The 63253-nt window shown below is 40.6% G+C and overlaps 1 protein-coding gene across 1 annotated transcript; it reads right to left on the minus strand.

Moving 5' to 3' along the window:
• Positions 1–48928: 48928 nt before the first annotated feature.
• Positions 48929–56033, minus strand: TRIML1 (tripartite motif family like 1). Its single transcript, XM_006057429.4, has 6 exons — positions 55582–56033; positions 55049–55144; positions 53797–54027; positions 52101–52123; positions 51821–51918; positions 48929–49884 (listed from the first exon to the last, which is right to left on the minus strand). The coding sequence occupies exons 1-6, from the start codon at positions 56005–56007 to the stop codon at positions 49334–49336; spliced, it is 1425 nt and encodes a 474-aa protein (XP_006057491.3). The 5' UTR covers positions 56008–56033; the 3' UTR covers positions 48929–49333.
• Positions 56034–63253: the final 7220 nt, after the last annotated feature.

Consider the following 63253-nt stretch of genomic DNA (forward strand, 5'->3'; position numbering starts at 1 on the left):
CACGTGTACAGTGAACAGAGTTCTCCCTTTAGTGGGTGGTTGTATCTGAGAGACTGAAACCCACCACTCTTTTCCCAATATTTTTCTAAATGCACCATAACTAACCCCCTCCTTTCAAGAACAGTTTGTGGGTTCTCTGATAAATGGAATGTTCTCAGCAATCCCACTTCTGAGTATACATCCAAAGGAAATGAAAACAGGGTATCAAGAAGACAACTACATTCCCGCATTCACTGCTGCATTATTCAAAACAGCCAAGATAAGGGCATGCCCTAAGTGTCCATTAAAGAATGAACGAATGGGTCAAGAAGATGTGGTATATATACAATGGAGTATTACTCAGCCACGAGAAAGGAGGAAATTCTGCCGTTTGTGACAACATGATGAACCTTGAGGGCATTCCGGCAAGCAAAATAAACAGACAAATACTGTGTGATCTTATTTATATGTAGAATCTAAAAACAAAGTCAAACTCACATAAACAGAGCAGAAAAGTTGCTGTTGGAGGCTGGAAGGGTGAGGAAAATAGGGAGAGACTGGTAAAAGATATAATATGAATAGGGTCTGAGGATTCAATGTAAAACAGGATGACTAGACTTGACAACACTGTATTATATATCTGAAATTTGCTAAGACTGTAGAACTGAAATGTTCTCACACAAACATATGCACACAAAGATGTGAAGTGATGTGTGTTAATTAACTAGATGAGGGAATCCTTTCACCATGTGTATGAGTTTCAAATCACCACAATGTCCACTTTAAATATCTTTCAGCTTTGTCAATTTTATTTTAACAAAGCCAACTTTTAAAATGAAATATTCTCCAACATCAGCAGCTGTGGTATGCCAGCTTTTTCTAATCTTAACAGTGATAGCCGTATTCTAATTACCGACCCTGCAAACCACCTTGGTCTAGCAGACAAATTGCGAGGTAGCCTGTCTGTCCCTCAACTTGTGAAATGCCAAGAAGCCACCGGACTGAAAATCTGTAGGGTCGGTGAGAATATGGAAAGGTACAAGCTAAGTGTATACAGCTTAAATGTAGGGATAGAGGCAGAGTAGTTTGGCCATAAAATAGATAGTTTTTCTTTTTTTTCTTTTTTTTTTAACTCACTGGTTAGTCACTGGGATTTCCATCACTATAAGACTATGGTGGTGCCCAGCAGTGTAAATCAGCAATAGAAGTCATTTCTGATGTGCACCCATGTTTTACGAGATGTTTTTAGAGATAATAGAATATAATGATTCACACTACAGACTCTTGAAGACATAGACATATAGACACATAGATATACATATATAACTTGATTTGAATTCCAGATGTGCTTGCTATTCCAGCTTAAAGACCTTGAACAAATTTCTGTGTCTCAGTTTCTCACCTATAAAGTGATGAAAATACCACTGCCAAGTTTATAGAAGTGAGTTAAAAGACCAGTGAGTCAACATAGGTAAAACACTTAGAACTGCATGTACTTGGCACAAGGGTTACGTAAGTGTAAGACATCGTTGCTTATTAAGCACCTAATATACGCTGAACATTGTACAGAATCTAAAATTAAAACATTGACTGCCTTCCATTTTAATAGAATTCTAATTCTTGATTACAGTACTTACAACTATAGATGAAAAGTATTGGTTTAAGAAAAAAAAATCAAGAAGTTTCAAAAGCATTCATAGAAACCAATTTTAAAAAATACTGTAGGCATTAAACACATGGTTCAATCGGCCATACTTTTTATTTCATCGCCGCCATTTCTAATAAGAAATCCTTGGTAACCATCTGAAAACTTTATCCAGGGAGAACACAGGAAACAGAACTAACCTATATAGAGAAGGTAATAGCTTCCATATATTACATGCAGACTTTGTGCCAGCCACTGTTCTAAGCACTTCGTGGACCTAATTCATTCACATAACTCCAAGAGGGCTCTTCCAAGCTGGGCCAGACTCCACAGGGCAATCCTGGCTTCACTCCCAACAACAGTCCACAGGGCAAACCGGATGTGGAGCAGAGAGCTGGGCGAAGAGTCCGCCTCCCAAAGCACTGTTGCTTCATTTTTGTTTCTATGTTTCTCTGCGGAACTGAACAGCCACAGAGGAGTGGTACTTATGAGGGTAGTGGGGCAGGCAAAAAGCGGGTGGAACTCATCAGATAACAAGACACCAAATTCCAACAAAACAAGCAAGAAGTCTCCCCACCAGGCTATACATACTCTTAGATTTTACCCCCAGTCAAATTAGCAGGACCTCATCCAGGGTTCCCAGGTGGCGCTAGTTGTCAAGAACCCGCAGGCCAACGCAAAAGACGCAAGGGACAGCAGGCCCAATCCCTGGGTCGGGAAGATCCCCTGGAGGAGGAAATGGCAACGCACTCCAGTACTCTTGCCTGGAGAATCCCCATGGACGGAAGAGCCTGGTGGGCTACAGTCCATGGGGTCACAAAGAGTCGGACAGGGCTGAAGTGACTTAGAACACAAAAATCCCAGGATTAAGAAGACACAGAAGAAATGCAAAACTGCAGCAGCAGAAACTCAATCAGCTTGGGAGGGTCTGCCCAGACACCTCGACATCTGCAACGGACGCCGCTCCATAGACAGGGACCAAGCACAGCGGCCTGATGGATGTTAACAGACCCAGCTGGACTCAGAATCTTCTGGGGTCCTTATCCTGGATCTGCTCATTGTCGGGGTCAAAATGGCTATGCTGGACAAACCAACTACCTTTGGTAAATCACTCCTGGTTCCAGCTCTCCTCACTTCACCCCAGGAGCCCTTCTATACCCTGACTGCTCACGCAGGAGAAAGAAGTCTGGGTACAGACTGCTTAGAGTCAGCAACAGGCCATCTTTCCTTTGCTATCTGTCAATTTTTTAAATTAACCTATTTTTCCAAGATTCAGATAGGCATGATTTTATGCAACCTAGCACACTAATTGATAATCATGTGAAAATCACTGATTAATTCATAAAAATGTTTACACTGAAAGCTGACAGTTGCACAGATGGATGGTGGCTATTTATGAGTCTTTATGTTCTTCTCGCTTTTGGGGAAACTAACCTTATGATTTTTACAATGTGTATTCTGAACTTAAACGTAGTATGTGAATAAATTTATTTGAACAGAACATGAGTGAAGCACACTTAGTATATCTTCTAAAATCTGTATGGAGTGACAAGTACCAAATACTGTTCTCACCATTTTGATCAATGAGCTCATTAAGAGTTGTATCCAAGGAGAATAAAATACAGTATACAGATTTTAAAAATGCACTGATGTTTTATTACTAACTATTAAGGTCCACTAGAAGGATATGTTATGCCACGTGAACATGAAAAATGGTCCAGTGACATGAACCGAGTTCAAAAACTAGGAAATGCAACATATAAACACATTCATGAAAAATTAAAGGAAAGTGCAAATAAAATACATTTCCCTTTTAAATCTCTTCAATTAGGAAAAAATGGTTTTAAATTATAATATTTCATGCTGTCAAGGGAACAAAGAAATGGGGATGCTCATGCATATCTGATCGTGTTTTTAAATGCTCCAACACTTTCAGAAAGCAATTCGGCCTTATGTTGGAACCATAAAAAATATTCATACTTCCTGTGCCAGAACCCCCTTTTATGTAAATCTGTCTTAAGGAAATAACCTGAAACACTGAAAAAGTTATAAATCTGATTCAGTATTATTTATTATAGCACCCACATAGAAATAAATTCCCAAAGATAAAGAAATAATCAAATTATACCAAATTCCAATCAGTAGAACATAATGCATCCTAATACATTTAATAGTTATAAACGCTTATGCAGCAATATGAAAATGCTTATGACATAATGGTAAATAACAACCTCCTATCATTTGGGAGCAACTGGTAGAAATAAAGATGAATAATACATTTTTTAAAAAAACTAATTCATACAATTCCATAAAAACAAGTATGTATGTGGGAAAAGATGATAAAAATTTACAAAATGGATCTAAGTAATTATTTTAGCATGATGGCTTTGCTTTTTATCTTTCTTCACAGTTTTTGATGCAATTATACTACTCTTTAAATAATAAATATACTTTGAAGAATTCCTGAGTTAACTATATGAATTTAAAGAAACACAGAATGCCATACATTGGGAAATTTAAAAGTATTTTTTCCTAAAGAACACCAAGGTCAAGAAAAAATTGAATGCATAACATACTGTTTAGAAAACTGTGAAAATCAATACATTTCATATTAATTCCCGTGGGATCTAATCAAAACAAAGTTAGAGTCCTAAATTTAAATACTTTTTCTAAGAAAAACAGAAAAATAAACTTTATCAACTAAAGAATGTTTTAAACACACAAAGTGAAAGGAAAGAAGGAAGGAGGGAGGGAGGGAGAAAGAAGAGCAAGAGATGCAATTTAATGTATATATACTACATTTTGGGCAAAATTTATAGAAATTGCTACCTAAGTCTAGGATCAGATAGAAAGGAAAATATAATTTTATAATTTAATGTTTGAAATGTTTAGCTTCCTTAGAAGCTATCCGACATTACAAATTAGTGTACAATGTAGTGTAGCAAATTTCAACTGTATCTCATACCTAAAGAAGTATGATCTGGTAACTAGGATGTGAAATAAAAAAGTAGTCCATTCATTTTGGAGCAAGATTTCAGAAAGCAGGACCCAGCTTTGTAGGTTTTATTTTCCTGTGGGGGTGGGGTGGGGGGAGGGGGTGGTAGGTAGAGAACAGTAAAAATGGAAACAATGGTCAATATAAAAGAATGAAAGAGTATTCCAACTTCAGCCAAATGAGTGTGATTCCATTAGGACTTAAGTACTTGTCAGACGAATCAATAAGTGATTGGGAAAACAAAACAGGAGCCTAGACTCAGTTTGTGTTCCTCAACTGGAAACTCTTAAGACAAGAAATTGGATTCAAATTTTCTTTGGGAGCTTCTCAAATCAATTGGGAGGGAGTTTCAGAAAGCTCCACATCCTCCTTCTTGAGAGACACAGGTGGACAGAGGAGGAGGAGCTGTCCAACAAGGTGAAAGAGACCTCCACGGTTGACCAGAAGGATGGGACAAGTCAGTGCATCCACTACACACCGGTATATAGAGTCGGCAAGAAAAGCAGGGACTGGGGAACAGACAAACGTATTGAAAGCTCAGTGCAGGCATGATGAACCCTAGGCTTAGGAGAGTAACATTAATTTCAGACACCACAGGTGGTTGACATCTACTCATTTACTGCCGCCAGGATATATAGTCTTAAGTATGTGCAGCTGAACGGGACCAGTGTAGGCTGTAGCTGAGCACCATCACCATAGGTTAAAAGAGATTTTATATAGAGAGGCATTGGGCTTCCCCAATGGCTCAGTGGTAAAGCCTGCAACGCAGGAGATGTGGGTTCAATCCCTGGGTCACAAAGATCTCTTGGAGTAGGAAATGGCAACCCACTCCAGTATTCTTGCCTGGAGAATTCCATGGACAGAGGAGCCTGGCGGGCTACAGTCCATGGGGTTGCAGAATTGCACATGACTGAGCACCCACACACACACTGTACATACGTATGTATACATACGTATTTGTATGCATATATGCGTGTATGGTTTCCCAGGTGGCTCAGTGGTAAAGAATCTGCCTGCAATGCAGGAGACAGGAGTTCAATCCCTGGGTCAAGAAGATCCCCTGGAGAAGGAGGTGGCAACCCACTCCACTATTCTTGCCTGAGAAACCCCACGGATGGAGGAGCCTGGTGGTTACAGTCCATGGGGTCACAAAAGTCAGACACAACTGTGTGACTGAGCATGCAGGCACATACATGTGTGTGCACATCATTTCATAATGTCAGAAGATTACTTAGCAAAGGGTCAACATTTACTCCCAATTAAATATCTGGAAACAGGAAGAAACAGTTCCTTCCTCAATAAAACAAAATTCCTTTAAAGGTTAATATTAAAACTCAATCCAAAATCCTAGTCATTCCCTTTAAAAATGGGACAAAAATCAGAATGTCAACTACTGCCATTCTGTAGTATTTGTGAAGTTTGGATGATATACTAAGATATAACCAGAAATATTGGGATTGGAAAAGAAATTAACAAAATATTATCATTTGCTTATAATAAAATAAGAAACTTATTGAAATGTCACTTGGATTTTTTAATGACCTTATGAAAAAGAAAATGATACAAAAGAAAACCTCAATAATGAGCACAACTGTCAGCAACACACAGCTGAAAATAATGAAAATTAAATGTATTTGTATTAGAAATTTTGAGGATGAAAGTAAAAGTATAATACATGATCCTATACAAGAGAAACTAAAAATCTTTTTTATAAACACTTTCTAAAAATTAACAAGGTTTTCTGACTTCTAGATAGCTCTCCACTTGGGTCCCTATACTAAAATGAAAATCCATTGAGACCGCTAGTTTACTCTTTTCCAAACCCAAAGTTTCATGTCAGTTCTCATCCTATTGGACCTCTTCTCACGATTTATACATGCCAGCCATGCCCTGTTTGAAAAATCTTATCCTCCCCTGAACTATTCAAAATTCTTTCTCTTTTAGTTTCCTCTAAGCTCTAATTTCTGCTTCCCATCTGCTTTGACTTTCCCTTTCTAGATATTAATATCTTAATTTTGAGCTCCCTCGGTGTTTTTCCTTATTCTCACTTGCCACCAAAACTAAAATATCTGTTTATGTACTATAGTTTGACCTTTACCACGACTAGCATATCTGCTACACACTCGAGACAGCAAGTATCCAATTTACTTTTGAATAGCCAGTACCTTCTTAGCACAGAGCTCAGCACTTAGCAGATACTTAATAAATGTTTGTTAAATAAATGAACAAATTAAAAATTACTTCATGCTAACTTATAAACTAAATTCTAAATAAAATTTTGGAAAGAATTTCTAAAGTGTTTTCCAAAATGTTCTGAAACACTATGGTTAAAATATTCTTAAATGTAAGAATAGCTTTTAAAAAAAGGAATCTGAGAGGGTTCTCCTAGACTATATTACTCATCACCAGTGAAAGTCATCTGGAAAAACCACTATGAGATATGACTACAGATACCATAGAATGTCTGAAATTAAAACAATCGACTCGTGAGGGTTGCCAAGTATGTGACAAAACTGGAATTCTCACATGCTGGTGCTGCAAATGTATAATTGTATAGAACTTTAGGAAACCATGTACCAATTTCTTTTAAAGTTGTATATACCACATGACTCGGTCAATTTTAGGAAAGTTTTCAGAAAGTCCAGAGAAAATAAAAGCATATGTCTGAACAAAAAGTCATACAAAAATGTTTAACGGCAACTTTGTTTGCAGAGAAGGGAGGAAGAAAGGAAGACCAGAAAACTCAATGTGATAACTTTCTACATAAAACTTTTCTTTTTAAGCTCTAAGCCAGTTAATATATGAGGAAGAGCTATATTAAGGTAGTAGGAATTGGGAAACACAAGTAGGTCTTATCTAGGGTGGGTGACTGACCGAGTATAGTGAGCAAAACTACACACATGCATTGAATTTTTGCCCTTAGCTGGACTTTGTGTTCCCAGAATGGGTTTTGCTTAGTAGATAAGTTGTAAGCAAGGATGTTTGTTTGTTTGGGGTGATGTCAGTCAGACTGACTGAATGAATGGAAGAATGGACTATCTGAGTAGACGAAATCAATCTAAAATTAAATCTTCCTTAAACCTGCCCAGAGCAACTTATGCTATCCTTTCAAGGGTGAGATGACTGATAGCAAAGTAGCAAGTACATGGATTCTTAAATAAATCTACGTGTGTGGTTCAGATTTATGCTATTCCATGAATTCTTTCCGATACACAGAGATACAGCTTGTTGCTGATGTCTTTGCAGTCCACCAAAAACATTTTCAGTGTATTTGTTTTTCCTCTGTACTTCTACATGGCATATGAAATTATTTATTCCCCAAAATAGTCTAGAATCATATGGGCAGTACAGAACAAGCCACGGAGCAAGACAACTGAAATGGAAAACAAGTGACGGAGATGTGGCCAATGCAAGACAATCATAAGATGGGCTGGGGTTGGGATTCATAGACAAAGACCATGAACCCGTAATTTATCCTCGAAACAGGAGGCAGTTTTTAAGGCACAAGGTATGAGTCTATACCAATATAAACAGATGACTGGATAAATAAATAAATGAGAGGAAAGAGGCAAATCTCTCTTGCAGAAGAATTTCAAGTAATTTATGGAGATACTTCACCCTTGATGTGGGGGCAAAAATCACAATTCCGTTGAGTTGCACATAGTGGCTTCCTTCCAAAGAGCACAGTGTGGAAAAGAGTGGAGGAAAAGCAACTTTCAATGGAGAAACCTAATCAACACTTCCTCAGTCAAGTGATCACTGTTAAGATCTACAATAATAAATCATTTTGACAGCATGTACCCTTGATATGATATGATGAAAATGGCCCATCACCCCTATTCTCTTCCTCCCCAAAACCCATCATCCCAGTGTAGTCATGAGAAAAACACGAGGTAAATTCCAATAGTGGGACATACTGTAGAATAATTAAGTATTCTCAAAACTATCAAGGTTATTGAAATCAAGGAAAGTCTGACAAACTCTCCCTGCCAAGAAGACCCTAAGGTGATAGGGCAAGTGAATTTAACGTGGGTTCTTGAATGAGATCTTGAAACAGAAAAAGGGCATAGATAAAAGTAGGAAAATCTGAATCAAATATGGACTTTAATAATAATGTATCAAAATAGGCTTATTAATTGCACAAAGCTTGGTAGGCTCCAGTCCATGGAGTCGCTAAGAGTCAAGCATGACTGAGCGACTTCACTTTCACTTTTCACTTTCATCCATTGGAGAAGGAAATGGCAACCCACTCCAGTGTTCTTGCCTGGAGAATCCCGGGGACAGAGGAGACTAGTGGGCTGCCGTCTATGGGGTCACACAGAGTCGGACACGACTGAAGCGACTTAGCAGCAGCAGCAGCATGGTACTAGTATGACTTCCCTTGTGGCTCAGATGGTAAGGCGTCTGTCTACAATGCAGGAGACCTGGGTTCGATCCCTGGGTCGGGAAGATTCCCTGGAGAAGGAAATGGCAACCCACTCCAGTACTAGTATAAAGGGCTTCCCTGGTGACTCAGTGGACGTGGGTTCAATCCCCAGGTCAAGAAGATCCCCTGGAGAAGCAAATGACAATCCACTCCAGTATTCTTGCCTTGAAAATCCCATGGACAGAGAAGCCTGGCGGGCTGCAGTTCAGAGGGTCACAAAAGAGTCAGACGTGACTTAGCTACTAAACCACCACCACCACCATAGTAATATAAGATGCTAATAATAGTGGAAACTGGATATGGAGGATGTGAGAACTCTCTGTACTGTCTTCTCATTTCTTCTGTAAATCTAAAACTGTTCTGAAAACAAAATTTATTACTGAAAGCTGCAAGATGCAATCATCTAGGCAAAGGGTGAAAACATTCAAAATCAACCCCTGAAGGATCAGAAAGGTTTCAAGAGCAGACTTTCATAGTGAATGTTTATAATCTTTCCCAAGTATGCATCACTGGGCTTTTATCATTTATAATCTACAGAATTTCAGTTGTGTTCAATTCACCCACCATTACTTTTGCTTCTTTTAAGCTAAAACTGTATTTATTTTTTGCCCAAGTGATACCATCACACAATCCTCAAGTATGAAAAGTATGCCCACCAAAAAGTCTACCTCCCAGACTCAGAAACCAGTTGTTATTACTTCTTTGTGTATCTGCCAGAGATAGTTTATAAGTCCATCAAGAAAATATGTGTGTGTGTGTGTGTGTGTGTGTGTGTGTTTCCTTTCTTCTATTTCTAGACAAATGCCTGCATACCACATATGCTGTTCTGCAAGTTGTTTTTTCTAAGTAGCCATACATCTTTGAGATTTTTTTTAAGTAATTAATAAGCTTTGTTATTTTAAAAGTGTAAGAAAGGCCAAGAATTATGCTCAAAGAAGAGGTGAAACTAGAACTGTAGTTGACAAACCAGGATGTATGGATGCAAGAATGGAGGAATGAGGTAATACATGCTTGTTGGGGTTGGGGGGAAGGATTAAAGTTAACTGTATACATTCTATAAGCTAGTATAAGCAAAGGTAACTAATTATCAGTATTGCATTATAAATGTCCATAGGAAAAATATGTGCTTTAATGTCATCTAATATAGGGACTGAACTTATATTCTCTTGTGAAAAATGAGGAGAAACAAATCCCTGAATAAGAGAAGGAAGCTCCAAACAGAAGGCATCCTAAAAATAACTCCAGGCAGGCAGAGTCTCCTTAAAGTCATTGATGGGAATTCCCTGGTGGTCCAGTGGTTAGGAATCCACACTTCACTGCAGAGAGCATGAATTCAATTCCTGGTTGGGGAACTGAGATTCCACATGCCACACAGCATAATGTGCACACTCAAAATGGAACATTTTGATTACGGTTCATGAGGGTAGACATTTTTGTCCATTCTGTTCACTGCCTGTCCCCAGAGCCCACAATATATATTTAGTTAGTTGCTTAAGATATATTTGTTGAATGAATCAATCAATAGAGGTTAATATCAATAGAGGTTAATCAATAAATAGAAGTAGAATAAATGACAAATCAAGAAGGAAAAATCAGAGTGCTAAGAGACCCACAAAGGTAGCACTGTGCAATGAGTTACAATGCCAGGATTACCAGTTTGCAAGTTCACTTGGGGAGGCTGCCTGAAAGTGAAGTGAAAGTGTCATTTGCTCAGTTGTGTCAGACTCCTTCCGACCCATGGACTGTAGCCGCCAGGCTCCTCTGTCTATGGGATTCTTTGCTGAAACTTAGATTTCTCATTTCTAAAACTGTATCAGTAATGCACCAAAGTGAAAAGTATATGCCATACTGAGTTACTGTAAAGATAATATGCACATACACACTGATACCCACACACAAACACACAAAACATATATACATGTATATGTAAATATAGCATATTCAATTATATCAATATGTATTTTGTATATATGAATACATATATATATATATACGCACACACACACATACAGAGAAAGATTACCATGTTGCTTAGTCTTTAAAACAGTGGTTATGATTATAATCAATGATAGTGGGAAGGACTAAAGAATGACTTCAGTGATGCCATGGAAATCTGGGAACTGGGCATTTCAAGAAAGAAGTTAGTAAAAAATCATAATCTAATATAGCAAAATTAAACTCAAACACAACTATAAAGGTAAATGGATAGATTCACCTGTTAATAGAAAAAACTACAACAGTCCATGAGCTGCAAGGAAAGATCCCATGTGTCACAACCAAGACCTCACACAGCCAAATAAATAAATAAAAATTAAATTTAAAAAAAGAAAATCTGTCCTATTGCTAAAAAATAAAAAACTGCCTCCAAAGAGAAGCTAAGAGGAAGCGACAGATCATGACTGCATGTAAATTACTAGACAATGATAGAGAGCAGACTGTTACACATAAAAACAAACACAGACTCAACTATGAATATCAGACTACATGACTCAAGGCAAGTGGAAAGAGAAGGGCACTTGGTAATGATACAGATATAATTCACAGTGAGAATATAACTCTCATAAACCTTTACAGTTTAATTTCACAAAATAAACTAAAACTGCAAGAACCAATGGAAGTGCCATCATAATGACAGATTTTTCACCTACTCACCCAGCTCCACAACAGATCAAGGAAATCAGGAATAATGGATACAACTGACTGAATAGTATAATGAAGATTTTTTTAATATTTGTATGTATCAAGCTCTATAAGCTGAAAACATTTACAGGGAATATTTATTGGAAAGCATATTTCAGGGACTGCCCTGGTGGTCTAGTGGTTAAGACTTCCCCCTTCCAATGCAGGGGGCATGGGTTTGATCCCTGGTTGGGGAACTAGATCCAACATGCTGTGCAATTGTGGCAAAAAGAAAATGTATTTTTATACCATGCCAAAATCATGACTTCAGTGATTTCAAAAAAAAAAAATTATAAATGCCACTAGAATATCTTTAAAGTAGCAATAACAAAAATACTCAAACTATGAGATAATAAAGCTTTATACACAGACAAATGTAAACCTTAAACATTGATAGTCTAGTAAAAGTGAATATAAAATAATTATGCATTCAAAGAAAAGACTACAAAAAGAGAAACTATTAAAATAAAGCAACCAATAACAAAAGTAATATCCCAGGGCCAGATAGCTTCACAGGTGAATTCTATTAAACATTTAGAGAAAAGCTAATGCCTATCCTTCTAAAACTCTTTCAAAAAACTGCAGAAGAAGGAACACTTACAAACTCATCCTATGAGGCCACCATCACCCTGATACCAAAATCAAACAAAGACAACAACAAAAAAAGAAAATTACAGGCCAATATCATTGATGAACATAGATGCAAAAATCCTCAACAAAATTCTAGTGAACAGAACTCAACAACACATTAAAAATATCATACACCATGATCAAGTTGGGTTTATTCCAGGGATGCAAGGATTCTCCAATATACTCAAGTCAATCAATGTGATACACCATATTAACAAACTGAAAGATAAAAACCATATGATAGGGAATTCCCTGGTGCTCCAGTGGTTAAGAGTCTGCCTCACAATGCAGGGGATGCAGGTTCAATCCCTGGTTGAGGAACTATGATCCCACCTGCCACACAGTAACTAAGTCCAAGGGCCACGATTACTGAGCCTTGCGTGCCACAAATAGACAGTCTAAGTGCTACAACTAAAACCTGACACAGCCAAATAAATATTGAAAACAAACAAAAAAAATATGATAATCTCAACAGATGCAGAAAAAAAACTTTGACAAAATTCAGCACCCATTTATGATTAAAACTCTTCAAAAATGGGCATAGAAGGAACCTACCTCAACATAGTAAGGCCATATATGATAAACCCACAGCAAACATTATTCTCAATGGTGAAAAACTGAAAGCATTCCCTCTAAGATCAGGAAAAAGACAAGAGTACCCACTCTTACCACTATTATTCAACATAGTTTGGAAGTCCTAGATACGGCAATTAGAGAAGAAAAAGAAATAAAAGGAATCCAGATCAGAAAAGAAGTAAAACTCTCACTATTTGCAGATGACATGATACTATACACAGAAAACCCTGAAGATACTATCAGAAAATTACTAGAGCTAATCAGTGAATCTAGCAAAGTCACAGGATACAAAATCAGTACTCAAAAATCACTTGCATTTCTATATACTAACAATGAAAAATCAGAAAAAGAAATTAAGAGATTAACCCTATTCACCACTGCAACAAAAAGAATAAAGTATCTAGAAATAAATCTACCTAAGGAGACAACAGAGAAGGCAATAGTACCCCCACTCCAGTACTCTTGCCTGAAAAATACCATGGATGGAGGAGCCTGGTAGGCTGCAGTCCATGGGGTCGCTAAGAGTCGGACACAACTGAGCGACTTCACTTTCACTTTTCACTTTCATGCATTGGAGAAGGAAATGGCAACCCACTCCAATGTTCTTGCCTGGAGAATCCCAGGGACGGGGGAGCCTGGTGGGCTGCCATCTATGGGGTCACACAGAGTCGGACACGAGTGAAGCGATTTAGCAGCAGCTGCAGCAGCAAGGAGACAAAAGAATTGTATCCAAAAAACTATAAGACACTGATGAAAGAAATCAATGACAACATAAACAGATAGAGAGATATTCTATGTTCCTGGGTTGGAAGAATCAATATTGTGAAAATGACTAAACTACGAAATGCAATCCACAGATTCAATGTGATCCCTATCAAATCACCAGTGGCATTTTTCACACAACTAGAACAAAAAATTTTTACAATTCATTTGGAAACATAAAAGACCCCGAATAACCAAAGAAATGTTGACAAAGAAGAACGAAGCTGGGGAAATCAACCTTCCTGCCTTCAGACTATACTACAGAGTTGCAATCATCAAGACAGGATGATACTGGCACAAAAACAGAAACAAAGACCAATGGAACAAGATAGAAAGCCCAGAGGTAAACCCACACACCTTTGAGTACTTTATTTTGACAAGGGAGTCAAGAATATAAAATGGGGCAAAGATAACTTCAATAAGTGGTGCTGGGAAAACTGGACATGTTCATGTAAAAGAATGAAATTAGAACACTTCCTAACACCATACTGAAGTGGTTTGCCATCCTGTTCTCCAGTGTGACAAAATGTTGGCCACTGGAGAAGGGAATGGCAAACCACTTCAGTATTCTTGCCTTGAGAACCCCATGAACAGTGTGAAAAGGCAAAAATACATGACAATTAGAGATGAACTCCACAGATCAGTAGGTACCCAATATGCTACTGGAGATCAGTTCAGTTCAGTCACTCAGTCATGTCCGACTCTTTGTGACCCCGTGAATTGCAACATACCAGGCCTCCCTGTCCATCACCAACTCCCAGAGTTCACTCAGACTCATGTCCATTGAGTCCGTGATGCCATCCAGCCATTTCATCCTCTGTCGTCCCCTTCTCCTCCTCCCCCCAATCCCTCCCAGCATCAGAGTCTTTTCCAATGAGTCAACTCTTCACATGAGGTGGCCAAAGTACTAGAGTTTCAGCTTTACATCATTCCTTCCAAAGAAATCCCAGGGCTTATCTCCTTTAGAATGGACTGGTTGGATCTCCTTGCAGTCCAAGGGACTCTCAAGAGCCTTCTCCAACAACACCATTCAAAAGCATCAATTCTTTGGTTCTCAGCTTTCTTCACAGTCCAACTCTCACATCCATACATGACCACTGGAAAAACCATAGCCTTGACTAGACGGACCTTTGTTGGCAAAGTAATGTCCCTGCTTTTGAATATGCTATCTAGGTTGGTCATAACTTTCCTTCCAAGGAGTAAGCGTCTTTTAAGTTCATGGCTGCAATCACCATCTGCAGTGATTTTGGAGCCCAGAAAAATAAAGTCTGACACTGTTTCCACTGTTTCCCCAACTATTTGCCATGAAGTGATGGGAACAGATTCCATGATCTTAGTTTTCTGTATGTTGAGCTTTAAGCCAACTTTTTCACTCTCCTGTTTCACTTTCATCAAGAGACTTTTTAGATCCTCTTCACTTTCTGCCATAAAGGTGGTATCATCTGCATATCTGAGGTTATCGATATTTCTCTCAGCAATCTTGATTGCAGCTTGTGCTTTCTCCAGCCCAGCGTTTCCCATGATGTACTCTGCATAGAAGTTAAATAAGCAGGGTGACAATATACAGCCTTGACGTACTCCTTTTCCTATTTGGAACCAGTCTGTTGTTCCATGTCCAGTTCTAACTGTTGCTTCCTGACCTGCATATAGGTTTCTCAAGAGGCAGGTCAGGTGGTCTGGTATTCCCATCTCTTTCAGAATTTTCCACAGTTTCTTGTGATCCACACAGTCAAAGGCTTTGGCATAGTCAATAAAGCAGAAATAGATGTTTTACTGGAACTCTCTTAGAGAAATAACTCCAGAAAGAATGAAGAGATGGAGCCAAAGCCAAAACAATGGCCAGCTGTAGATGTGACTGGTGATGGAGTAAAGTCTGATCCTGTAAAAAACAATACTGCATAGGAACATGGAATGTTAGGTCCAGGCAAACTGGAAGTGGTCAAAGAGAAGATGACAAGAGTAAACATCAACATTTTAGGAATCAGTGAACTAAAATGGACTGGAATGGGTGAATTTAACCCAGATGACCATTACATCTACTACTGTGGGCAAGAATCCCTTAGAAGAAATGGAATAGCCATAACGGTCAAAAAAAGAGTCCAAAATGCTGTACTCAGGTACAATCTCAAAAATGACAAAATGATTTCTGTTCGTTTCCTAGGCTCACCATTCAATATCACGGTAATCCAAGACTATGCCCCAACCACTAATGCTGAAGAAGCAGAAGTTGAACGGTTCTATGAAGACCTACAAGACCTGCTAGAACTAATACGCAACAAAGATGTCCTTTTCATTATAGGAGACTGGAATGCAAAAGTAGGAAGTCAGGAGATACCTGGAGTAACAGGCAAATTTGGCCTAGGAGTACAGAAGGAAGCAGGGCAAAGGCTAATAGAGTTTTGCCAAGAGAACACACTGGTCATAGCAAACACCCTCTTCAAACAACACAAGAGAAGACTCTACATGTGGACATTACCAGATGGTCAACACCAAAATCAAATTGACTATATTCTTTGTAGCCAAAGATGGAGAAGCTCTATACAATCAGCAAAAACAAGACTGAAAGCTGACTATGGCTCAGATCATGAACTCTTTATTGCCAAATTCAGACTTAAATGGAAGAAAGTAGGGAAAACAACTAGACCATCAGGTATGACCCAAATCAAATCCCTTATGATTATACACTGGAAATGATAAATAGATTCAAGGGATTAGATCTGATAGACAGAGTGCCTGAAGAATTATGGATGGAGGTTCATGACACTGTACTGGAGGCAGGGATCAAGACCATCCCCAAGAAAAAGAAACACAAAAGGCAAAATGGTTATCTGAGGAGTCCTAATAGCTGAGAAAGAAGAGAAGCTAAAGGCAAAGGAGAAAAGGAAAGATATTCCCAACTGAATCCAGAGTTCCAAAGAATAGCAAGAAGAGATAAGAAAGCCTTCCTCAGTGGTCAATGCAAAGAAATAGAGGAAAACAACAGAATGGGAAACACTAGGGATGTCTTCAAGAAAATCAGAGATACCAAGGGAACATTTCATGCCAAGATGGGCACAATTAAAGACAGAAACAGCATGGACTTAACCGAAGCATAAAATGTTAAGAAGAGGTGGCAAGAATTCACAGAAGAACCATATAAAAAAGATCATTATGACCCAGATAATCACAATGGTGTGATCACTCACCTAGAGCCAGACATCCTGGAATGTGAAGTCAAATGGGCCTCAGGAAGCATCACTATGAACAAACCTATTGGAGGTGATGGAATTCCAGTTGAGCTATTTCAAATCCTAAAAGATGATGCTGTGAAAGTGCTGCACTCAATATGCCAGCAAATTTGGAAAACTCTTCAGTGGTCACAGGACTGGAAAAGGTCAGTTTTCATTCCAATCCCAAAGAAAGGCAATGCCAAAGAATGTTGAAACTACCACACAACTGCACTCATCTCACACGCTAGTAAAGTAATGCTCAAAATTCTCCAAGCCAGGCTTCAAGGTCAACCGTGAACTTCCAGATGTGCAAGCTGGATTTAGAAAAGGCAGAGGAACCAAACATCAAATTGCCAACATCCACTGGGTCATTGAAAAAGCAAGAGAGTTCCAGAAAAACATCTACTTCTGCTTTATTAACTACACCAAAGCCTATGACTGTGTAGATCACAACAAACTATGGAAAATTCTGAAAGAGATGGGAATACCAGACCACCTGACCTGCCTCCTGAGAAATCTGCATGCAGGTCAAGAAGCAAAAGTTAGAACTGGACATGAAACAACAGACTGGTTCCAAATCGGGAAAGAAGTATGTTGAGGCTGTATATTGTCACCCTGCTTATGTAACTTCTATGCAGAGTACATCATGTGAAATGCCAGGCTGGATAAAGCACAAGCTGGAATCAAGATTGCCGGGAGAAATATCAATAACCTCAGATATGCAGATGACACCACACTTATGGCAGAAAGTGAAGAAGAACTAAAGAGCCTCTGATGAAAGTGAAAGAGGACAGTGAAAAAGTTGGCTTAAAAGTCAAGATTCAGAAAACTAAGATCATAGCATCTGGTCCCATCACTTCATGGCAAATAGATGGGGACACAGTGGAAAAGGTGAGAGACTTTATTTTGGTGGGCTCCAAAATCACTGCAGATGGTGCTTGGAGCCATGAAATTTTAAAAGACACTTGCTTCTTGGAAGGAAAGTCATGACTAACCTAGACAGCATATTAAAAAGCAGAAACATTACTTGGCAGACAAAAGTCCATCTAGTCAAAGTTATGGCTTTTCCAGTAGTTATGTATGGATGTGAGAGTTGGACTATAAAGAAAGCTGAGTGCTAAAGAATTGATGCTTTTGAATGGTGGTGTTGGAGAAGACTCTTGACAGTCCCTTGGACTGCAAGGCGATCCAACCAGTCCATCCTAAAGGAAATCACTCCTGAATACTCATCGGAAGATGATGCTAAACCTGAAGCTCCAATACTTTGGCCACCTGATGTGAAGAACAGATTCATTGGAAAAGACCCTGATGCTGGGACAGATTGAAGGCAGGAGAAGAAGGGGACGACAGAGGATGAGATGGTTGGATGGCATCACTGACTCAATGGAGGTGAGTTTGAGCAAGCTCTGGGAGTTGGGGATGGAAAGGGAAGTCTGGCATGCTGTAGTCCATGGGGTCACAAAGAATCAGACACAACTAAGCGACTGAACTAATACCACACACAAGGATAAACTTAAAATGGATTAAGACCTAAATGTAAGACAAAATACTATAAAACTGTCAGAGGCAAACAGAACACTCTTTGACATAAATCACAGCAAGATCTTCTATGACCCACCTACTAGAATAATGGAAAAACAAAAATAAACAAATGGGATCTAATTAAACTTAAAAACTTTTTGCACAGTGAAGGAAATAAGGTGAAAAGACAACCTTCAGAATGGGAGAAAATAATAGCAAAGGAAACAAATAACAAATAGTTAATTTCCAAAATATACCAGCAGCTCATACAGGTCAATAGGAGAAAAACAAACAACCCAATCAAATATTGGAAAAAGACATAAACAGACATTTCTTCAAGGAAGACATTCAGATGACTAACAAAGACATGAAAAGATGCTCAACATTGCTCATTATTAGCGAAACGCAAATCAAAACTTCAATGAGATATCATGTCACACCAGTCAGAATGACCATCATCAAAAAGTCTATAAACAATAAATGCTGGAGAGGGTGTGGAGAAAACGGAACTCTCTTGCACTGTTTGGTGGGAATGTAAATTGAGTAAATTGAGTAAAAGTCACTATGGTAGATGGTATGGAGATTCTTAAAAAACTGGAAATAAAACCACCATATGACCCAGCAAGCCCACTCCTTGAGGAAACCAAAATTGAAAAAGACACATGTACCCCAATGTTCACTGCCACAGTATTGACAACAGCTAGAACATGGATGAAACCTAGATGTCCACTGACAGATGAATGGATAAAGAAGCTGTGGTACATATATATGATGGAATATTACTCAGCTATAAAAAAGAATGCATTTGAGTCAGTTCTAATGAGGTGGATGAACCTAGAGCCTATTATACAGAGGTAAGTCAGTCATAAAGAGAAAAACAAGTATCATATACTCACATATATGTATGGAATCTAGAAAGACAGCACTGATGAAATTATTTGCATGGCAGCAGTGGAGATGCAGACAGAGAACAGACCATGGACACGGGGTTGGGAAAGGAAGGAGAGGGACGGATGCATGGAGAGAGTAACATGAAAACTTACATTACCATGTGTAAATTAGATAGCCAATGGGAATTTGCTGTGCGACTCAGGGAACTCAAACTGGTGCTCTCTAACAACCTAGAGTGTGGGATGGGGAGGGAGGTGGGAGGGAGGGGACATATGCATGCCTATGGCTGATTAATGTTGATGTTTGGCAGAAACACAATTCTGTAAAGCTATTATCCTTAAAAAAAAAAAAAAAGCCGCTGAGAACAAAAAAGGAAAAAGAAAATCATAAATTGGTAAACAACTACAACTGTAAAATTGATATGTAACAGCTTTTTCAAAATTTATTCATATTTTTTCATTTATTCCCTCAGTTAATAAAAACGAATAAAACTGCTGAATTACCTAATATTAACAATGACTTTCAGTGTGACATACTCATTTTTCTGTTTTACACAATCCCCTAACTTTTGGGCTTTCCCCAGTGGCTCAGTGGTAAAGAATCTACCTGCAGTGCAGGAGCCATATGAGATGTGGGTTTGATCCCTGGGTTGGGAAGAGTCCCTGGAGGAGGGCATGGAACCCACTCCAATATTTCTGCCTGGAGAATCCCGTGGACAGAGAAGCCCGGCAGGCTACAGTTCATAGGGTCACAAAGAGTCAGACATGACTGAAGAAACAGCACAGACTGGCTTTTGCATCATCTTCAATGATACTCTTAGATGTTGTTTTATCTCATTAAGAATTTCTTCTCAGTATCCTAAATAAAAATGTATACCCCATGAATGTTCTTTTCCTTAGTATAACTAAGTTCTTGTATAGCAAGAAGAAAAAAAAAAAAAAAAACTGGCTCTGGCCATGTTAAACAGGAACAGAATTTGTTGGAAGCGACCTACAACTTCCTGGCTCAAAGTGAAGGCTTAAGAAACAGATTTATTTATAAAAAGGATGAGATGCCAAGGCAGTCTTAGGGGATCTGAGCTATGAGGACTAATCGAGTGTCTCACCAGACTGCGTGATCTAAAATAAATACTCTCCAACTATTTTCTTTTAATTTTCCTGTCCCTGGGCCATTCTACTCAAGACATAGTGACCTAGAAGAGTTCAACCTCATCTTGTAACTAGAGGAGGGAAGAGCAATTGTTTTTCAGCACACCAAGAAGGAACATAATGGCTAAAGAGGTCTTTCCCCAAGAGGAAATTAAGATGCTGATTATCAAAAGAACCAAGACCAGCCAACCAACTTTCATCACACTCAGGGTCCTGTCCCAGTCACTCCTCCTCACTTCTCCCTTTTCTCTTGTCTTTGCTTACCTTCTCATCCTACACACACTCTGTGGAAATTTTATTCCCGACCCCTGCCACCAGGGCCTCAGTTATCATCTATTAATATATTCTACAAATTCTCAAATCTGTATCTTAATCTCAGACCTCTTCCTCAAGCTTCAGATCTTTATTCCCAAGGATCTACTATAAATTTCTTCATTTAAAAAGGGGGCATCTCAAACACCTCACATTCCAAATGAAACTCATTTCTCATTCCACCACTGCACCCTGGAGTATTTCTTGGAATGGCCATGATGACTGCATGAGCAGTGACTATGAGCAAGGATGGAGTCTATCTGAAATGGAACCACTGATACAGATTAAGGAAGGGTTTCAGGCAAAGAAATGCCTGAGGTGAGACTCATGGATGAACAGGAGGTGACAATAGTCAATTCCAAGCAATGTGTGGGAGGCAAGAGAAGAGGCCTTGGGATAAATAGGGAAGTTTCATTAAAAAAAAAAAAAAAGTTACCTGAGCAAAATGTCTGATATCAAAAAAGAACATGAAGTGGGCAGTTCAATATGGATGAAGCACAGAAGAGTATGAGCGTGTCTGTGTGTGTGAACGTGCATGCGTGTGTATCTACAATAAGGAAATGAGGTCTACTTCCTAAAGACTCGAGTTGAGACCTCGCTGGTGATCCAGTGGCTAATACTCCATACTCCCAGTACAGGGGGCTAGTGTTCCATCCCTGGTCCAGGAACTAAATCCCACATAACGCACCTAAGAGTTTGCATATCACAACTAAAGAGAAAAGGTTAGGGCTGATCGAGCATAAAGGATATGTGACCTATTTGGGGAGCCATAGGAAAATATTAGGAAAGAAACTCATCTATAAAATGTAATTTTGGAAAAATCGAGAGAATGAATTGGTAAGGTTGGAAGCAAGAAGACTAATCCAAAACTAGTGTAATGTTTCCTATTGAGGAATGAGTGTGCTTAGGTAGATGTGGCTATGCAGATAGAAAGGAAGGGAATTATTTAAAAAGAAACTGAACTTCAACTTGGGAAAGAATTGAATACAATGTGAGAAGGAAAGGATTGCTGGCTTTAGAAACTCACGTGTTGGTGATGTCATTTGTTAATGTTGGATATAAAAAGGAAAAAGGGGTTTAAAGGGGGAAGTGGGAATGACTAAAATTTACGCTTTCAAACATTTAGTTGGAGGATCCTACAGGGGAAGTGCAGTGGACTGTCGTAGGTACATAGGTTTGTATCTCCAGAGAGAGGGCTGAGTTGGAGCAGATAAATTTAGGAGTCATGAACCATGGACATGATACCATGGCATTAAGTCAGTAAATGAAAAAGATGAGTGACTAAAACGGAGACCCAGAATAGCTTTGAAAGAAGACTCCGAGGAAGAGTCCTAGAAAGAGCATTGCAAAGGATGGCCTCATAGAGTGGGGAAAAAGATAGCAAGTGTTCTCAAGAAATTCAAAAAATGTGAGCTTTTGGGTTCAGGATGGGGAACACATATATACCTGTGGCGGATTCATTTTGATATTTGGCAAAACTAATACAGTTATGTAAAGTTTAAAAATAAAATAAAATTAAAAAAAATAAAATAAAATAAAAAAATAAAGTAAAAGCAAAGCTTTTAGGGTTGTACTCAGGACCAAGTATATTTCTGTTCTTGGGGAAAGTAGTTTTACTGCTATGATGGTGACTGTGTTCACTTTGGAATAGATTAGCACATGAAGGAGATACAAAAAATCAAGAAAGACAAGTTTTGATTTTGGTTTTAGTTTGTGTTACAGTTGGAAAAGAAACACATGTTTAACTGCTGATAAGAAGTAGATTATAAAGGCTGAGAATGTAATAGGAAAGGGTAATAGGACCATGGTTCCTGAGTTACTGGAAGGAGACAGGATATAGAATATAGATTAGAAAAATAGAATTACATAGAAAGTATAGCCTTGTACACTATTTTAGAGGAAAAGCAGAGGGTGGACCTGGATACAGACACTTGCACAGCGCTGGTTTTGTGCGTTAGGACATTGTGGGGAACCTTCTCTGTTTCTGCAGGGTTTGCTACAGGAAGTGAAATGGGGCAGGGTTTGGGAGTCTGGGTTTGAGGAGAGTGGAAACTGCCTGAAATACCTCATGAAGCGAAACTGACAAGAAACAAGCAGAAACTCCTAATTACTGAGGTCAGATACCATGAATTTAGAGTGGCTCAAATTTCTAAAGTTGTGCAATTATTTAAATTCTGATTTACTTAAATCACTGACTGATTCTCCCATCTGAACAGGTGGGAAAGGCAAACCTCTAAATGCTGACACACTGGGATCTGGGCATGATGGACTAGAGATATTAGAAAAAATCTTCAAAGTGATAAATCACGAAGAGGGTTATTTTTAAGATTTCATGGTACAACAATTCTTGATGACAAAGTGCAGTGGGAAATAACAGCTAAAATGAAAGGAAAACCATGGTCTCTCAGGATACAGAAGTTAGAGGATTTAGAAATTAAGGTAATGAATGTGTCAACCATATGAACCCTTAAGTCATTTTTAGATGATGCTGTAGGATTCAGGAAGGAGAAAACACGATCCTGATTTTTTAATCTCCAGTGAATAATGTAGGGTGACAAGAAGCACAATGATAAGAGCAATGAGATAAGTCAGAGGATGTCTAGCTGGAGGTCATGAGCCTCAAAAAGCACGTTTCATGAAAAGGTATTAGAACAGCTATACACAAGTGGCCATTCTGAGGTTTTTAGTTTGCAGGACAATGATTGACCTCAATCTAAAGAGGTGAAGACAAAATGCTGTACTTGGTGGAAACCCAAGTTTTAGTTAAAATAAGTAGATTAGAATAATAGTTAAAGAAATATATCAAAGATCTAAGGACCAATGAAGGTCTGGGGTCACAATGACAATTTCTGGACACAGTAGAAAAGATGTGATAGGGGAGATGAGCAGCGATTATTGGGATAAGAAGACAGAGGACCAGAAGCGCTAACATCTTGAGAGGTTAAGAAGAGCAGGGATTTTAGAGATGGTGAGTGTATGTAGCCCCAACTTTTCAAATTGATTAAACCTAGAATTTTCCTAATCCTGACTGCAGGGGCTGGGTTGGGGGGTGACTCAAACCTGTGATCACATGCTTCTCTACAAAATACATTTCCTCATCTCTTGGCGAGCACACCTCTGTAAGGCAAAGCCACGGTATGAAAACAGAGGTCATCTGCAGAAGCAAGCACAGGCCTGGAGACTAAGAGATACGCTAATGAACTGAAACTCAACATTTCAGCCTTTGGGTGAGAGTGTCCCCAAGGATGAGGAACGCAGCCAGAGAGTCTCCTTGGCTATGTGGCACTGACCCTCTGAATGCATCCCCAGACACTACACAGGGTCTCAGATTGATTCTGAGCCCACGGTGGTCTCAGACTTACAGGCAGAGGAGCAGAGTGATTAAGACGTGGATCTACTGCTGCGCTGGCTTTGGGCAGTTATCTTACTTTTCTCACTTTCGATGCTTATCTGCAAAACAGATGTAGCTTCCTCCCTGAGTTGTTGTGAGGATTCAACTAAACAGATCTGAAACACCTAGCACAAAGGTGGAATAAAATATGTGTTCAATAAACGGTGGCTTCTATTATTGCTTACCCCCTACCCCCAAATAATGTTCTGGCAAGAAGCACATAGAGCTCTTCTGAGCCTGTGCTCATAGGACCTCGCTGAAAGGTGGTGGGGGGAAAAAATAAATCCAAGTTTAGAATAGGTGTCTCACTTCCTTCACTGAATTTTCCTGGTACTAAGCCAGTCTTCTCTCCCTGCCTACTCCTGCCTTTAAAAAAAAAAAAAAAAAACTGCAATCCGGCAGTATTTTGGACCTCGGCACTGGAAATTCTAATTCTTAATTCCAGGGAGGGACCACACAGTTCTGTATTTTCAATACCTCATGGAGGAATCTGGTGCACAGCCAGGATTTCAGACCACTGTAGCCTAGAATGTCATGAGTGTCTTTGTCAGTATAGGCGTTAGGTGAAAATAACATTCGTAGTGAACAAGCAGTATCTCACAGATTTCACCTCTAAATAAGGGAAAGTTTGGAATAACCTCTGTATCACTTGGCTCAGTTGTCAGTCTTTACTTCCAGCTTAACGTCCAGACCAGGGCTGGTTTATTCTTTAGTCGCAGACCATTTCAGATAATGAAGATCTTGAAGGTCTACCCAGACTTCACCCCACCCTCTCCCAAATTACTTCACATTCTTGCCTCAATGTCTCTGCTTCTTCTTTGCCTTTATTTGTTTCAAAATCCAAAGCTAAAAATAAAAGTCTTTATTTCCTCTTTAGTAGATATTACATCTACACACAGTACATAATTCAAAAACTCTGAATTGCATATAGTGGAAAGTTGATTTCCTTGTCTATTTCCTCGCCACCTACTCCCACTACTCGGAGACGAGCATTGTTAACCGTTTCTGGAATATCCTTTGCAAGATAAACATGTTTTTACATACACATGGAGCGGATTATACCTGTTTTGCCTATTTTTCACATTACAATGGGTACTGGAGACTTTTCTATATCAGTATATATAGATAGTTATCCTTTATAAGAGCTGTATGTTCTCCAATGTTTGGATAGAACAACGTTTTATTTAGTTTCCTTGTTTAAAAAACAAAAAACTACCATTTTCAGGCAGCTTTATATATACCAGGAAGAAACAATATTCACACATTATGTTTAAAAAGCAAGGCAAGGAGGGGAAATTATGGGACAGCAAGACTAGGAAGAATAGCAGACTGTTTGTGTTTTTTATGAAATATTTGTGACACAGAAAAGAGTATTTGTGACAGATATAGATTACTATATAGACAGATTTTTATGAAACAAAATAGAGAAACACCTCTGATCCCATCACCCAACTTAAGAAATCAAATACGACCCATAACTTCGAGGCTCCCTGTCTGCTCCTGTCCATTCTATCTGCCAGCCTCTGCTTCTCTTTATCGTTCCATTAACATACTTACTGAATTTTATATTATAGAATTATACTGCATATTTTTTTGTGACTTGCTTCTTTTATTTATCCTTTTCTAGGAGTCAACCTTTCTGACATATGTAGTTTCGCTGCAAAGCAATGTCCAATTCATGGACACTGGACAATTTCATTATCCATTTTTCACCAATGAATGTTTGCGTTGCTTGCAGGTTTTTGTTTTCACTATTATTAGCAATGCTGCTTTTACATGATTTCTTGTATGAGGATTCCTTGTATTCCTTGTATAAATGGGCAAACATTTCTCCAGTGCATATGCTAGGATTAAATGTGCTCATATTCAATTTATAAGATAAAACCAACCATACCAATTTATATTCTATAGTTTCAGTGTCCCCCTTGTTCTACATCTTGTCAAAATTTGCTATTGTCATACTTCAAATCTTTATCAATGTATTGAACATATTATGGTACTTCATTGACTATCAATATGCCTTTCACTGGTTATGAATTAGAGCATCTTTTATATATTAAAATATACAACCAAACATAATATTTTTATATATTTACTGAACATTTCTGTTTCTTCCATGAAATACCAGTTTGTATCTTTTTCCACTTTTCCATTATTTCCTCTACTGTGAAATTTTTTCAAATTTTGCCTATTTTGATTGGTTTAATATTTCATTTATTTTGAATAGTACTCAAGTTTTCAATTTCATGTATAATATGACCAAAAAAAAAATCTTCTCCTGGCATGTGGATTGCATTTTTCCTTTATTATATCTTTTGATGAAAAGAAATTGATAACTTTAATGGAGTCAAATTTATCAAACTTTTCTTTTGTGCTTTGCACTTTGTACATTTAAGAAATCTTTTCCTACCTGAAGACTATAATGAAATTACTCTACATTTTCTTCCCATTTCCTAAGTTTTCTTTTCACATTTAAATTATCAGCACATACTAAAGTTCATTCATGCACACACAGATAGGTATATAGACAGATGGATAGAGAGAGAGTTGTTTATGGAATAAGACACATTTTCTCCCCTGATGCTCAGCGCCCACCTCATCACTGATCAAATATTCACACCTTCATCATGCTGTTCCTCGACTATCAAATTTCTGGTATCTATTGGCCTGTCCTTGCACCAAGACCAGTATCGTATTCTCTGCAGATTATAATGAATCTTTATATTTAATAAAGCCTGTTTTCCCACTTCATTCCATTCGAAGAATTTTCCGTCACTCTTGGCTCTTCGCACTACCATGTAAATTTTTAAATTAATTTTTCCCATTTCCTCACAAGTTCTGTTGGATTTTAGTCAGAAATGTGGTCTCTGTGATACTGATATTTTTTTAATATGTTGATATTTGCTTTATGGCCAAATATATGTCAATATATATAAACCACCTGTGTGCATTTGGGAGAAAAAAGTTAGTATACCTCAATGTTACAGAAGTTGATGCATATCCATTGTATAAATATAGGAGTTTTTTCCTTCAGTTTCTATGCTTTCACTGGTATTTCTTTTCCTGCTTAATCTCTCAATTACTGAGTAAGTTTGCTAAAGCTTCTCACTGTGAAGATGGATTTGTCAATATCTCCTTGTAGTTACATCAATTTTTGTTTTATATATTTTCAAGTTATTCCATCAGTTATGTACGCTTTTAGAATTATTATATCTGTTAACTATGAGTAACTCTTTTTCCCTTCTAATGCTTTTTCCATAAAATACATTTAGTTGCTACTTTGGTCACCTCATGCGAAGAGTTAGACTCATTGGAAAAGACTCCGATGTTGCGAGGGATTGGGGGCAAGAGGAGAAGGGGATGACAGAGGATGAGATGGCTGGATGGCATCACTGACTCAATGGATGTGAATCTGGGTGAAATCCGGGAGTTGGTGATGGACAGGGAGGCCTGGCGTGCTGCGATTCATGGGGTCGCAAAGAGTCAGACACGACTGAGCGACTGATCTGATCTGATCTGATTATAACTATATAAATTTCTCTTGGTTAGTATTTACACAATATATCTTTTCTGTCTCTTTGTCTCCATCCTTTTATTATCCTTAAAGTCTGTCTTGCACAGAGCTGGATTTGTCTTGTTATCAAGTGTGACAACTTGATTCTTTTTTGTAAGAGTTCAATTAATTTACATTAATTATTAGCATTTTTTACTCATGGTATACAATGATATTTTTATTTTCTATTTGTTTTATCTTTCTATGTCTTTTTTCTCCCTTCTTTTGAAATAACAATCTTTTCTCATTCTATATTTTTTCCCTCTACTGATTTAGAAGATATGCATTTTATCCTTTTCATGGTTACTACTGAAATGTTTAATATAGAATCTTTATGCCTCACTCCACCTCAGGACCACTTTGTTGCACAACTCCACAAGGTAAAGCACAGGAGGAGCCCAGCCCCACACTCTAAAATCTTTAACAATGAAAGAATCTTTAAAAGCTTTAACCCCATCAGCCTCCTCCTGGTTGAAAAACTACTTTTGCCCTATGTTTTAGCCTTCTCTATATTTTTAATCTTACATATTAGATATTTTGATTATTTTTTATTCAATCAATGTTTGCTACAATTTATCCACAATTTCTTTTACTTTTCCTTCTTTCTTGAATCTCAGACCTTGATTTCAAGATTCTTTTTCCCTTAAGTGCATCCTTTAGGCAATACTTTAGTGAGGTCTTTCTTTTTTATAATAAGCACTGACTTTTATATTTGAAAAAAAAAGTTTCATGCTTGTTCTTGAGAGTTTTATGATATATACAATATTTACAGTTATAGTCCCTAAACACTTTGAAAATATTAATATAATTCTACTGTTGACCATCTATCTCCATCGTCACCGTGGAACCTAGCTGAGAGTCTAATTGTTCCTTTGTAGGTAATCTGTCTTTTTAACTGGGCTCTTCCATGATTATCACTATTGTTGTTGTTAACTTCATTTGTAGAGCTGTTTTAGGTTTATAGAAAAATTGAACAGCAAGTACAAAGAATTCCCATATACCCCTCACCATCTCCATGACCAACCAGTTTCCCCCCTAGTTTTAACATTTAGCACTAATGTGGTATGGGTTTTCCACGTGGCTCAGTGGGTAAAGAATCCACCTGCCAATGCAGGAGATGTGGATTCCATCCCTGGGTTGGGAAGATTCCCTGGAGAAGGAAATGTCAACCCACTCCAGTATTCTTGCCTGGGAAATTCCATGGACAGAAAGCTTGGGGGGCTGCAGTGCATGGGGTCACAAAAGACTTGGATGTGACTTAACAACTAAACAACAACTCGTATGGTATGTATGTTACAATCAACGAGCCAATGGGATGCATTAATATGAACTAAAGTACACCGTTTATATTAGGGCGCATTCTTCCTGTTGTGTATTGTAGTTTCCTAAATGTACGATGACTTGTCTCCAGCGTAACAATGTCACACAAAATCACTCCACTGCCCTGAACATGCCCTGTACTCCCTCCCTCCCTTCCTCCTAACCCTTGGTGAACACTGATCTTTTCACTATCTTCACAGTTTTGACTTTTCCAGAATGTCATGTAGTTAGAATCACACAGTATGTCGTCTTTTCAAATTGGCTTCTTCCACACAAAACTCAGCTTTTAAGGTCCCTCTGTGTCTTTTCATGGCTTGACAGCCTGAGGTCTGTGGGACCTCCTTACAAATTCACCTAAGATACAAGCATACCTCTAAAGTAAGCTTCTATTTTTTTTTTTTAAATGTAATTGAAGTATAGTTGATTTACAATGTCATGTTAGTTTCAGGTGTGTAGCACAGTGATTCAGTTAAACATATATATTTTTTGGATTCTTTTCCTTTAAAATATTGAGTATAGTCCCCTATGTTATACAGAAGGTCCTTATTGGTTATCTATTTTATATATAGTTGTGTGTGTGTGTGTGTGTGTGTGTGTGTGTGTTGTGTCCAACTCTTTGTGACTCTTTGGACTGTAGCTCGCCAGCTCCTTTGTCCATGGGATTCTCCAAACAAGAATACTGGAGTAGGTTGCCATGCCCTTCTCCAGGAGATCTTCCCAACCCAGGAACTGAACCCAAGTCTCTCTTGCATGGCAGGCAGATTCTTTACCCAATGAGCCATCAGAGAAGCCCAACTATAGTAGTATGCATGTGTTAACCCACAAGCCAGACAGAGAAAGACAAATATATGACATCACTTACATGTGGAATCAAAAAAAAATGATAACAAATGAACTTATTTGCAAAACAAAAATAGACCCACAGACATAGAAAACAAATTTATGGTTGTCAAAAGGGAAAGGTGGGGGTAAGAATAAGTGAGGGGATGGGATTAACATACGCATGCTTCTATTTCCTTGGAGGAAACAGTCTAGTTTCATAGGAGGAAAGACTATTCTCCCTGATGGTAGAACATTGATCCTGCCCCTTGTGAATCAACTATCAGACCACTGTGCTAAGGAACATGTAACTCTTTTCTTGGCGCGCCTTAACACGACAGTGGCTTTTACACTGGCTGCAACGGACTCTCTTAGAAGCCCAACAGCACTACTGTCTACTGCTGTTAGTTCAGTTTAAAAATCTTACCTATTTCCCATCTGTCCCTGTCAGTGGGCAAAGGGTTATTTTCCAATACACCTGACCATGTGATAAAATCATATACAATAGAGTCATTCTTACCCTAAAGGAAATCAGTCCTGAAAATTCATTGGAAGGACTGATGCTGAAGCTGAAGCTCCAGGGCTTCAGCCACCTGATGCAAAGAGCTGACTCGTTGGAAAAGACCCTGACGCTGGGAAAGATTGAAGGCAGGAAGAAAGAGAAGGGGACGACAGAGGATGAAATGGTTGGATGGCATCACCGACTCATATGGACATGAGTTTGAGTAGACTGTAGGAGTTGGTGATGGACAGGGAGGCCTGGAGTGCTGCAGTCCATGGGGTCACAAAGCGTCAGACGATGACTGAGCAACTTAACTGACTGACTAAAATAAGATTATCTTCAAATGTTGGATTGACCAAAATCTCACTATAATTTTCACCAATCTATGATTACCTTCATTCTAATATTGTTTCCATAGCTGTTATTCAAAGCCAGTCACCCTCAAGGCAGTGTTAGTATTATTTGAGAACACAAATAAAGATTTCCCAGCTGAAAAATTTCCTTCCCACTAAGCTGCCACTAGGGAAGGAAAGAAATTAACATTTATTGAGTTTCTTCTAAATGTGAAGCACTCTCATAAAAAGTTTTCTCATTTAATCCTCACAACACCCTGCAAGATGGGTATAATAATCTAAATTTTGACACTTGGGGACACTAAAAGCTGCCAGTTGCCTCTGCAGGGAAGGGATTCTGCCCTTTGTTATTCCTTCAGGACAGCCCAGCAGTGGACCCAACAGAGGGACTCAACAAAAAGTCAGCTGAATAAATGAGACTTGCAAAGTCTAAAAAGAAAAAACTGAGGTCAAAAACTTTCTAAGAAACCAAGGAAAAATTCAAACCCCATACGGATTCCAAATTCCTGTTGCTGCTGCTGCTAAGTTGCACCAGTCATGTCCGACCCTGTGCAACCCCATGGACTGTAGGCTGCCAGGATCCTCTGTCCATGGAATTCTCCAGGCAAGAATACTGGAGTGGGTTGCCATTTCCTTCTCCAGGGGAATCTTCCCAACCCAGGGATTGAACCCGGGTCTCCGTCTTTGGAGGCAGATGCTTTACAATCTGAGCCACTAGGGAAGCCCCAACCTTTATTAAGAGCCTAAATTAATATGCATCCCTGATAGCTCAGTTGGTAAAGAATCTGCCTGCAATGCAGGAGACACCGGTTCAATTCCTGGGCCGGGAAGATCCACTGGAGAAGGGACAGGCTACCCACTCCAGTATACTTGAGCTTCCCTTGTGGCTCAGCTGGTAAAGAATCCACCTGCAATGTAGGAGACCTGGGTTTGATCCCTGGGTTGGGAAGATTCAGCTGGTAAACAATCTGCCTGCAATGTGGGAGACCTGGGTTCGATCCCATTCCAGTATTCTGGCCCAGAGAATTCCATGGACTGTATAGTCCATGGGGTTGCAAAGAGTCAGACACAACTGAGCGACTTTTACACACACACACACACACACACAAATTAAGACTTCCCTGGAAAAAAAAAAAGACTTCCCTGACAGTCCAGTGGTTAAGACTCTGTGCTTCCACTGTAGGGGGCATCAGTTCAACCCTAAATAGGGGAACAAAGATCCCATGCATACCACCCAGCCAAGAAAAGGGCGAAAAAATCCTAAATTACATGAGGTGCTAAGATTGTGCTACTTGAAAAACTTACATCATGGCATAACTCAAACATTGCAAAAAAGTAAAAAAAAGTATGTGTTCTGCATTTTAATCAGTACTAGGGACACAGTTGAGATACAGTAATATTACTTCCCTTTTCCTATCTGAATAGAGCTACATTAGACCCTTCTGGAGCCAGTTCTCTCTTGGATCATCCAGACCACAGACATCACTGACATCTCACATGTGGGGCTAATATGTCAGTGCATTTTCTTGGCTTGAATCTATAGCACGACTTTCCAAGACTGTATTCTGTTCTTTGAATTGTGTGCCCATCACTATGGTATTATTATGAAAGAAGAACCAGACCAAAAGCAACATTTGGCATACATTTAGCATGTGGCAGACCTGGACCCAGCCACCCAGCTAAACATGAAGGACTTGGAATCCAGTCCAGCTCTCCTGGATTTCCATTTCACAATAAGTTAAAAAGTAAAGAAAGGTGAGAGGCAGGGAGTAAAACTGATTTTAGCATTCCAACCGAAGATAAACCATATTTCTGTTACATCAGTGAAATCTAAATGCAAAGTCAAGTGGGAAAAGAAATAGAGAAGGAAAAGGAGGAGACAGGGGAAAAGACACTCTTTCCTAACTTTTCACTTACTGACTCCATCACAGCCCAAAATTGCACAAACCCACTGAGCTCGCCAAATCTGTCCTTCCACTCAGCTTGCACACTTCTAACATCTTTTCACACACAAGTGCTCCCAGCAACTTTCCCTGTTACTGGTACAATGGGCTGCTTGGAATTGGCCTTCCAATCATAGAAGGATCTACCCAAACCAGAGTGCATAAAATAGACCCCAATTCTAATGAGCCCTAAGAAGTTTACTGAAAATCTTTTATGCCTCCAATTTTGCTTGTAAACATGTCATTTTACTCCCAGAAGAAAGGTATTTTGCCAATAGCAACTAGAATATGTCATCAACAAGGTCAGAACAGTGTGTCTGCCTGGAATGAGTCCCCTGGGCCACTGGCTGGGGCTCCACCAGACGGTCTCAAGGCACCCAAGTGCCTGTTCTGGTCCGGAGAGAGGTCGGCCTCAGCCCCTGGAGCTAAGCTGGCACTCAGTGGACAAATTGCTTTCAGGTAAGAAGTGAAGGTCCTTCCCTCACCTTCTCCTTCTCCGCTGCATATACACTTAAGTATTCGTTTTCTATCCCTGCTGTAATGAATAACCACAAACCCGGTGATTTAAAATAACACAAGTTTCTCATCTCACAGTTCTGGCAATCAACAGTCTAAAATCCTTTTTTCCTAGATTAAAATCATGGTGTGGGTAAGCCTGCTTTCCTTCTGGAAAATCTAGAGGAAAACCTGTTTCTCTGACTTTTCCCACCTCTAGAAGCCACATACATTCCTTGGCTTGTAGCCCTTTTCTTCATCTTCAAGGCCAAGAGAGTAGTATCATTTCTCCCTTCTGACCTCTGCTTAATCCTGACATCATGTCCACAATTCCCCTGGCCATCATCTCCAGTTCTTCTCATAGTCTATGATGGGCTTAATCACTTAGTCATGTCTGACTCTTTGCGACCCCATGAAGCCCACCAGGCTCCTCTGTCCATGAGATTCTCCAGGCAAGAATACTGGAGTGGGTTGCCATGCCCTCCTCCAGGGGATCTTCCTGACCCAGGGATCGAACCCAGGTCTTCTGCCTTGCAGGCAACTTCTTTACTGTCTGAGCCACCAGGGAAGCCCATAGTCTATGACCCACTCCACTAAATGGTTACTTCAGACAGCTGTGGCAGGATATACAGAAGGAAGAATTCAGCTACTGAAGCCCACACACCCTACACCCCATGCTCTGCTGCAATGAGAGGCCACAGCAATGAGAAACCTGTGCACCACAAGTAGAGAGGAGCCCCACTTGCCACAACTAGAGAAAAGCCTGCACAGCAGTGAAGACCCAGTACAGCCATAAATCAATCAATAAAACTTTTTTAAAAAGGGGGTGGGGAATACAAAAAACCCCAAATAGCCAAAGCAATCTTGAGAAAGAAAAATGGAACTGGAGAAATCAACCTGCCTGACTTCAGGCTCTACTACAAAGCCACAGTTATCAAGACAGTATGGTACTGGCACAAAGACAGAAATATAGATCAATGGAACAAAATAGAAAGCCCAGAGATAAATCCACGCACCTATGGACACCTTATCTTTGACAAAGGAGGCAAGAATGTACAATGGATTAAAGACAATCTCTTTAACAAGTGGTGCTGGGAAAACTGGTCAACCACTTGTAAAAGAATGAAACTAGAACACTTTCTAACACCATACACAAAAACAAAGTCCAAATGGATTAAAGATCTAAACGTAAGACCAGAAACTATAAAACTCCTAGAGGAGAACATAGGCAAAACACTCTCCAACATACATCACAGCAGGATCCTCTAGGACCCACCTCCCAGAATATTGGAAATAAAAGCAAAAATAAACAAATGGGACCTAATTAAACTTAAAAGCTTCTGCACAACAAAGGAAACTATAAGCAAGGTGAAAAGACAGCCTTCAGAATGGGAGAAAATAGCAAATGAAGCAACTGACAAACAACTAATCTCAAAAATATACAAGCAACTCCTACAGCTCAATTCCAGAAAAATAAATGACCCAATCAAAAAATGGGCCAAAGAACTAAATAGACATTGCTCCAAAGAAGACATACAGATGGCTAACAAACACATGAAAAGATGCTCAACATCACTCATTATCAGAAAAATGCAAATCAAAACCACTATGAGGTACCATTTCACGCCAGTCAGAATGGTTGCGATCCAAAAGTCTACAAGCAATAAATGCTGGAGAGGGTGTGGAGAAAAGGGAACCCTCTTACACTGTTGGTGGGAATGCAAACTAGTACAGCCACTATGGAGAACAGTGTGGAGATTCCTTAAAAAACTGGAAATAGCACTGCCTTATGATCCAGCAATCCCACTGCTGGGCATACACACTGAGGAAACCAGAAGGGAAAGAGACACGTGTACCCCAATGTTCATTGCAGCACTGTCTATAATAGCCAGGACATGGAAGCAACCTAGATGTCCATCAGCAGATGAATGGATAAGAAAGCAGTGGTACATATACACAATGGAGTATTACTCAGCCATTAAAAAGAATACATTTGAATCAGTTCTAATGAGGTGGATGAAACTGGAGCCTATTATACAGAGTGAAGTAAGCCAGAAAGAAAAACACCAATACAGTATACTAACGCATATATATGGAATTTAGAAAGATGGTAACAATAACCCTGTATATGAGACAGCAAAAGAGACACTGATGTATAGAACAGTCTTTTGGACTCTGTGGGAGAGGGAGAGGGTGGGATGATTTGGGAGAATGGCATTGAAATATGTATAATATCATATATGAAACGAGTCGCCAGTCCAGGTTCAATGCATGATACTGGATGCTTGGGGCTGGTGCACTGGGACGACCCAGAGGGATGGTATGGGGAGGAAGGAGGGTTCAAGATGGGGAACACATGTATACCTGTGGCGGATTCATTTTGATATATGGTAAAACCAATACAATATTGTAAAGTTAAAAAATAAAATAAATAAAAAGGGGGTGGGGGAGTGTTGATCAGTGTAGTTCAAACCACGACAGCCAGGCTGTAGGCTTTCTTCAAGCGTGAGGCTGACACCATCCCATGTGCAATCACGAGCTTTATGGATGCGCAATCATCCAAAATCCCTCTTACCAGCATGAGGTGAGGGCAAGTAAGTGCTATCCTTCTCCCACAAAAGGGGGATGGTAGGAGTAGTGTTAGTTGCTCAATTGTGTTCAACTCTTTGTGACCCTATGGACTGTAACCTGCCAGGCTCCTCTGACCATGGGGCTTCTCCAGGCAAGAATACTGGAGCGGGTTGCCATTCCCTTCTCCAGGGGATCTTCCCAACCCAGGGATGGAACCAGGGTCTCCTGCATTGCAGGTGGATTCTTTACCATCTGAGTCATCAGGGAATACAAGTCATAAGAATAACTTGTGTGCTTGGGACCTGTGTACTTTCTTTCTCCAAAGAAAGCCTGCAATTTCCCAATAAACCTCCAGCTGCATCAGCTTTTAACACTGGCCCACCTAAAGCAAGAGTAAACGAAAAAGCTATTTTTGTTTCCAACTCCTTTGCAAGTTTAACACAAGGAAAAATGAGGAAATTGTCACATAGATGATCTTGATCCTCAGTGGAAGCCTGAAGGAAAGGAGCTGCATTTTAACATCCTGTCATATACAGTCAGTTCTGCTAGGATGCTACATATGTGTTCCTAAAAATCACCACATAAAAACCACAGGGCTTAAGGGTTTATGGACATAATATTTAAAAACTTTTCCAGCGACACATTTAAAAAAGTAGAACTCTAATAAATATAGGAGCACAGTTTTTCGCTTGTTGAATGGTTAAGAAATATATAAATGGGTTGCAATAAATACGACACTTTACCTTGAAAAGCCTTATGGTGTGCTTGTGGACACAGGCATCAGAAAGACTGCAACTTGTGAGTTAACTGTGAAGTGGTGAAAGGCGAGTCACCAGGAGGGAGAGGAAAGGAGGGGACTCAGATGGAAGGATGGACTCCAAAGGTTAACGGTGTGGCTTGTAACACGTGTAGTGAATGCAGGTAGCTGGCAGAGGTTTGGTGGGGGGAGGGGTGTGTGTGTGTGTGTGTGTGTGTGTGTGTGTGTGTGTGTGTGTGTGTGTGTGTGTGTGTTCCTGCTCTGTGCATTCCTTGCTGGCTAGGCTTAGCTGAATGCAGTTTACTGCATTTGCCTAGTGTTTCTTGTGGATGAAATCATGCATAAGCAAACATGAGATTCCTGTTATGCTCGAATTATTATCTGATACATCCCTTGTGTTGGAACAAATTTGCATTTTCAAAACAAGCATTATAGCAAAACTGAACATATTTGTGTATGAGTGTTCTGATAAGATCCTCCTAGGGGAGATAAGCCAAAGGATAGTAGCTTATCAAACTATTACGCACAAGTTGTTTTCACTTTTCAGGCATCTCTGGGTATCACTGGACAGATGGTGAGAACTAAGAATCATTCCCCTACATTAAAGGTAAAATGGAGAAAAGAGTGGGAAGATGTCTCAGGGGGATGCAAGAGGAAATGGAAGAAAGGAAGCAGTCTATCACAGTATGAAGTAAAGTGAAAGTGAAGTCGCTCAGTCGTGTCCAACTCTTTGCGACCCCGTGGACTGTAGCCCACCAGGCTCCTCCACCCATGGGATTCTCCAGGCAAGAATACTGGAATGGGTTGCCAAATCCTTCTCCAGGGAATTTTCCCGACTCAGGGATCAAACCCAGGTCTCCCACATTGCAGGCAGACACTTTAACCTCTGAGCCTTCCACTGAATTTCTGGTCCAAAAACGTCCACCTACACACTGTGAGGATGATTCCAACCATATGACACTCTGGAAAAAGCAAAACTATGGAGACAGTGGGACGTCCCAAGTAGTCCAATGGCTAAGACTCTGAGCGCCCAATGCAGGGTGGTTGGCTTCCATCCCTGGTAGGGGAACTAGATCCCATATGCCACAATTAAAACTCAGTGCAGCCAAAGAAAATAAATAAGCAAATAAATTACTATGTAGGCAGTAAAGAGGGGCTTCCCATGTGGCTCAGTGGGAAAGAACCTGCCTGCCAAGCAGGAGACATGGGTTCGATCTCTGGCCTAGGAAGAGCCCCTGAAGAAAGGAATGGCTATGCACTCCGGTGGCTCAGACGGTAAAGCATCTGTGTACAATGCAGAAGACCAGGTTCGATCCCTGAGTGGGGAAGATCTCCTGGAGAAGGAAATGGCAACCCACTCCAGTATTCTTGCCTGGAAAATCACATAGATGGAGGAGCCTGGTAGGCTACAGTCCATGGGGTCACAAAGAGTCGGACACGACTGAGCGACTTCACTTTCACTTTCATTCTTGCCTGGAGAATCCCATGGACAGAGGAGCCTGGTGGGCTACAGTCCATGGGGTTGTCAAGAGTCAGACATGATTTACGACTGAACAATGATGACAGGAAGGTCAGTGGTTGCCAGGGTTTAGGTAAGGAGAGATGAGTAAGCAGAGGTCAGAGTATTTTTAGGGCAGGGAAGCTATTTTGCATGACACCACAACTAGATACCTGTCATTACACATTTGTCAAAACCCATAGAATGTACAACAGCAAGAGTGAACCCTAACGTCAACTCTGAGCCTTAGGTAACAATAACGTGCCAGTGTAGGTCCATCAGTTATAGGAAAGGTACCACTCTGCTGGGGAATCTTGATGGTGGGGGAGGCTGTGCGTGTGAGGGTGTCAGGGGGATATATGGGGAAATCGCTATTTTCTGCTTAATTGTGCTGCTAACCTAAAACAGTTCTAAAGAATAAAGTCCGTTTAAAAAAAAAAAATCCTTCCTTTGAAAAGAACTTAAATGTAGACATTACAAATATGTGTGGACTATGAGTTCAACCCAGGTACCAGTTGTCAACAGAAAGGCCTTAAGACTTTCTCAAGCAATACTGTTCCTGCCATAGAGCATTTCCAACCCGTGTTTCTCAGTCATAGTATCCTGAAGAGAAGTTGAGAGCATCCGAAGACAGAATCAGATTCGCATCTCTTACACTGATCAGCCACAAGCCCCTGCTGCATGTAACTTGTACGTCTGAACCAGTTTATCCTGAGAACAAACAAGAAGCACTAGTTTTTGCGTCCTGCATAATGTTGACTGCGAGGACTTGCCTGGTGACTGGGAGAATAAAGAATCCACCTGCAATGCAGGCAACCTGGGTTCCATTCCTGGGTTGGGAAGATCCTCTGGAGAAGGGAATGGCAACCCACTCCATTATTGTTGCCTGGAGAATTCCATGGACAGAGGTGCCTGGCGGGCCACAGTCCATAGGGCCTCAAAGAGTTGGGCACGACTGAGTAACACTTTTCACTTAATGCTGACTGCAGAGAGGCAGGTAAGTGCACTAAGGGATTACAGTAAGCAAGCCCAGAAGAAAGCATGTACATATGAGGATTTGTTTTGCAAAAAGGAAGATGAGAAGGAAAGTGCAGCGCAGGGCTTACAGAGGCCTAATCTAGTTACAACTAATGGGGAGAGATCCTGGGGCTAGGCTAGCAGAGTAGGTCCTGGATGAGACAGAAAGTGGTGTTTTGAGTGCAGAACTCATGCTACTGCCTCCAGTGCCTTTGTCTCATCATCTTAACAACCACAATGGCAATATACTCTCTTGCTCTTTTCTTCCCAGAGAGCACAGGGCCTCCCCTCTTCCCAACCCCTCATCCCCTCCTCATCCCTGCCATCACTTCCAACATCCCTAGTTCAGTTTAGTCGCTCAGTCATGTCCAACTCTTTGTGACCCCATGGACTGCAGCACACCAGGCTTCCCTGTCCATCACTGACTTCCGGAGCTAACCGGTAGCTGGGTACTGGGTTGAACTCCAACATCTCTAACCTTGCTGCTATTGGACATGGGAGCTGTTTTAGCTACTTATTCCTAGACTTCTAAGCCATCCTGTTATTATTTAAGGCGTAGTTGTCACAAAATAGATGCAGAGTTAAGGAATCATAAATTTTAAAATACATATATAACTTAGGAGGCATAAATTGGGAAGCTGGGATTGACATATACACACTACTATATATAAAAGATAACTAATAAGAGCCTACTGTATAGCACAGGGAACTCTATTTGGTGCTCTGTAAATACCGGTATGGGAATGGAGTCTAGAAGAGAGTGGATATATGTATACATTCACTTTGCTGTACAGCAGAAACTAACACAACATTGTAAATCAACTATACTCCAATAAAAAGTTTCTAAAAACTAAAATAAAAAACCAAGAACATGAAAAAATACATAAGAATTCTTTCACCTTATATCTTTATAATTGCTTTTTAAATTTTGCTTTTAATTACTTATTCATGCTTAAATTACATGGTTTCAGTGTTGATTCCATAATTGCTTATGCACATTATCAAATTCCAAAGCTAAAACTGCTTTCCTCAATTTGGTGCAAACTTATTCGGAGACTGAGTTGGAAGCCATGTCCCAAGCGGTGCCAGAGACACTTTGCTAGCCACAAGTGTGCGTGAATCTGTGGAGCAGAGACCACTTAATCAGCAAGCGCTATTACCTAAAGAAAAAAGGAAACTTTCTCCACTATTTAATCCACAGTATTTTGAGCTTATCTTTGTTACAACACTTAACTGCTACACAACAACCTAAAGGTCACCAATTTGAAATTAGCATGTTGGTTTCACTGTTTCTATTTAAAATGTGTATACAAATATTTGAGTGGGTTTATTTAGTTAAATAAGATGCCCTTTCAGCTCACTGGTTTTTTCCCTCTTATTAAATCTTAATTAGCATGCAAAACAATTAGTTGGTCCGCATTGGCCCAAATCCACTAAACTGTTTTCCTTCCCTTTGTTTCCAGTCATTTAATAGTAAGTTTCTTAACTACCAACTTTTTCAAACAGTGTTTGTTTCTCTCAGATAATGTACAGGAGCAGCCCTCAAAGCTGTCCCTGTGTAGATTTCAGTAGAAGGAAAAGACAAAGAATCTTGAGTCTCTTTTTAAAAAGATCTTTCTAAATTGTACTAAGGGGATAAACATATACAAAATATAAAACTCTGGGAATTCTTTTTTATTTTATTCTTTATAATTCTTGAATTTCTAATCAGTCTAGCCTTGATCCATTCACTAGCTTTTTATTAATATTCTAAACATGCTAACCAAGACACTGAAACGCTATCCAATCAAACCAGACTATCAGGAACATACTGATAGACCTCTAGATGAGCCAGTCAGCAAATCCTGAGCTATATTGAGAAAACTACTGGTTATCTGAGGATCCAGAGTACTGATACTTGATTAGAAATATCATTGGTACCCTCTAACTACTTAACAACCCAAAACAATGAGATAATCAGCAAATCTTCATAGGGAGAAAGCTATTGGTTGAGAACCCAGAGTATTAATATTTGGTTTAAAATACTGGTGGTATCCTCTAGTCACTTAACAACCAAGAACATGGTTTTATTATATGATATCCTCTGTTTTATGCCTACATTTTGCTATCATTGTAAGATCTTAAATTTTGTGCCCCCAAAAAGTAAATGTTTTTCTACACTTACTTGGTCAACTAAATGCAGAATGAAGAAAGAGAAGAAGGAAACTCAAACATGGGAAGAAAAAAAAAAAAAATTGAGTGTAACGTAGCATCTTATTCCTTCCCACCTGTGATTTTTCTCTTAGAAATTCTTTATGAATGAATTCGGTACATTAAAATAATACAATAGTTCCCAGTACATCAATGACTTCTCTTAATTCAAATACTTTTTCCAACAGACTTTTATTTGATATTCTTCTACCCTTCTGATCTGCTGCTGCTTTAAGCTAACCTGAGGATTTCTTCCAAAGCTCAATACTTGGTCCTATGTTCTTGATCTCCAGTCTTTTCTAGATATAAAGTGATGTCATTTCACACTTCCATTATTTTATATATATGACAATCACTGTAAAAATCCTTCATGCAGTCTGAATCTGTCAAAAGAATTGATTTTCTGTCTCTAAAAGCCAAGGAAGGGACTTGCCTGGTGATGCAGTGGCCAAGACTCTGCACTTCCAATAGAGGGGGCCGGGGTTCCATCCCTGGTTGGGGAACTAGACTCCACCTGCTGCCAACTAAGAGTTTGAATGCCACAACCAAAGATCCTGTACGCCTCAGCAAAGATCAACGATCCCGTGTGCCACAACTAAGACCCGGCATGGCCTAATTAATTAATTTAAAATAATAAATCAATAAAAGCCAAGGGATTCACTGTTCTTTCCCCACTATGTGCCACTGCTGCTGCTGCTGCTAAGTCGCTTCAGTCGTGTCCAACTCTGTGCGACCCCATAGACGGCAGCCCACCAGGCTCCCCCGTCCCTGGGATTCTCCAGGCAAGAACACTGGAGTGGGTTGCCATTTCCTTCTCCAATGCATGAAAGTGAAAGTGAAAGGGAAGTTGCTCAGTCGTGTCCGACTCTTAGCAACCCCATGGACTGCAGCCTACCAGGCTCCTCCGCCCATGGGGTTTTCCAGGCAAGAGTACTGGAGAGGGGTGCCATTGCCTTCTCCAATTATGTGCTACAACCTCCCTCCAATGCAAACGTTTTATCAAACAAACTGGATTCTTCACTTAATTTCTACTGAAGAAAAATAAAGACCAGTGGTTAAAGAAAACAGACTCTGAAGTCAGTACAGCTAGGTGGATATTGTACACCTGGGCTCTTCCACTTGACAAACTTGTGGCATTGGGCAACTCCTTTAACCTTTTCACAGTAGCATAAACATTATACACAATACTTCGCCTACAACAGATGTTTAATAAATGTGAGAAAATATTTTCCACCTGGGATACATTATCCAACAGAATATAATCTTAGTAGAGAGAAAACACATACACATAGAAAATACTTCAAATCACAGGTGTTCTCTCTGCCTCTGTTTCATCAATGCCCTAAAGAAGCTTCAAAGCAATGGCTTAATTACCTAAGCATGAAGGTGTGATAATCAATCATCAGGGAGGAAAGCTGGGGTACAGCCCTGAGAGGGCCATACTTCTAGGAAAAGGGAAAGAATCTGAACCCAGGCAGCCAAGATACCATCCATAAATGGAAGATAAAGGTGGTAAAACTGAGAAGAGGTGCATAAAATAGAATGTGATTTCTAGTAGACACAACTGTATCGATAATGAGTCTTCCACAGCATGCCCCTTTTAAAGACTTATTCTTTACCTCTTCATTAAGGAGCTAGTAAGAAAGAAGATCAAATTATCTGTTCAACTCCTGAAGAGTTCAAAAGAACACTGCTGTACATTTAGTATGTGAAGGATACATTTTCTTCTCCAACTATGATAATGGTTCAAAATCACAGACTTGGAGCCAGACCACTTGGGTTCAAATTCTATTTCTACTCCTTGCTGGCTCTTTGAACATGGTCAAAGTCAAGCAACCTCTCTGTGCTTCATGTTCCCACCTGGAAACTGGTCATTAACAATGGTAACTATATCTCTGGATTGTTGTGAGAATGAGTAAATATGTTCAAGGACTTAGGATAATCCCATACAAAGAATAAGTGCTATAAGCATTTGCTTTCATCATTATTACTATTATCATTCTATTTCAACACAATTCTTTTCTCGAAGGAATCGTCCCACTGTTGACAGCGGCCGCCGCTGCTGCTAAGTCGCTTCAGTCGTGTCTGACTCTGTGCGACCCCACAGACAGCAGCCCACCAGGCTCCTCTGTTCCTGGGATTCTCCAGGCAACAATACTGGAGTGGGGTGCCATTGCCTTCTCCAATGCATGAAAGTGAAAAGTGAAAGTGAAGTCGACTCCTAGGGACCTCATGGACTGCTGCCTACCAGGCTCCTTTGTCCATGGGATTTTCCAGGCAAGAGTACTGGAATGGGGTGCCATTGCCTTCTCCGGATGACAGCAGAAACCAATTTAAATACTAGTGATGAGGTCAAAAGTAATTCCCTGCCTGTTGGGATTGTTTATCAGAGGGTGGAGCTTGCTCTTTATCAGCTATACACATATCAGCTGTACAGACACATATGTATGACGTTGAGTGCCGAGGGGCGGCCAAACCTGGGCCCTAAATGGACATTCATAACCAAACTCCACTGCATCTATCTTCACTCTGAATCAACTTACAAAGCATGTGCTTTACAGCATTTTAAGCCACATTAACTGATAGTGTTCACCACCTGAGTCACAGCATTCTTCTCCCTTCTGACATTCAGGCAGATAAACTCTTGCAAAGAGTAGCAAGGAACAGCCCACGAGTTTACCACTGTTCCAACAATGCAAAAGTACAAACATTTTATCAGCTTCAACAAATTTCATTTTTATCATCCTTTCCTTGGTATGCATAATGCCCGTGTTGTTCTACAGGCAAAGGCAAGCCATACCAGAGGTTGTTATCAGGCCTTAAGTAGAACTTGAAATGGCGTTCCTTGTTTGGAGCGTCTTTCCTCTTTGACAGAAAACGAATTTATTTCTTGTGTTTTTAGTTGAAGGCGTAACAAGCATACAAAGACCAGGGCTGCTTTCGCCATTACATCCTCAACGCCAAGCACAATATGATGGGTAGATAGATGTTCAACATTTGTTGAATGAGTAAAATTCATGTCAGGCAGGCAAAGTCTGGGCTTTTAGGGTCCTCAAAATACCCGGACATGCATCAGCTACCCCGTATTGGACAGACTTCGGTTTTAGAGTATATGCCACGTCGTTTACACAAATTACTGGCTAATTCACCGAAACCGAAAAAGTAGATTAATTTCCTGCCAGATGAGGAAACCGGGCCTGAGTTAGAAATGAGGTTTCCCGAGGTGGGACGGGGGAGACAAAGGGCCTAGGGTGGCTGCGACCCCGGAACCCAGACGGCGCCCCAACTAGCGAGGCACAGGGGATCCGGGGGGGAGCTCGTCCCGGCAGGCCCGCCAGGGAAGTGGAAGGGCTCGGCGGGGGCGCGGGACCCCAGGCCCGGCCGGCGTCGCGGGCTCCTCTCCACACCGCCTACCTCATTCGATGGTGCCTGGCGACGCACTCCGGGCGCTGGAAGTCGTGCCGTCGGGGAGGCAGCTCACGGGCCTGCGGGAGTCGCAGCCGCGGTTCCCGTGTAGTAAGCGCCGCCGGGACACCCGCGCCTCCGCCGGCCACACGGCGCCCCGGCCTCCGCCCCGCCCACCCCGTCCAACCTCTCAGCGGTTTTGGGAGCTCGGCTTCCCGCAGCTCTAAGAACAGGAATTCCGAGCACACGTGGGCACATCTGAGCGTGTTCAGGTGTGCTCACTGAGTGCCGTGTTGGGCTTCCCTGGTGGCTCAGCTGGTAAAGAATCACCTACAATGCGGGAGACCTGGTTCGATCCCTGAGTCAGGAAGATCCCCTGGAGGCGGGCATAGCAACCCACTTAAGTATTCTTGCCTGGAGAATCCCGTGGACAAGAGGAGCCTGGCGGGATACAGTCCACGGGGTCACAAAGCGTCAGACATGACTGAGGGACTAAGCACAACACAGCACAGCAAGGCTCTGAGAGTTAAAATAACTTGGGGAAGTTGAAACATGACTTTGTGGTGAAGTTAAGAGCTCCAACCAAGGACTAGCTAGTTTCAGAGCCCAACTGCTGCTCCCCAATTCCTCCCAGGATAGATTTTTCTGGGGGCATAAATACAGTGCCTCTGGCAAGACCATAGGGCACAGAAAAACATGTTCTTTCACTTGTCTTAAAGCTGTGTGTCTGCTTCTTCAGAAATGCCGGTGAGTAAGACATTCTGGACTCCCTGCCGTGCACATTAAATTTTGTAGAGGGATGTTAAGGCCTTCAAACACGTGCCCACAGGGTCCGCAGGCAGCTTTCCCACCTGCAGAGAGATTCCCGGGCAATAATTAGAAATGTACCCAAAGGTTTATGAATATGTGCGTTCATCACAGTGCCGGTCATGAAATAGCTACAAATGGAGAACAATCTAAATGTCCCACAGTAGGGAAATGATTAAACAAATTAGGGATACTCAAATGGTAAAATATCACTCCCCATTAAGAACTATGTTTTCCAAAACAATTACTTTTAATACATGATCCTATATTATTTCTGGATGCTGAAGGACAAAAAAAGACTCATAAGGAATATTATAAGACTAATTAAGAAAAAAAAAAAAGACTAAGGAATTTTTAATATGGACTGTTTATTAAATATCATCAAATAATTACATCAATTACTGAATGTACATTTTTATATAAATGAAATTTAACAAATGTACTAATTCTTAGAAGATACATACTTATACATTTAAAGATAAAAAGCTGTATTTTTAAGAAATATGATGAGAAGGCAGTCCACAATATAATTTAGGGTAATTAATTTTCATTTTGCTTGAAATATATATATATATATATACACACACATAGAAAAAAAAATAGAAAGACACATACCAAAAATTTACATTGGTTATCTCTGTGTAGTGAGAGTAATCTTTTATTTTTTGCACATTTGTGCACACTTCTATTTTCCTATTGTGACCTGTTATTATTTTGTTTCCTCCTCTCCAAGGCACAGAGAGAAATCTAAGACTAGGAAAAGATTGACACATCATTGAGTTAAATTATTATAGGAGAGCCTTGTATTCAAAGTAAGATAAGGTACCAATACACACAAAGAATAATTAGATCAAAGTTACATTTATGTTGTAAGGGGAGGGATAATTAAAGTAGGAAAATAGATAAAAACCTTACTTGAAGAATGAAGTTTTATTGGAAAATTTCAGGACGAGAGAAATATTATACAATATTTCATTTTTTAGTTACTCTAAGGCAAACAAACAAAAAAAATGTTTTAAAGGTTATCAAACTGCAGTCCTGAGTCGAATCTTGGGTGATGTCCTCCAACCTTAGGATAGACTGTCCCCTCTCCTCCAGCCAGCTGGAGGGATACATGGTGGTTTACTCGCCAAGTCGTGTCCAACTCTCATAACCCCATAGACTATAGTCTGCCAGGCTCTCTGTCCATGAGATTTTCCAGGCAAGAGTACTGGCATGGGTTCCCATTCCCTTCTCCAGGGGATCTTCCCAATCAAGGGATCAAACCTGGGTCTCCTGCATTGAAAGCAGATTCTTTACCAACTGAGCCACCAGGGAAGCCCCTGTGAGAATGTAGGGAAGGAAATGGCTATGATTGTGGATTCTATCTGGTGATATTCACTGCAAAAGGCTACCAGTGCCTTGCTGTCTCCTGGGGAAATTGTCCATTCAGGAAAAGGTGGAAGAGAGAGATTCAGGAAGGAGAGCGGAAGTTAATGGATGGATAATAGGCAGCTTGAGTGATGGGAGCAGGTTCTTTGTGGGACTCCTTTTATGTTGAAGGAAATGCTTTTATCACATTTTGTCTGAGACAGGGAGACCCAGGTCCTTGAACAGTGCAAGGGGGTGTCTTCGCCAGGCAAGGAAGTATATCTTTTCATTTTTCACGCTGGCCAGTCTTGCTCCCATCCTTCCTACCACATCTGCTTGGCTTGGAATTTATATCTAGAAAGCTTGGGTGAAATTTTTCTTGCAAGTTTTATATCATTATTTACACAAACCCAGAAGGATAAGAAAAATGTAGATTTAATCTTCCCCCATCCCTCCCCTGCACACACACTCAATCAGCGGCAGTCCAGTGTAGATGGTGATGCAGCCAAGATCTTCTCAGGATAACTTTCTCAGAGGAGAGAAAAAAAAAAAAAGGCTGGTTTCCTTGGCAATATCAACCCCTCTGGGACATAGACAAAAAATAAATAAAAAGGCCATTGCCAAGATTATACTACAATTAAGTGTAATGTGCACTAAATTAAAATGTATTACTTTTATATTCATTTATCCAAATATTTAAAAATTCAATTTTTTGTAATTGAAGATGACATACTCCAAATATGCTTGGTGTCTGTTTATATTTTGCTTCTTAGCTTTTTGAGAGAACAAATCAAGAAATAAAATTTAATAAAATAAGAAATAGAAAGACTTCCCTCTCAGCCCAGTGGTTAAGACTCTGTGCCTCCACAGCAGGAGGCACAGGTTCGATCCCTCGTCAGGGAAGTTCCACGTGCCTCAAGGTGCAGTCAAAAAAAGAAAGAGAGAAACATAGCCACGGATTATCTAAAACAGATGTGACTGGTTCACCTTTCCACAATCCTCTGAGTATACCTGCTGTCAGGGTAAAAATGCAAATAGGGAACACAAAGAGCAGAAGAGGACAGTATCTGGGATTCAAAGTCTAGTTCATATCTGCTCCCTGCCTGTGAGGGCACAGGATTAAGATGTATAAGGTTGAATGACCAAAGAAGTCTAGATTAAAGAGAAGGGTGAACAGAGACCCTAAAATAAGCCCAGTTACTTACTGACCTCCTTCTATGACTTTCTATGCTGATTAAGAGGTCCCGTTATCAAACTTTCCTCATTTATTCTCTAATTTAGAAATTAAAATTTGTGAGAAACTTTTTCTTAATAATTTGCAGTCATTCATAGGTTAGATCCATGCGTTTTCTTGTCAAAGACTAAAAATACTGACACTGACTTATCTGAGTGGGAAGAGTGGATGAAGGGGTGCCCTCTGTGATAGGTGACATCCTGCAATGGGAGCAAGGAAGAAAAAAAAAAACCTTAGGGACAGAGCACTAAGAATGTGGAGCCTGAGTGAGACAAGACAAGAGAGATTCTGCTCAGTCACTACCCGCTTCCTACACCCTGGCATGTTGGGAAAAAGAGAAAGCTTGATTTGGTCTTTCAGAGATGAAAAATCTTCTGCTTATAGAAAATAGCAAAAGCTCGGAAAATAACCTGATATAAAACTCAAAAGGTAAAGAATCAGCCTGCAATGCAGGAGACTGTGTCCGATCCCTGGGTCAGGAAGATCCCCTGGAGGAGGAAATGGCAACCCATTCCAATAGTCTTGCCTGGGAAATACCATGGACAGAGGAACCTGGAGGCCACAGTTTGTGGGGTCACAAAGAGCCAGACAGGACTGAGCAACTAACACACAAAACTCAAAAAAGCACTCGGCACCCACAGCCTTGATACATGTATCGACTAAATACTTTGCTCTGTCACCTTTGAATATATTAACAAACAACAGAAGGCTCCATGATCTTGTGAATATGGTAATATGAATGCCACGATGATATTCACACATATCTTTGTAGCATTCTGAACACATAACTCTTCCTGAGAACCAACTCTTCAGGCCCCATAGGATGGGAGAAAAGCACTTTTTCAGAGAAGGCCAAGTCATGAACAATAAGGAAAACCCATGCCTCCAGCCCCCTGGAGGAGTTAGGTTTGCCCTGGCACACAGAGCCTTACACATAAGACAGACACATGCAAATAGTAGAGCTTTTTAGAGTCAAATAAATAAATACACTTGAAAAAAATGACATAGATTTATAAACCTGGCCTATGACAATGGGATTCAGGTTACTAGGGGCTAGTTCTATCTTTACATTTTCAGTGATCAGCACATATAGGGGGCAGTCTAGATAATGAATTTGATTCAAGACACAGGATAAAGTCAGCTTTCTCCTATTGGTGTTAGAAGTTGATTGTCCAATTTGGCTGTTCAGTGGGGGCTCAAGATAATGGAAACTCTTGAGGGTTGTGGCGGGGCGGGGGGGCGATGCTTTCTTTCAGATCACCTGATGTTAATACTATCAATGCATTAATCATCCTAATTAATAGTTATCAGTTGGTCTTAAACCTCACTCTCCAAGAAGGCTGAGGCTGTCTCCCTCAGACATGGTGATTCAGCGAGCAGATGACAAGAGGGCCTGTGTTGGTCCCTTCGTTTGGGAGACAAGGGGAGAAGATGGGTCTGAGAGCCTCTTGGAAAGAGGCTGGAGGGAAGCTGTAGATGAGGGACTCGTCTGTCACGTTGTAGAACGCTATATGTCCGGACTCATAGTCTAAGAAAATGCCAACCTTATGCACTGGCTCTCTGACGTGTTGGCCTTTCAAAGGTGATGAGACCCAAAGACTATAATCATCGCCAATCTTTAAGCCTATAAGTGAGAAGAGGTCCCCAGGAGGCTTGGGGAGATTCCCCTTCCTGCTCACTGAGTCCTTACAGATGCCCACCTCCCACTCGGTCTTGTTGCCTACTTCCACCTCCCAATAGTGTCTCCCGCAGGTGAAGACCTGAGTGCCCAGCACTGTGGCAGACTGGTCAAATCTTTCAGGGTTGTCAGGCAACTGCTGTCGGATTCCTCCATGTTTCACACTTTTCAGATCCTCAGACAAGACTAGGTAGGCGTTGGCTGTGGCTGGATCTAGGGTTATATCTGCTGCAAAAGGAGAAAAGAATGAATCCCCATTTGCATTCTAGAAAACTCTCTTACGTATGTGGAATTTAAATTAAGGTCTTAGTATCTAGTCCTTTTTTTTTTTTTTTTGACTGAGCCACTCAGCATGCAGGGTCTTAGTTCCCCTACCAGGGACAGAATGCATAACCCCTGCAGTAGAAGCATGGAGTCTTAACCACCGGATCACGAGGGAAGCCCCTAGTCCTATTGTTTAAAATTTAATTTAGGTGACGGTGGTGGGGATTTTTGTCCTGATTGGAACAGTGTCTCTGAGACCCTTCTTTTACTGTATCACAAAACACAGAGAGTGGATCTCTAAAAGGAAACCAATAAATCATGTGGAGAATGATACTAGATCTCTGATAATGGAATGGAAGTGGTTCTATTTAAAAGACACTTGTAGAACTAAGAGTTGTTTATCCACACAGGTCATATCTTTTGTCATTTGTATCTGTTTTAGCCAGGGTTGGTTATGGTTCTTGAGTTTGAGTGGGAGAAAAAGTTATCGGTTACTGAACTACTTGGTGCCAGGCATTTTCTGTACATTATCTCATTTAATCATGGCAAATATTATTATCTTCTTTCCATTTTTATAAAAGAAAAAAATACTGAGGTTCGTAGAGGTTAGGAAACTGGGCCAAGATTACAAAGTTGCCAAGTGTTTGAATAGCAATTCCCAATCAGCATTTTTCATTATCTCAAGCTTAAATGTATTAATAACTTCCTATGAGTTAGGGCTCCCCAGATGGCGCTAGTGGTAAAGAATCTGCCTGCTCATGAAGGAGACACAAGAGTCACAGGTTGGATCTCTGGATCTGGAAGATTCCCCTGGAGTAGGCAATGGCAACCCACCTCAGTATTCTTGACTGAGGAATCCCATGGACATAGGAGCCTGGTGGGCTACAGTCCATGGGGTCACAAAGAGTCGGACCTGACTGAACACAGATATAGTGCACCTGCCAATGACCATTTGATGAAACTCGTTTTGAACCCCATGAGAGACCTCCTCTCCCAGCCTCCTGGGAGTAACAGTCATTGATTATCCAGACAAGATTAGGCACCCCCATCATATCATTTTATACTTTTCTTTGTAGATCAAACCCCAATCATCACTATCTGTTTGATTAATATCAGTCTCCTCAATCTCACTGTAAGATCTACAAAAGCAGAAGTAAGTGTGTCTCATTCATCATTGTAAATATGTGCATGCGTGCTGCATGTGTGCTAAGTCGCATCAGTTGTGTCTGACTCTGTGCAACCCTATGGACCTTAGCCTGCCAGGCTCCTCTATCCATGGGATTCTCCAGGCAAGAATACTGGACTGGGTTGCCATGCCCTCCTCCAGAGGATCTTCCTGACCCAGGGATCAAACCCGTGCCTCTTATGTCTCTCTTATGCATTGGCATGTAGGTTCTTTACCACTTTGCACCACAGAGTCTAATAGCACAGTCCCTACTATAGCACATAGTAGGCACTTCTCAAATATCTGTTGAGTCCAGCATCCATTAGGCCTTTCTCTGAAGGTCAGATTGTCAACACGATAAAAGGTGAAACCTAGTCCTCACCTCTCTAAGTCTTAGCCAGTGTAAATATTTGGAGCATTCTAAAATGATAGTTCTTTGAATGTTCCCTCACTGAGATTTAAGAGTTTAGATCCGCTTTTATCCTCACAAGAACAGAGGGAGCAACGCAGAACCCCCTGAGGAGGTCTGTGTGTGTGCATGTACAAGGCAATGGGATGGACAAAACAGGACCATGCAAACAAAGGAAGGAGCAGGACTCAGACAGAAAACAAAGTCAGATCAAACATCAGTCAAGTCTCAGTGCTTCTGCCCATTCCAGCAGAGATGGTCTGTGCCCACCCTGCACCCATCAAATCTGAAAGCCCCTAGAGGGTTGACAAATCATGCTGACTTACTGCTGAATTTTCTTAGCATCTCCCTCATTCCTGTGATGTGGCACAGAGTCAGTTCCGTGCTGATGGCCTCCGGACACTGAAGCAAGAGGGGCTCACTCCTACGGGAGGGCAGAGACGGTCACTTGGTCTCCTCCGCACAGACCGCATGACCTGCTCCAACTTGAGAATCCAGCCCTTTCTGCCCCAACAGCATGGACACTTTCATTCCCTCTCTGAAAACCTATTGCATCAGCACCACCACCCCATTCCTTACACGACTGAACACAGAAGAAAAACCTACCTTTCCAGTATTCCTCTCACATCCTAAGGGTATAAAAGAAAGAAGGTTAGTTTTTCTGCACTCTGAGCGCTAGCAAAGACAGTCTATTTTGAATACAGTCCTTTGCAGATTTCATAGAGTCCCCTTCCCATGGCTCTAGAATACTTTGAATGGGAGATCGTGTGGCAGAAAAAAGTCTCAAGCTTCTTCTAGGGTGAGTGCTTGTGAATGTGAAATGTTTCTCACAATAACTAAAGATCTCTTTTTCTCATACCATCCTTTGTCAACAGAATCTGGCTGAGAAGGGAGTCAAACTATTGGCCTTATTATCTAATGATGCCTCGGGAGGTAGAAATAAGCAAAGAGAAGTAGCTTTGTGAGAGGCGAAACTAAGCCTGTGTATGGTTAGACTGGGTTATTGTATGTGCTAAGTCTCACTTCAGTCGTGTCCGACTCTTAGTGACCCCATGGACTGTAGCCCACCAGGCTCCTCTGTCCATGGGATTCCTCAGGCAAGAATACTGGAGTGGGTTGCTGTGCTGTCCTCCAGGGGATCTTCCTGATCCAGGGATGGAACCCAGATCTCTTAGGTCTTCTGCATTGGCAGGCAGGTATTTTTTTACCAGCAGTGACACCTGGAAAGCCTGAACTGGCTTATTGGGAAGGCAATAAATTAAATAGCAGCATTCTGGGGAGCTAGTCTAGGGAAGTGATTTGAAGCCAGAAACAGGAAACTGGAACACAGCTTATGTTTAGAAAGGTCCCAAAGAACTCAATAGTAGCCTAGAAAGTTAGTAGAGGAAAGGTGGTGAGGAATGTGGACTCAGTACACAAATACGTGGGTTCTATCACCTACTAGCTATTTGACAGGCAAATTATCTGAACTACTAAATAAGTGCCACTATTACCTGGATGAAAGGCGAGTTTTGGGGAGAATGGATGCATGTATATGGATGGCTGAGTCCCTTTGCTGTCCACCTGAAACTATCATAACATTGTTAATGGGCTATACTCCAATATGAAATAAAAAGTTAAAAGAAAACAAAATAACTGCCTCTATTAACCCGTTTTAGGGCTTCCCTGATGGCTCAGAGGTTAAAGCGTCTGCCTCCAATGCGGGAGACCCGAGTTTGAACCCTGGGTTGAGAAGATCCCCTGGAGAAGGAAATGGTAACCCACTCCAGTATTCTTGCCTGGAGAATCCCATGGACGGAGAAGCCTGGTGGGCTACAGTCCATGGGGTCACAAAGAGTCGGACACAACTGAGCAACTTCACTTCACTTCAACCTGTTTTATCACTACCGATCACCTATAGTAAATATCATAATAGTTAAATAATAGTTATATCATAATAGTTAAATAATAGTATTTAACCTCATCGGGTCTTTTTGAAGATGTAATTTAAAGTGCCCAGTACACAATGTTCATTAAATATAAAATATTTGGCAAAGCTGAGATTGCAATAAGGCAGGTACACAAAAAAATTGGAGTCATAATTTGACTTGTTTGGATGGACATTCCTCTTTTTTTTTTTTCCTTTTGCTCTTCAAAATTTTATTTACACTATACAGAGAACAGTCATTCTTTAAGAAAGTTTTCTTAGGGGGCCAGAACTTAATTTTTCAAGTAAATAAAGAAAACTTTATTCTGTGCAACTTGAAATATGATAGATGACATAAGGGTTCTTTTTTTTCATTCGTTTCTCCAATGTTCTTACCTCGAAAGACTCTATGATCGAGTTCTGACATGTGGACTCTATCTGTTCCATCATTTTGCTCAGGCTTCGCATCTGCTGGGTCAGCCTGATCTCATTGTCCCGCAGTTTCTTCAGGTTCTCTCGTTCCTCCATTTCCAGCAGCTGCAGCTGCAGCTGCTCCTCCTCCTTCAGGAACTGGTGCATTTTTGCATATTCTGACAGGACAACCTGCTTACAGGTCTTTGTCTCTTCCTGCCATCACACCAGCGTGCACGTGCACGCGCACGCGCGCACACACACACACACACACACACGGACAATAAAGTTAGTCACAGAATCACTTAAGTAGACTTTTAACTCTTACAAAGTCCTAGAGTTTCCTTGTGACAATTCTTGAAACCTGACACATAACACATACATTCTGTTGACTAGCTAGGTGGATAGTTTGATATTTTAGGAGCTGTGTGTTGTAGCTTATAGTATTAAAAAAAAAATCAAAAATTCTACTCCTAGGAGATTGTCATTCTAGTGGAAGCAACAAAAAATAAAAAATAAACAAGCATATTATGATAGGTGGTGATGAGTACTATTATTTTTTAAATGTAAAGCAAAATAAAGTTAGGACAAAAATTAAGGTGGGGGAAGCATGCATTCATTTATTCAACAAACATTTAGTCAATGAAAGTAGACAATGGATCACATACTAGGAATAGAAATGAACATCACCAATGCTCCCATGCAAGAAGTCAGAGGTTATTGAGATAATCAAAAACATGCTTTTAAAAAAATCTAATTAGAAATTTAGTTCTGCTCTTTGCTATACAGCTTAAATTCTAGTCTGCAGCTAACCTCAAGCTCTTGTTCAGGTGTACCAATCCACACCGTATTTTGCTTCAATTTTCCTTCCTCTTTGTTTCTTTATCTGCCCTTTTTCCCCTAAATCATTTGAGATATTCTTTTTTTCAATCAGTTTCCATTCTATGTGATATATCTATAACATATATTTCATAATTATAATCAGAGCAGAAATATAGGTAGCCACCATGTGGTATAGGTACACAAAGAAGGGAAAAATAAGCCAGCCAGGCAATGGGAGAATTGAGCTGAGTCTTCAGATGGACAAAAAGAGGTAGGTAGCCCAGAGCAAGGATACTCCACACTGCAGCACTGGAGATGGTAAATTCTGTCATTTTCTTCTCATGCTCCATGAAGCATCCCTTTATGCCCCCTTGTAGAATCACATACAAAATGGAAAAGTAAAACAGATACTGACCTTACACAATATCACTCTCTCCTTCTCATGGTTTAATATAACCTCTGTTTCCTTTCTCTTTTTACACAAAATGTCTAGTATTTCCTGGAGTTTCTCCTGCAATAGAAACAAACTCTTTGTGGTAAATGAGCAGAGCACCAGGTCATGAAGGGGTCTTGAGGACCACTAACAAGATGACTGAGACTTTAGATCAAAAAGGGAAAAAGGATCCATGCCCAGATTTGTGGTCTGGTGCCTGGAGATTAGCACCCATGACTGTCACCCATAGAAAATATTATGGCAGTTGGGGCTTCCCTGGTGGCTCAGACAGTAAAGAATCTGCCTGCAAGGTGGGAGATCCGGGTTTGATCCTTGGGTCAGGAAGATCCCCTGGAGAAGGGCATGGCAACCCACTCCGGTATTCTTGCCTGGAGAATCCCATGGACAGAGGAACCTGGTGGGCAAAGAGTCGGACGTAACTGAGCAACTAACATCACCTTATGCGATAGAATCTGATTTGTGTTCTGAAATTTATATGGAGCCTCCCATCTTACTTTGTGATGCTCCTCAGCCTCACTGGAGAGATTCATTCTGTTTACTCCGTGGCCTTGGGTTAAGACGTTGTGGCCCCCCAGCTCCTCGTCAGACAGCATCCTGGTAGCAGCTAGCATCCTCTCGTAGCTGCCCTGGTTGCCCTCACTCTGCAGGACCTGGGATCTGAGCTGCTTGCCGATGCCAGCCAGCCTCCCCAGACGCTCATTGGGCTGGAAATGCGGGATCTCCAAGGTCCTCCAGCACTCAGGACATGACAAGGGGGTGTTATGTTCCTCCCAGCTTCTCAGGAGACACACCAGACAAAAGCTGTGCCCACACTCGGTGGTCACTGGGCTGGTGAAATAGTCCAAGCAGATGAAACAGGTCAGCTCCTCCCTGAGATTCTCCATCAGATCTGCTGTAGACATTTTCTCAAAGAAGGACATCTAAGCAAGTCTCTATTCTGGGATTTGAAAATGCTCCCCCAGAGTCTATTGTTTCGAGTAACAAGTGGGTAATCATTTGCTATGTTGTTATTACACAAAATTCTTACTCTCCTCTGTGACTAATTTCACCCATTGACACAAAGCCAATTATGACTTAATTTGGAACTCCTGTATGCTGGGTTCATCATCAACCCCAAACTTTTAAGGAATCTCATCAGGCAAGCCACATGCTGGAGTCTAAGGATACTTGCTGCTAAGAGTTGTCATTTCAAGAGTTGATTACTGTGTATAAATAGTACCACCAAACCACTGAGACACATTGGTTTTAGGCTAGAGGGTTGGGTAACTTGGTATAAACCAGTACAGAGATTTAAATTATAATGATCTCTGATAATATCGGAATTGGAGTCTCAGCCAAATCTTTCCACTAATGGAATCTAGTTGAGATACTGAAGGAAGAAAACTATAGTATACATTCCTTCTCTCATTAGGGCCTTTTCTTTCTTTGAGCAAAGCCTACAAGCTTTTCGCTCCTTTATCAGGTACTGTGTCCTTTAATTTTATTCATTCCCCCAAATGAGATTAATGCCACTGAAGCATTCCCTGACTTTTGATGTACAATGGATTACTAGAGTTACATGTATTGCTCTGCCCTACAGACCATGATACTCACCTCTCTGCCACCACAGAAAGCACCAAGAACATCTTTGTTGTTGGAAGTTGCCACGGGGAGCCATGACACTGTGGAATGGATAGAAAGAAATTGTATTTCAGGATAAACATAATTTTGCCCATTTCTTTTCACCCTTGGAAAAATTTTAAACTAGACCTTCTTAAACCTCATCACTTCTTACTGGACAGAAATTAAGTATGTAGATGTTATTTTTATACTGATGAAAAAACTAAATGTTCGATTTGCAGACTGTGTACAACCACCTCTGAAATTAGTGCTGAATCCTATACATTTGTTATCATATGTTCAGGAGTCGGGTCTTGTCATGGCATGTCCTCCACTCCCTGGATACCAGGAAGTGGAATCTTAAAAGCTCTTCCTCAGAGTCTAACCAGCTCTATACCCCCATCATGTTCATCATACTTTATTTATATTTTTCTCTTCTCACTCTCCAACTTGGCAACCTTTCATGGTTCTCCGTACTCATGTTATCCTAATAATTTCTTTCTGACATTCATGCTCCCAACTGATTCTTCTTTCCCAATCATCTCCAACAAGATGTTGAATGTTTCCTTATCCTGAACTTTTGTCAAAAGACATTTTCAAGCCTGAAATGATTCTGCCTCGGCCTTTCATCCTCCTAGTCAAAACTCATTTTTCTAAAGTCATTAATGTTTTAATCATATGTCATATGGGAATGACTGGAGTGAGAATTTATGCTAGAAAAAAGAAGCACCAGAGCAAAGAGTTATACCAAAGTTTGGGGGCATGAAATCTCTAGTGTTCAGATTTCTTATAGGCTAGAAATTAGGGGCACAGCTTCAAAATATTGTTAGAAATTAGTCTTGAGTAAGGGTCTTGCAAACACACACATACATGAAATAAAAACTACACTGTCATGAATTGCCATCTCTGGGAAAAGGATTTATGTTACCACGTACAGTCGATGTGTTAATTTCCCACACAAACTCAGGAGTCTTTCACACTGATCAGAATTATTAGAATAAGGCCTTCATCACAGAGCCCGTATTCCAGTTTGGAATGAGGGGACTCTCGTGTTCTGAGTCGACTCACACTGATCTGTTTCATCCCACGTCCCTCTTCCAAATAAACCCCTTCAGTAACTCAACACAATAACCATATCTTATTCATCACTGACTAAAAGAATCTTTTGCTCATAGCAAGGACTCAGTTTCCCTGTAAATAAGTTTCAGATGAATAGGTAGGGGAACATATTGTTGTAGAATCACAATCTTCTGTCTAACTGGAAGCCAAGAAGTCATACAGTCCAACCACCTTCTAAAGATGATGACGAAACAGAGACTAATAAATTGTGTTAGTTCCCTGAATACTTAGTGTAGGAGTCAAACCTGGGCTAGGAAGCTGGGTCTCCCTCCTGCCTGTCATTCTCTTCTGTCTACACTATGCTGCAACTTGCTCTTGTCTTCTTTTAAAAAATAATTTCTATTTATTTTGGCCATGCCTTGTAGCACATAGAATCTTAGTTCCCAGTCCAGTGATTGAACCCAAGCTACCTGCATTGGCAATGCTGGGTCTTAACCACTGGACTGCTAGGGAAGTCCCACTTACTGTCTTGTGAGTGGGTAAAAATTTCCAGCTATGTCAGTGAAATGAGTATGACTCAAGTGGCTTTCAGAAGGAAATTAGAGAGCTCTCATTATAGTGTGATCCTGTGATAAGCATCTGCAATCAATGGCTACATACTCACTATTGGGAAAGCAGACTTCTTTACCTTCTGTCTGAACACCTTGATTAGACTTAATTCAAGATGAAGTTTATAGAGTGGGCCAGCCTTCCCAATACCCATTATACCAACCCTCTGAGCCCTGTGCAGCCAGACAGGATTTCTGAGATTAACAACTCAAACAGCTGCTTCTCTGGCCTGTCTCCTCCTGTAGAGGTAACCAAGAGGTGACTCAAGAGGTCCACAGTCACAACTCTTACCGACCTGCAGCCATGTGTGAAACACACAGAGAAGAGGAACCTCAAAGACACAGGGAGGGCTAAGAGTTCCCAGGTGGTCCAGTGGTTAGGACTCCACGCTTTCAATGCCAACGTTGAAGATTCAGTCCCTGATCCCGAAGACCTTGTAAGGCATGTAGAAGAGCCTTAAAAAAAAAAGAGTGGTAGAATTTAAATTTCTTTACTGCTTTGGCATTTTTGTAGAAGAAATATTTCCTTCTTGATGGAAAACCAAGGAAAACTTCATTTGACCTGGACCTTTACACTAACGGCTTAGGCACATTTCAAATAAAGGAATAAGCTACTATTTAGGAGTGAGAAAGCTGTGGGGATATTTGAAGAATAAAATACATGATCTGACAGTGGGTCAAGGTATTAGCATAACAAAAAATCTAGATTGTAACATTCTCTTTATCTAAGACATATTAAAAGACCCCGTTCAGCTTGTAAATATTCGCCTTTGTTATTCTTTCTAGGTAGCCTGTTGTTTCTACCCACTACACCTGGAGGGCAGATCAGAGGGGAGGGAGCTAGTGCTAAAAATTCATACTCCGTTCAAAGTTGTAACCCAGCAGCTCCTGCTGAGTTACCAAGGTCGGAGGCTGAGAGTTGCCTTCCAGAGCTCTGACAATTTATATGTCTTATGTGAGAATTTAGGCTGAGGTGTTTTGTTTGTTTTTCTGGAGAATAAACCCTTTATTTGTTCATCCCTTTACATTAAGAAAAGTCAACTGTTGAAAATGTACTTGTTCCGGGCTTCGTGCTGAATGCTTTATGTACTTTATCTTCTAAAGAGATAAAAAGGGAGGCCAAGGAAAAGAAGAAAAACATCTGAGTTAGGAAGCCTGAGCAGGGAAATTTTAAAAAAGCAGTTCAAACAAATAGTGAAAAATAAGGATAAAAAGACAGTCTAAATTTAGGATGGACTATTAAGAAAAAGGAGTTATAGTTTAACTTCTCTCTCCATTTTATTTTTTTTTTTCGGTTCCAATCTTTTTTTAAATTATTTTTTAAAATTCATTTTTCATTGGAGGATAATTGCTTTACAATGATATGTCTGTTTCGGCTGTATAACAACATGAATCAGCCATAAGTACACATATATATCCCCTCTCTTCCCCCTTTTTTAATGGGGAGGATGGGATTTGAGATTATTACAGATAAATAATTTTGAGTACCATGCAAACAGGATTTAATATTGGTAAAGGATAATGCTAGATTGAAAAAAAAGAATGCAAAAGTAACTAGTTTTTTTTTAAATTTATTTATTTTTAATTGAATGATAATTGCTTTACAGTATTGAGTTGGTTTCTGCCAAACAGCAACATGAATCAGCCATAGGTTATACATATGTCCGCTCCCTCCTGAACTTCCCTTCCACCTCCCTCCCCAAGGTCGCTAGTTTTGTGTCTTGCTTTTATCATGTGACACTCTTTAGGAGATGCCTATCACTTAATCCTCCAGGAATTATTAAACATCTTTATGTTCCAGGTGTACTATACCCAGTAAATTAGAAAAACAATTATCTTACATAGACATGTATTTTATAGGTAAGGAAACAGATGCTTTTGTGTGTATATGTTGCTTCCTCATCTTTTCGGCTTTTCTCAAGGAATTATTAACATTTATTCCTAAAATTCTCACATCAAAAAACAGTTATCTTTAGGGGAAAAAAGCATGAGAGTAGCTAGTATAAAATGAGAACTCTGGCTCTTTGCCAAACACCATTCTCTCTCTATCCATTTTTTTTGTTGTTGTTTGTGGCCACATGTACAGCTTGAGGGATTGTAGTTCCCAAACCAGGGATGAAACTCCACTCCTTCACAATGGGGCTTCCCTGGTGGCGTAGACAGTAAAAACATCTGCCTGTAATGTGGTAGATTGAGGTTAGCTTCCTGGGTCGGGAAGATTCCCTGGAGAAGGAAATGGCAACCCACTCCAGTATTCTTGCCTGGGAAATCCCATGGACAGAGGAGCCTGGCGGGCTACAGTCCATGGGGTTGCAAAGAGTCAGATACAGCTGAGCAACTGAGAACATACAGCACTCACAGATGAAACCGTTTACCTCAGTTTGGAACTCAAACCCAGCCAAAACCCAGTTTTGGACTTAACACCACATGGCTGGGACTCAAGCCCAGCCAAAACCCTGTTTGAGACTTGTACCCACGTGGCTGGGACTTGAACCCAGCCAAAACCCACAGTACCTGGTTTCAGGACCTAATGAAGCTCAGGTTGTTGATGTCTCATCACAGAAAGAATTCAGTGAGAGACCAAGAAATAGGTAAGAAGTGGATTTATTCAGATACAGAGAGAAACACATTCCACAGACAGAGTGTGGGCCATTGCAGAGGGTGAATGCACTGTGAAATTTGGTGTGATTGTTTTTATAGGGGGAGGATTATTCCAACTATTTTGGAGATTTCCAGGATTTGGGCCACCGCCCACTCCTTGGTCTTTTAACCGTACCTGGAACTGTCATGGGATCTCTGGGTGTGTCATTTCGCTTGTTGATTGAGGATTAAGGTCTAGTTTTGTCTGCCATCTTGGTCCCATTTGATTCTAATCAGTTTTATTGTGTCCTTGGGCTATGTCATTCTTTCAAAAGTTGTGGTGCTGGTGGTGATTTAGTCGCTAAGTTGTGTCTTGCGACCCCAAGGGCTGTAGCCCGCCAGGCTCCTCTATCCATGGGATTTCCCAGGCAAGAATACTAGATTGTGTTGCCATTTCCTTCTCCAGGGGATCTTCCCAACCCAGGGATGGAACCCAGGTCTCTTGCATTGCAGGCAGATTCTCTACCAACTGAAGCCCTGTCCCTTTCCCTCCTGTTACACAATTGAGCAACTAATACTTCACAGTGGGAACAGAGAGTCTTAATCCCTGGACCACCAGGGATTCCTTCTCAACGCTTTTATATTTTTACTTAATGCTCCCAGCGGCCCTCAGTTCAGTTCAGTTCAGTTCAGTCACTCAGTCGTGTCCAATTCTTTGTGACCCCATGAATTGCAGCACGCCATGCCTCCCTGTCCATCACCAACTCCCGGAGTTCACTCAGACTCACGTCCATCGAGTCAGTGATGCCATCCAGCCATCTCATCCTCTGTCGTCCGCTTCTCCTCCTTGCCCCCAGTCCCTCCCAGCATCAGAGTCTTTTCCAATGAGTCAGCTCTTCGCATGAGGTAGCCAAAGTACTGGAGTTTCAGCTTTAGCATCATTCCTTCCAAAGAAATCCCAGGGCTGATCTCCTTCAGAATGGACTGGTTGGATCTCCTTGCAGTCCAAGGGACTCTCAAGAGTCTTCTCCAACACCACAGTTCAAAGGCATCAATTCTTCAGTGCTCAGCCTTCTTCACAGTCCAACTCTCACATCCATACATGACCACAGGAAAAACCATAGCCTTGACTAGACGAACCTTTGTTGGCAAAGTAATGTCTCTGCTTTTGAACATGCTATCTAGGTTGGTCATAACTTTCCTTCCAAGGAGTAAGCGTCTTTTAATTTCATGGCTGCAGTCACCATCTGCAGTGATTTTGGAGCCCAGAAAAATAAAGTGTGACACTGTTTCCACTGTTTCCCCATCTATTTCCCATGAAGTGATGGGAGGAGGTATATATTAGTTCTAGTCCCACTTACAGATGAGAAAACAAACCTTGCTTGTGAACCTTGCCCTAGATACTCAAGGTGGCCTAACTCCAGTTGTTGCTGTTTAGTTGAGAAGTTGTGTCTGACTCTTTTGCAACCCCATGGACTATAGTCCACCAGGCTCCTCTGTCCATGGGATTTCCCAGGCAAGAATACTGGAGTGGGTTGCCATTTCCTTCTCCAGGGGATCTTCTCAACCCAGGGATCAAACCCAAGGTATATTCCTTACCACTGCACCACCAGGGCATCCCTGTTGCCTTACTCCAGAGTCTTCATGCTACTACCCACAGAGCTGTACTTGCATTTCCACAGGATTGAATGACCCACAAACTTTAAACTCAAGGAGTATACAACTGCGACCAAAAGCAGGTTTGTTGGTTGTGCAAAGATCCAGTCAAATCAAGCACTGAAGGTCACTGGGGTGTCTCCCCCTCCAACTATCCAATGGTAATTGGCGCTAGATACTGCCAGGTGGCGCTCAGCCCATGTTTATTGTTCACAGCCACAGAGGTTAAGTTCCTAAGAGGTTAAGTTTGTGACATAGCTTAAGAGAGCAAGTGAAATCTCTTGAGAAAAACACTTGAGAAAAATGACACTTTTGCTTACCACCCTTGCCCTTTCTTGGATATTGAGGTGCAAAGATCTAAGAAAATACCTGTTGGGCTAGGGCATGAATTATAGTTGGGAGAATCCTAGAGTTGGAGGTCTTAGGCATAGCTGGAAATTCATGTTATGTTATGTTAAGTCGCTTCAGTCGTGTCCGACTCTGTGTGACCCCACAAACGGCAGCCCACCAGGCTCCACTGTCCCTGGGATTCTCCAGGCAAGAATACTGGAGTGGGTTGCCATTTCTTTCTCCAATGCATGAAAGAGAAAAGTGAAAGTGAAGTTGCTCAGTCGTGTCCTACTCTTAGCGACCCCATGGACTGCAGCCCACCAGGCTCCTCTGT

This window comes from Bubalus bubalis, chromosome 1 (assembly GCF_019923935.1).
Source record: "Bubalus bubalis isolate 160015118507 breed Murrah chromosome 1, NDDB_SH_1, whole genome shotgun sequence".
Taxonomy (NCBI): domain Eukaryota; kingdom Metazoa; phylum Chordata; class Mammalia; order Artiodactyla; family Bovidae; genus Bubalus; species Bubalus bubalis.

What these genes read in the sequence shown, in the direction of transcription:
- TRIML1 (XM_006057429.4), bottom strand. Translation starts at nt 56,007, where the DNA reads ATGTCCTTCTTTGAGAAAATGTCTACAGCAGATCTGATGGAGAATCTC. An exon ending in AGAGAGTGATATTGTGTAAG is followed by an intron (nt 54,028 to 55,048) that starts GTCAGTATCTGT and finishes GTGTGATGGCAG; the next exon opens with GAAGAGACAAAGACCTGTAA. An exon ending in GTGAGAGGAATACTGGAAAG is followed by an intron (nt 51,919 to 52,100) that starts GTAGGTTTTTCT and finishes GCCCTCCCGTAG; the next exon opens with GAGTGAGCCCCTCTTGCTTC.